This window comes from Poecile atricapillus, chromosome Z (genome assembly GCF_030490865.1).
Source record: "Poecile atricapillus isolate bPoeAtr1 chromosome Z, bPoeAtr1.hap1, whole genome shotgun sequence".
Lineage (NCBI taxonomy): Eukaryota > Metazoa > Chordata > Aves > Passeriformes > Paridae > Poecile > Poecile atricapillus.
In genome coordinates this window covers 57,878,653-57,950,741 of record NC_081289.1, presented here as the reverse complement: position 1 = coordinate 57,950,741, position 72,089 = coordinate 57,878,653, and the positions used below count along the sequence as shown (strand labels likewise).

Below are 72,089 nucleotides of genomic sequence, written 5' to 3'. Positions count from 1 at the left end.
TTAATATTTTATACTGTATTGCAGACACTTTAATCTGTACATTAAATATATAATATTAGCCAGTTAACTGTAAGAGATTTCTAGAGCAATTTTCCATAATATCTTATATAATGATCACTCATTCTCAGTTAACTTTGTCTCAGCTCTATTTACTTTGCTCTTTATTTGGTGTAGTAATACACAGAGGAGATTCAAGTAAACACACACAACTTCTATCACAGAAGTTGAAAAAATGCAAATATATTCAACCATTTGTGTCCATACTAATTAGATGAATTTTAACATTGAACATTTATTTTGACTTTCTAAGTTGAAATTATTCAGACCTAATTTTAAAAAGCTTTAAAATTCTTCCTGTCTAAATTAAGTGAAGAGAAATGTTGCTCCACTTTTGAGAAAGAATCATGAATATCTTGAATGGGCCATGTACAAAAGATTGTTGCATTTGAGAATATACAACATAATGCTTCAGTGGACATCAGCACACATCTGAAAAGCTCATGTCTGTAGAACAGCACACATGGCACACTCTAGAGCAAAGTGTGGGGGAATATTTCAGTCCTTTAAAACAAGACAGGCAAGTAAACAGGCTGGATCCCTTCCACCAGGCACTAAGGTGTGGATTTGGCTGAAGGAAATCCCATGTTAACAAGCCCACACCTCAGCAGAATGATGGTCACAGACTCCATTCTGCTGTTATTAAGTCTGTAAGCACAGAAGAGATTGACATAAGCAGAGGTAAGAACAAATTTAAAAATCCATCTCTTCTTGGTGTGTGTTGTTGCAGTAAGCTTTGTACATTTTATTGCTTAATCTTTTCTTCAAATTTTGCAACTTTTCATTATTATAAAATGCTCATACAAAGCACATGAGTAGGAACAGATGTTGTGTCACAACAATAACAAATACGCATACCCTCATGTGATGTATTTTGACATGTTTACATTATCACCTTTCTGTTAAATCACAGTTTTGAAGAAAACATCAGATGTGACATCAAACATCATAAAAAGGAAAATAAATTGTACCTATGGAGAACAACTTAATATGGGTATCTAAGGAGGCCATGTACTCTTAGCATCCCTGTATATATCAGCTGACTAAATCCAAAATTCTGGAAGTGTCTTCTGACACTAAAGACATAATCATTAAATCTCCTCCAGTTCTAATTACTGTTGTATCCCAATGTTTCTTTCAACGTGGAACATTAAGTGGGTGTATTTTCAAAGAGCTATCTAATGCAATACTAATGGCATGGAGACCAGTATTTCCACTGAAAAGGACATAAAGGAACAAAACCAATGAGCTCCTGAGGTAAGCTCCTTTTAGCTTGCACTTAATGTTACTGCCCAGAGAGACACAGGGACACAGAAAATTCCACACTTAATGAAAATTCCAATTTTGCCTGGTGTTGCAAAGAGAAATATGTAAGGAATCCTGCTGTGGACCACAGCTAATAATTCCTCAGTGAAATTAATAGGAATAGGAGGGCAGAATCACTGTTTGCACAGTTGAGTAGTAATCTGAAAATGTCAAAAGTTTAAACTATTACTAGAAAATATGCTATGTGGGGTTTACTCCTTTGGGAAACATCAATCATCATTGGAATGTTTTAGACTTTTATTTCGGTCACCAACAGCACTTTTCAAGCAAGGGCTAAACTTCTCCAGACTGACTACAGCTAACACACTTCATTAATGCAATTTTTTCTTTTGTTATTATTTTAGCACAGAATAGAGTCTGGTTCTTACTGGGAGTCATTTTCACCTATCAAAACAGTAGAGATTTCTTGGGAGTTTCTGTGTATACATATTAATCATCTTCTGGTCCATATGTTTGTTGCAGCTATGTGCGGAAATTCACTTTAAAACCTCCATTGATTAAAAAATACCACAGCTGTTTCTTAGAAATATGTTTGTTTATTTTTTAAAGACAAACTTGGTCTGCTTCACTCACTTTAACAGAGCCTCTGTTATAAGGACACTAAACCTTCATTGTGCAGAAGCTGTCAGAGCAAAATTTCTTTGCAAACCAGCTTTAAGTTTTAGTGGGTTTAGAATGGGCTTTGAAAGATATTTCTATAGCAGAATACAGGACTTAAGACCCAAAGGCTCAGATTATCCACTCTTGCCTGTGAAAGAACACATTTTTAATCTCTCTGAACATTAAGCCTAGACATTTTTGTAGCTACTCTCTTTACCTGTGCAAGCAGATAATCTTGGTGGAATTACAGTAATAACTTTAAGCAGTGCCACAGCATGAGCCTTGCCATTATCATCCACAGGTCTGTCACATTATGGGAATTATCTGTAACCCAATGATGAAAAGATATTAATACTCCATCACTACACATATACTTCATAATTTTTACAGACATTTTTATGACTCATTTGTTGGGTTATTCTGTGCAACTATATTCTGGGCTCCTCTGAGTTGCTTTGCAGTTCACGGAGAAACAAAGTTGAAGCTGTGGGTGTTATTTTCCATGGTCATTTTGGGGTTGATGATACAAGCAACCTGACCAGAACACTAAGGCAAATGTTTCCTGTCATAGCAATGACATCAGCTGCATCCCACAGAACTGACCAGCACAGGCAGCCTTGGGCTGCTCCCACAGAGCCTGTTGCTGATGAAGGGAGCAGGTGAAGGATGAGAAGCTGCTGCAGTGACCATGAAAGGCTGCATGGCACAGCACTGTGTGCTTACAGCAAGACCTGTACGCTGCTGCCAGAGAAACTCAGGGGACACAGAGGGATTCCTTCCCTGTCCCCAGGTCAGTGCTTCTGCACAAGAGGGGTGTCCTCTGCATTCTGTTCAGGATGGAAATATCTAAGTCATAAGCTGTTCTCAAACAGCAGTGACTTTGAAGGACAGCCCCAATGTGCCCCAGTACCCCAGATGTCTTAAAAGAAACAAAAAAGAAATAGAGCATAATGAAATATAGTCAATCTCTGCTGTTTTATCCTTAAATAACTAATGTTTTGTCCTCAGTACTTTTGTAGATGTTTTCTCATGAAAACGAAATGAATTTCAAAGTCCTAAGTAACTGTTTTTGAAAGGTGCATCGTGGTTCTGCACCCAAAGAACCCTTAGTTCCAGTTCTTAGAATCACATAAATATTTTAAATGAACATATTCAGGTTCTCTGAGAAGAGCTGACCATCTGTCAGGAATAAGGAGAAATCCCTCCAGGTCTGGTTTTGGACAGGAGGCTGCATAAGCCACCTGTCTGTACATATGTCTATAGGGACATTTGGGACCAGCTCAGTGTGACCTCTGTGTTCATTTAGATTTATTTTAACAGGCAATATGTTATGTTAAAACAAAACTGTCCCTGTGGCATCACCCATCAAAGAGAGTATCTGCAGCATAAAGAGTAGGCCTTCATGGGGGAAAACACATGATTCTCTTCAAAGTTGTCAATATTCTTGAGTTTTTATTTAAATCATAGCTGGAATGTTCTCTGGGTAAAAGTTGGGTGCAATTAAAAAGGGCATGTTCATTGGAAGGATTAAAATGGGATTTGGATGTGAAGTTAAATCAAGACTAACATAGGAAAAACCCCACAAATTACTATATTCTGTTAATTTCTGGTGAAGAACAGAGGAATCTCCTGGGTTTAAGATACAGATGTTAAGATGTAAGAAACTTTCTATGAAGAAAGAGGTTTGATAAGGTTTTGGTGACAGCTAAACTAGATTTATAGGACATTTTGGCTCTCCTTTCTGTAAGCCTCCAAAATGTTCACAGGCACATTTTTTATCAGACATTATAAGAATTACAGTGTCAAGCTAAGGTAAAAGATTTATGTTTCAACCACACACAGCTTCCCTGTTCAGGGTACATTTATGAGCTGATAGCAAACCCATAATAATGAAATAATTTCCTATTAAAATTATAATAAAGTGTTACACAATGTCATTGTAAGTATAAAGATGTTCTTAGAGTTTCCACTACTCTATTAATTTCCGTATTAATTCTAATGCTGATAAAGTTATTTTGAATGTCAGTACCATTAAGTATTTCACAATTAAAATACTAAGAAATGTGATGAGACTTGTTATAAATGTTATAAATATGGATAACACCAGGAACATAAAAATAGTGTTCAAATTAAAACATATTTGTGTTTAATAGATCATGTGAAATGCTTTGAGCATGAGTAAGTGCAGTTTCCATGGAGTAATTTAGTTTTGATGTTTTCCTTTATTTAACACAAACAAAAACCCCAGCAAAAAGAACAAAATTACTTATCTGTGTCACTTGTCACTGATCACTGAAGTATTGATGGTAATTACATCTTGTAAAACAGTTTATCTTTTTATTTGAAAAATTTAAAAACCTTAGTCCTTTTTTAATGTGTGCCTTTGTGGTTTCCCACTTAGAAACATTTTACTTTTGAAATGGTCTATCTTTATTTTTGGCTGCTTGCAAGAGGGGAAAAGTAAAAATGGTTCACATCAAGTGTACAAGTTTTAACCACAATGACATTTGCAGAAAAAGAGGACTGAAATATTATTACACAAAAACAGGGGAAAAAAACCAAAACAATCCAGTGCCCTGAAATAGTTTAATTAATTACTCTGCTCAGACAGAAAATGATAAGAATTCCACAAAATATGTCAACCATCTAAACCTGAGCTGTGAAAGTACCAGTAGCTTTTATCTTATTGTCAAATCTAAAACATCTTGGCAGCAATTGAAGCCTGTTTTTTCTTCTCCTACACTAAAGTTGTTGCAGAAAAAAAGTTCTTTTTTTTTTCCTTAATCTACTTTTTATATGTTGAGGGCTCACTTTTGGCTCCACAGAATTAACTACCACCAGAAGGCTGGACGATCAGATACTCCTCTTTCTGCTGAAAATTAAATCTTTCCTGCTGTCTGAGCACAGAGACAGCTTCACACTGCATGAAACCTCCCAAAGGATAAAGACAGCAGGGCTGATACTGCTTTGTCTTTGCCTGTTTCTTCTGTCAGGAGAATTAAGAACAAGAAAGGGGTGGGAAAGAACTGACTAGAAGAGTAACCTTGTGAGGAGAAAATGATCTTTGGACCTTTGTCACCCAGTTGTTATTAAAAATGTACATGCTAAACGTATATAGTCTCTTTTTCTGCAAACCCCCTTTAGATAAGCCTGAACCCTGCAGTCAGACTTGTGTTATCACACTGCAAGAGAAGGACGTGGCCATCACCCAGACCAGGAGTGTGAAGAAGCTGCAATAATTGTCAGGTGTATGAAAAACTGGTAATAGAGCTTCAAACAACTAAACTGTTCCTTTCTGGCTTTTCTCTATGGGTTTATGTCTTACAATACCAGGTCTTACAATACCACTTTTGAGGTCAATACATGAGGACAATGGGGAACAGAAGCAGTGCTTTGGCCTCTTTAAGGGTCTTGGGACATGACTAGAGATTATCTGAACCATTTGTTAGCTTTGATCCACTTCAGATGTCTGTGCAACATAAAGAGCACTCAGAGTGAATGAAAAGTCCCTGTGTGAACCCATTTACATCATATGGGTTTACCTATATAGACAGACACATAGAAACTGAATTATACAGGTAGCACTCATCAGAACAACGTTTTCAGTAATTATTAGATACTGTCGCTTATTCCTAGACCTCAGTGAACTTTTTAAGTCTTTTCTTCAGACTCAACAACAGAGCTGCGAATAATTGCAAAAAAAATTATATATGTAGATTCATTTGGCATATACTCTCAAGATACCTGAAATTGATGCTGGTTCTGTTCCCTTTGAAGTGGGAATCCTTTTTACTCTACCTAGTTCTGTAGCCTTGTGATTCCAACTGATGATTTAAATATGAAAGCAAAGCTGTACTATTTTGAAATGGATGAAACAGTCACCACTCAGCCTTTGAGATCTGTTGTCACTTTAAAGTCTTCATTAGCAGTGGAAGAGCAACTACCTTGAAATAATCTGCTTGAGCATCAGATCCCTACAAATTGTGCTGTGTTGGTCACACATACTCCAGACAGATGGATCTACAGCTCATCAGTCCAGTAAATACTGATTTAATGGAAAGTTACTCAATAGTCTCAGTAAATTCTAGAAGAAACTAGCAAATGCATTTTGATATGCTGGACAGTTAGTGATGAATTAGCACGCAGAAACAGCAGCCGTCAGAATCGGGAACAGTAAGAAGTTAGTTTTGGCTGGTCAGGTTGTGGACAGGGGGAAATAATAGCACTCTGCAAATGGCCTAAACAAAAAAAATAATTGGAAAACATAAATAAAAAGGTCACCAAATGACATTCCCAAATTATGTTAATTCTACATTTCAGCTCTACATTTAAAGTGTAGCAGCTTAAAGCATTAGACTCTAATCCTTCCATGGGCAGACTTCTGTGCTCATTTGCTCATTCAGTGAATACCTGGGTAGGACTTCTGTTGCAAGGAAATTGCAGTTAGGAAAACAAAATTTTTCAAATAGGTAAGTTTATTTGTTTCAGAAGACTATTCAAATAGTTTGAAAAATTAAAATACAAATTCAATGCCTTTTAGTTATTTACTTCAAGACTCTGTAAAAGTAAGAGAATTGAAAACAATGAGAATATCTACATTGTATGTGTGATTTAAACCCGAGTTTTTCACCAAAAGTTCTTAAAATCTGTAGCGTTATTGCTTAGCTGAGGTGCCCTTCACTCTGGAAAGCCTCAGAAATTCTGCAGGAGAGCTGTCCATTCTCAGCATGCTTTAAGCCCCCCAGTACATAATATATTGCATAAAATATGGACTGAAAGAGAAATTAACAGCCTTTGCCAGGTGACTACAAAGATTTGTTTGGGTCAGCACAATTTTCTTGTTCCAAAGCAAAGTCACAGAGATAAGCTTAAATCCTCATAGTTAATTATTTTGCCTGTGATGAGAAAGGTCTTTATCACTGCTAAAGTTATTCCACTTTAAATAAGCAATTAAATATTTATGAAGAAATGAATCCAGACATTTTATATCTCTTGTTTGTTCCCCGGCCTACAGAGTGAGTCTGTGTGCAAACAGTTTGATATTTGCCAGAGCTGAGCAGCTCCACCAGAAAACAAAACCATGAGTATCTGCTTGCACCGTAGACATGAGGGTAGCAGTGGAAGTATTTGCATGGCTGTGTTCACATTCCTTGGCAATCTCAAGCAGGGCACTGTGTTTATCTCACAGATCCATCCTGCATCTCAGGACCATGAGAGTTGCTTACTTGATCGGTGTGGGGGCCTGATCTCACTGGGCACCCCAGCCACTCTTTTACTCCCCTCCATAACTGAACAGGGGAGAGAAAATGTAAAAAAGCCTCCTGGGCTGAGATAAAGACAGGGAGATATCACTCAGCAGTTACAGAGATCACTTATCTGTTTGATCAGAAGATCACAGGCAAAACAGACTCAGCTTGGGGAAATTAGTTTAATTTATTGTCAATTTAATCCAAGTAGGATCAGAAGAAATAAAATCTTAAAACACCTTCCCAACCTTCCCTTCTTCCCAGGCTCAATTTTGCTCCCTATTTCTCTGCCTCCTGCCCACCAGCAGCACAGGGGATAGGGAATGGGGGCTATCATGTTGGTTCATCACACGTTGTCCATGTCAGTCCCTCCTCAGAGAGGGAACTCCTCACACACTTCCCGTGCTCCAGCGTGGGGTCCCACCACTGGGAGACAGTTCTCCCTGCACTGCTCCAGCATAGATCCCCCATGGGATCACAAGTCCTGCCACCAAACCTGCTCCAGCCTGGGCTCCTCTCCCTGTGAGCCCATGGGAACTGCCAGGAGCCTGCTCCAGTGTGGGCTTCCCACAGGATCACAGCCTCTTCTGAGTATCCACCTTCCCTCAGTCTCCTCCAGGGGCTGCAGGTGGATCTCTGCATCCTCACGGACTCCATGGGCTGCAGGGGCACTGCTGCCTCACCACAGGCATCCCAGGCTACAGGGGAAGGAATCCCAGCTCCATTGCCTGGAGCACTTCCTCCAACTCCTTTTGTGCTGCAGGGCTCTTTCACACATTCTACACTTCTTCCAGCTGGTGTGCAGCAGTTTTCCCTCCCATCTTCTTAAATCTGTTATCCCAGAGGCATCACCACCACCATTACTGGTGGGCTCAGCCTTGGCCAGCACCAGATCTGACTTGGAGCAGAAGGCATTGGCTTCATTACACCTGGGGGAACCTTCTGGAAGCTTCTCATGGAGATACCTCTGCAGCCCCTCTGCTACAAAGACCTTGCTATTCCAGTCCAATACAATGGATTAAATAGGCCCCAGAACATTAACTTTCAAAGCCAGTGTCAAAATTCCTCTATTTCATGCAAGCATGGGATTCAGCAAGTGATCTTTTTTGATAAAACAAACTTTTTAAAACTGAAAAGTTGTTTAAAGTTTAATGCCCTAGATTTATCCTTTGTCAGCAACTCTTCCTCTGGGAACAAGTCATGATTCAATTATGTCCCACCCTAGAGATTCCCATGACCTTCTAAATAGTTGACTTTCATAATTTAGTCTTAGAACATTATAATCTTTGTCTGCCAAAGGCCTACTGATACTGCTATTGTCTATCCTGGAGAGATCACTAGCAGTAAGTCAACTCTGTGACTTCAGTTACAGTTGAAGAACTCTGCAAACTCTGCCTCATTTGTGGACTGCATGAATCAAACCATGGCAAATAGTAATAAATTGAGTGAAAGGACTGATTTTATATATTATAATATTTTTCTGCAAGTGTTCCATAATACAAAGAGAGGGTTTTACCTAAAAAGCATTAGTTTACCAAAACAAATTAGACATGAGTCAGTTCTACTCTGCAGAATGCAGGCTTATTTACTGAAGAAGAAACTGGTTTATTTTTTATATTATTTATATTATATTACACTTTATATTATTTGTGTATATTTCTTCTGTTTCAACTGCTAGTTGCAGAATATTGTCTGGAAATCAGCACCTCTGCAGACTTGTATTTGTCTGTAATATGTATTGGTTTAAAATAGGTAATAAATAAATCCAACCAAGCAGCCAATTTAAAATTTCATATTGGATACATATTGTCATGCAGTTATAAGTTCAAATTCAGCCTGCCTGCTTCAGCAGGCCTATTTGGGCCCACAGAGCAGGATCCAGAAAAACTGGGTCTTGTGCACCTTCTTAATCTCACACTGTGAAATGGTAAAAGCCCCCTGCTGAAGATGTGCTCTGTTTGTTCACCTCCTTCAGAGTTAACAATTTCCTTTCTCCTCTCACAGCAGAGGAGAAGAAAGAAAATCAGATAAAGGGAAACCTGACCATGACTGTGGAAAACGGGACCATAAGAAATCTGAAAGATGAAGCTCAACAGAGAAAATGGAAGGCAGGGCCATGTCCTCTTCATCTCTGTCTCCAGGCAGTGACTTTTACAGTTCTACCCTTGGGAAAGATTATTAGAAATTATAAGGGATGAGCAGAGAGAGGTGGAGCAACAAAAACAAACTAGCAAACAAGCAAACAAACAACCTTAACTGAGTAAGAGAGTCAGGTTTAGATCTTTTGTTGCAAAAATTTTGGTACATGGCTATAATTTTTTCATTGATGATACGTGAATTTTAGCCCAAGGCTTAAGTTGGGGCAAAATTCAGCCCATTAAGGTATTTATATTTTGCTTTTGAGGGAAAACTATTTAACTAAGATTGTACTCACTTAGTGAAAATGAATTATGTTTGTGAAATATGTAAGCACGGTTTATCTTTTCACTGTGTTTTCACAATAAGCTGGTCTTAATAAGAAAAGCTTTTCACAAGAAAAATTATGCTTAACATAGTTATCCTATCTCTTTGTAGTATATTTGTACTAAATGAGCAGCTCATCTATCAAAACAAAGTTCTCAGATCCCTCAAAGACCACCGTGCTAATGTTGTGCTATCATTTGATTAAACCTTTGGTGCCTCCACTTTTCCAAAGTAAGGAACTTCTTTTCTCTTTTTACTATTTTAACATGTATTTAGGGAATAATACTCAACAACCTGTCATCTTTTTTGCCAAGAGATCTAGCAGTATGAAATTAACTTAAATAAAATGTTAAAACCTTCATATTTTTATCAGCACATAAAGAAATAGAAATGGAACTTCTAAATGGAGCAGAGACTGGTAAAACCCTGTAACTTTAAACAAATTAAAGATGAATTTAAACTCTTTAACTAAACACACTATTTGCTTTGGTAGTCCCCAAATGCATTCCCAGGATGCACAGTAGAACTTCTATTTATTTCAATACTGTCATGTCATACCCATACAGACTGGATACTGGGAACAACTGATATCAACAGTCAAGTAGCAGTAAATGGATTAAAATAATTAGTATCTGTTTTATAAGACAAAGTTTTATATTGTTTTTGACATCTGCAGCACAGGAGTAGAAATTAGGTAGAATAAAAATTCATGGGTTGATCAGAGACCAAGATAAATAAATGTACTGTAGCAAAACTTTTTGATATAATTATTAAGCTGGTTTTTATAACAATTTTGATTTTCATTGAAGCATATTCATTTCAACAAGGCTTTTTATAGAAGGCTTCCTATTTACAGAATAGAAGGCTGGTCAGGGTAACAGCAGCTCAAGTTCAGTGTCCACAGGATGAAATAGGAATCTGTCTGAGTCTCCCATACCCCATAGGACTGCTCTGCCTATAGCACTGTTGACTATTCTAACAAGAGATTAGAGGATTTCTGCCTTAAAATAAAAATAAAAAATTTGCCATAACAAGACCATTGGTGCTGATGCCAAATGAAAGCAAACTGAAAAAAAAAACAACCTTAAACTTTTCTTTAAGACTGGGTCTGGCTGGAACGTCACAGCAGCTGATATTGTGCCATGTTCTGGGTTTGTAACTGAGCTGTGTTGATTACATACAAGTGTTTTGGCTACTGCTGAGCAGTGTTTGTACTGCACCAAATCCTTCTGGTTTTCACTCTGCCTCTCTGCTGGGATGGGGAAGGAGACTGGGAGGAAATGCAGCCACAACTGTCAACCTGAACAAAGGCGTATTCCATGCTCACCTGTTGAACTGTTTAACCTTGACCAACAAGTTCTCTTGCTTTTGCTCTTCCCCTGCACTCCTGCATCCCACAGGGAATGATGGAGCAGCTCTGGGGGTGCTTTGCTGCTAGCTGGGGTCAGCTCCACACACTCCTTTTCTAACAAAATTCACTGAGCAGCTGAGCCAGTGATTAAATTCCAAATCTACCAGCTGATTAAAAAAGAAGACATAATTTTGTCACTGAGGCATAAATGTATTCAGTTTGATTCCTAGCTCTGTCCCAGGCTTTCTCTGTGGCCCTGGACAATCTGAATTTCTACTGTTCTTGAACAATTCACTCAATTTCCACCAACAGGAGCTTTACCAGAACTAGTTTAATGGCAGCAGCAGCAGCGGCAGCACTCAGCCATGTATTCCTTTGTTTTGCTCTGGAACTGTTTTCCCTCTTGTTTGTAACCAAATTAATCAGTAAGAGGTTGTTTAAACTTATAGCCAAACAGCCTGTGGTTTTCTTTTATAGCGGATCCCAAAAATATCAGAAAATAAAGTGGTAATTTGATTATGTGTGCTTGAGAGGACCAATAACTACTGCAAAGGCTTCCTGTGCTCTCTTGCTGAAAATGCAACAGTTAAACAGGCTCAGCTTCAGCTTTGCAACTGTGTTTTCACTTTCAAGGCTGTTTGTTCTTTAACTGGTAATTGTGCACATACAGCTGACATTAAAGAGACTTTTGAATACAAAAGCTAATACGAACTTCAGGCTGTTCCCAAAAGTAATTTTTAGAGAGACAGGTAATAAAACAGACTTGTGTAGTTCATTAGCTACACCTAACCTGACTGCATACATCACTGTCAACTCTAGTAACCCTGGACACAGAAGACAGTGTCAAGCTAACCAAGATTAATGAAACTACCGAATGTTAAATATAAAATAAGACCAAGGTTTTCAAAAGTAAAACTTTTTATTGCTGAGGTGTTAAAATGCTAATGGTTTATTTTTATGCAAATAGCTTATATGAAGCATGGGAGAATTGACAGACACTTTGACCAATTGTAGTAATAAGCAGCATGAACAGTGTCTCTGGCATGGAAGGCTCTGGAGAGGGTGTCATATGACTATCTGCTGCTGTTACTGTCTTTGACCTTATTTTTTTTTTATTCTAACTCTAAACTGAAAATCCTGCTCTCATTTTCTAATCCTGCTCTCATTTTCTATGCAGTCTTCCTTGCCTAGGAATTATGACTTTTAAAATAAAAACTATTTTACTGTCGTCAGTACTTTACCTCTTCAGTTTACCTTTTCCTTGTATTTTCTGGTTGACAGGCATAGTCTCTGATAAATCAGTTCAGTAACTTCTCCTAACTGCTAACAATTCTCTCTTACTCTTTATTTTGATGAGAAGTATTTTTTACTCCATTCCAGAAGGTCTTCTGAAAAACAGAAAAAAAAATACAATATTGGATGACATATTTTATTTACACAAAATATCATTATCTTTATATAAACTAGAGCTTTTATATTGCTTAATGATATGGCTTGTATAAACACCAACACAACAATGCAAAACATCATGGAGTAAATAATAAACAGAATGTGAGAGTAAGTAAATGAAAAGGAGAGCAAAAAACCACAGCATAATTGCTTCTCCTCATCCTGGGAACCATTAATTCTGCTTACTTCTGACTTTATTTTAACAGGTGAATTATGGGGAAAGGAAAATAATTCATAGTAAAATTAGACTTAAGAAAATTAGGTAAAAAGTTGTATTTATCTGTCATGAGGCAGCCTAACAAGTAAGAATTAATGACACAACATTAAAGAGACCTTCTGGGCCATCAAGAACAATGACCTGCTATTGCACAGTTCCTATCACAAAATAATTAAGTTTTTTGTTTTTAATGCCCAGAAGTCCCTACCCCACTGCTTCAATGGGCACCATGTGTGAAATCCATGCTGGAAGTTTGTTTGCTTGCTTTGCCCAGGAGTTCCTGCACTGTGTGATTCATGGAAGGGAAGCACTGACACACTGAGCAGCTGGATGGGGATTGTCCAAATGTCTGCTCTCATCTGTGTAACATCGTGTTTTCTGTTTTGTGCTTCCTGACAAGTACTGGTTTGCTGTCGGTCATTCTCAGTGAAAGAAACAGCTCAGGAACAACAGACTTTTATTAAAGCAGCATTAAAAATCAGAATTATTTGAAAACCTTGTAAATAAAGTGGATCCTTTGTTCTACAGCATAAAATGATATTATCTTCATTATTTTAAGATTAATATTTTAAATATAATATGTATATAATAGCTATTACATTAAGTTTTATGGTTATTTTTAATTAAGATCATTTTATTATCTTATTTTCCTTATGATTTCCAAATGATTTCCTTATAAAATGTTCATTATAGAGTAAGAACTAAACAGAAAGTGCTATATAGAAGTGCTAAACAGAAAACCTTAAGCAGGAACACTTTATGCACACCTTAACTGTAAATCATTTTTAAAATATCTCCTCAGAAAAGACGACATGATTGGTTTTCTTACAACTAAAGTAATTTACAGTGTTACGTTTGTGAACTCTGCACACTTAAAAATTAGACAATATTCAAAGTCCCAAAATCCTGCAAGTTTCATGGCAAAAAATGGCTAATGTTTTCAATAGTTCCCTATTGATTATTGACAAAAATTACTCATGTTCCCATGGTTCTCCATCTACTTGAGCATGAGCATCAACTTTCCATGGCCCTAAAGCAAAATTATAAAAGGAGGGTAGTATCAATGTTTTTTTAACAAGGAGACTGAAAAAATGAACTGTCACAATCTCAAAAACAGTGACAAAAAAAGCCCAAAAAATCAATCAAAACAACTCCAATCCTTTATTATCTTTGGACTATTAACAACTGCTTTCCTATTAAAATGACAGGTGTAGATTCTCCTTTGTCCTCCTTGTACTTTCCATGGATTTACATAAGATTTTTCTGTATTTTTTGGTGTTTTATTTTAATAAGGATGTGAAAATTCCTATCCTCATAAAGCTGGATGTGGACAGTAACCATCTCCTCAACAGAGTCAGGTGTGGAGGAGTGAAGGACCCAGTAACTGACCATGGGAGAGGAAGATGTGTGAGCATTCCTAACCCATCTTCTTAGGCTAAACCTACTTGGGACTGTTTCCAAGGAAGCTGAACAGAGACTACAATTACATCTCCCTAGAATTCAAAAAGGGTGCTAAGCTGGATGTGGACAGTAAATGTCTCCTCCATTTACATTTCACTTCCATATTTTTTATTACAGATATACTAGGATGAAAAAGTTTTTTCTCACATAGACATCAAACTTTACCCATATGATCAGAAGACTGAGATTAATTTATTTTATTCCCTTGCACACATCCTCAAGACAACCTCCCTTTGCCAGGCTGCAGGACAGAACAACTGTCTCATCTGGAACCTTCACCTTCAAACTTGAGTATTTCTGTTAATTGATGTGTTTGACTTGCACTGTGCTACCAGCAGCAACCACATCGGAGTCATTTTCTAACACTACATAATGCAACTGAGGAAAGAAAATCAACAATTAAATAGAAGTGTAAGAAGTTACTCATCTGTCACTTGGAATCAGACATGAGAGCCAGAAAATCCAGAGCAATTTGTCCTTTGTAGTAGCTCTAGTTAAAATTAAGCATTTCCAAATCGGCCCACTTGTAGCAAAAACGGAGAAAGCTACTTTTGATGGACTAGAAATACTAGAAGCAAAAAAGACTGTTCACAATCAGTAAGTTTAATAGCAGCATTTTGAAAATGAAAAACTGAATACTTATTTTGTGGATGCTGATGGTCTGTGTGCATTGCTCCCTCTAGTGTAAAAGACAGAAAATCACAACAAACATTCTCCAAAAAATCACTGAGGTCGGCAACAAACTTTTTTTTAAAAAAAACCCATTATTTTCTAGTCATTTTCCCCCTAAATATTTATAACATAATTGCTCATATTTTGATACAAGAAGACAGTTTCATATTTCGTTTTAACTGATGATGTAGGTCTCATGCTTGTATTAACAGGAAATGATCACACCAGAACTGAGAAGTGAATGTGCAAACTTACACCCTGTATTACAACTGTAACACTCCCCAAGAAGCTGACAAGACAGAAAGTGATGTTCCAGTTTTTCTCTCCACTAGAATACTAATTTCAACTCTATTTTGTTGTTATTACCATTGTAGAGGAACCTGGTCTAAAACACAGTGAAGTGCACTCCAGTATGCACGCACTCATCTGACCATTGTATCTGGCTAGGCCCCAGAATTTGGAAATACAGCAGCTTTGGAGCTCAGACTTCCTTTGCTAAGTAGATATAAAATCCATTCAAAACACCCAGTCACACCAAAGACTGCCAAGTCTGAGAAATTATTTTAAACTTTGACCCAATCTCAAGAGCCACTGGACGATACTGGACTTGACCACAAGAGAGTACGGGAACAGCAACTGACACTACTGTAACCTCCCCTCACAGGATCTGGGAAGAATTCCTGGGATTTCTTCTTCAGAGTTTCCACTGAACAAAATATTTTTCAGAACAAAAAATAAACGAGCCTTTCATGCCAGTACCATCAGAAGATGTAGTGTGCTGTCAGGATACTGACCAGGCTTCTTTAAATCAGTAAAGTTTTCCAGCTGATAATTCTCCTGAGTGCCTCAAAGATGAAGGCAGGACATTTTCCTTCTTCAAGAACTGAAGAAACTACCTCTGAAAGGAAAAATTTTAAGACTTGGAAGTCTGAGCAAAATTCAAACTAGAGCTTTCCCTGAAGATGTGATTTTAAAAAAAAATGTTCCAAAATAAGTAAATTAATGCTCTTTTTATTTTATGTAAAAGATGAGCTCTTTCCCCCCACTATGTTGCTAGTGTGTGAAGCAACTGAGAATGTAGGGAACATTCTGAACAATCATTTTGCAACTGTGCGTTTGTTTTTTTTACTGACACTTTGTATTTCACAGGTATCCACATTCTGATCATACAAGTACTGTCATCTTCCAACTTTTGTTGTAACTGCATTTCAGTTTTCAAAGGTCCAAGACAGAAAAAAGCCATTTCTCTGTGCACTAAAATAAGAACTGTTACCTAGTTTTACATAAAAAAATCTGAGAACATTTTGTGGAACCAGCCTGAAATAAAATCTGATGCAGCGTATTTTTTTAACACCTTTAACAGAGTCCTAATGATGACAAGTGGTTCTAGTGTCCCAACACTGTCCAAATTAGGCTCCATTCCCTTTAAAGATGATCATGATTGCACAGCAGATCCTTGAAATCATTATATTTAATGCGAACAACCAGATTTTAGTTTTTCTAACTGATGTGGCTGTTGTGGCCATCACAGCAGTATACCTCAGTGATGGTCCTTCCAGGGTACTTGCCATCACTGTTCTCCCTAAAGCTGTATCTGCTGTCAAGTCTGAGAAAACCACTTGCTTGATCATTTGTGAAATTTATCCAGCTCATCCCTAATTACCAGGGTCTATCACAGGCCACTGGTCTCAGCTAACTGGAAATACCTCCTATGCAAAGGACTCACTCAGTAAGGACAATGCTGGGTGCCACAGGAGAACATTCAGCTTCTTGGCCCAGTGCCTCTGGAACAGCTCAGTCACGGGGTAAGAAAATGGGCACTGCAGCAAAATCTCAGGGGCTAAATTCAGGACAAAATTTACAGTTGAGAAAGAAATTTTATTTCAAGCTTCTACGGGGGTATTACAAACAATAGAGAATAAAAACATTAAAAACTATTTAAAAAGTAATTGTCCCTTTAAAATAAAGATTCAAGCAGGTTTAACAATGAAGTATGCTATTCAATGAAGTTTTAAAAAAAAGATTTAAAAAGTATTGGTTTTGCTGTATTTGCTAATCCTTTATAAAAAAGCTGGGCATAAATACTTCGTGCATTCATATGCATTATTTGGTGTTTCATATTATATAACTTGGTACAGTATTTACGATATCACTGCAAAAGAGTTCAAACACAGTGCATTTATAAATAATGGAGCCATTATAAATCACATTGCAAACATACCTTGCCATTTTCATTGTTACAAATTCAGTATCTCAGTGAAGGTAGGAATAAAGTAGCTACAACAATCAATATCTTGACTTTATTTTTTTTCTTTTTAATATAAAAATGCAGTTCTGGAAACCCACCCTCCTTCTTCCCCCTGCCCAAACATAATGCTTTACTTCTTAAAAATAAAAATAAAGTACTAATTCTATATACATCACATGTACCATACAAAAATGTATCCAAAGTTTCTATTGCTACCAAAGTGTTCTAAATTAAAAGTTACATAAATCCCCTCATTGGAAACAAAAAATTACAAGTTACCAAAAAACCAAATTACACACAAACCATCGAGTTATTTTATACAATTTCCAATACATTTTTCTCCCAAAGCAAGTTGTCTTCTCATGTGCCTGTATAAAAATGCATATCAATATATTTGTCAATTTTATTTTTCATTATAAAGCAAATTAATACATTTTCTACAATAAATAAAACACAGGGAGGCACACATATCAACAAAATTAAACCAATGGGAGATAAATGGGATATGGTTTTGAAAGAAATAATGTGCTTGCAGGCTTTAAGCCAGGTTTGTTTAAAACAATAACAACCTTAAGTCATTTTGGGCAACAATGGAGTGTTTTTGGTGATTTGCAAGTGATGTACATAGTATATTTTTTATTGATGTCTTTCTCACAAAGTACCCTCCAAAATAACGCAACTTCCTTTCTTAAAATACATATTTGTAATTGTAAATTTACATCAATCTTAAATACGTGGTACTTTGTGCAAAGAGCAACAATTTACACAAACATTCAGAAGTCTTTTTCAGAAGCTACAGACCAAGGAAGAAATGATACAAGCAGCACCATACTGTATATGATTTAGGCAAACATCTATTTGATGCCATTTTGATATTAGGCTTTAAGATCCACTAAACACCTTAAGCTGGAAGATGGTGCTTAGGTAACTTAACCTCAGAAAGAAGGAAAAAAAAAATAAAAAGCATGGAAAAAACAAAAACCAATTCCCTCCCTAGCAAAATTATAAAAGGAATTAAGGAGCTACTTCTAAAATCAGAATAAGTTAAGTGTTGAATATACATTTATGTACAATTATGAACACTATGAACAAGACATTTTAACAGGTTTAGTGGAAAATCCTCCAATCTACAACACAATAAAATAATTAATCAATATGGCAATGGTGATATAGAAGAATTGCTCAACTATTTCAAGTTTGCAGAACTCAGCCACTGAATCAACAATTAAGGGGTTGTATCTTTAATACATTCTTTTAGACAAAGAGGCTCATTAGTAGAGTTCAAGTCTCTGTGGTATTTTTCATGCCTTGCTAGAGAATCTCTGTTAGTCAATATCACTGAAGTCACTGACTGGTTCTCCATGGACTCGGCTCAGGTGATTCATAGCACGATCAAAAGCAATTCTTACTGCTTTTCTTATGCTCGAGTTACGTCCTTCCATCATTTTTAACTTGTCTATGGTCTCATCTATCCCAAGGGGAACCATTTTGGATTTTGGAAGCCACTGCCTGTAAGAAAAGGGCAAAAAATAAATCCATTAAATATAGAATAAAGTCAAGAAGTCTGTCCAAAAATGTCAGGGCTGCTATGCCATGTTTCTCATATCACAGATCAGCTTTACCATCTTACACAAAACAATAAAACACCTTTTAAGATAGTGCTCACTTGCCTTAAATATTTAAAGAACATGAAATATTAAAAAAAGCTCTTCCATAAAACAGAATACATTCCAATTCAATGATATGTACTTAGTGATTAAGTATCAACAGAAAAAAATTAGCCTAAAATACTAATGCAGTTGCAGAATAGACAGCAGCAACTAACAGTGGACACGGGCTCAAGATTCACCTGACACAGTATTGTTTCTCTTCATTCTTTCCCTTCCATTACTACAAGGAGTTTTCAGATGATGGATTTTTGCCTTACATTTCAGGCACCTCAATTTATTCTTTATGGGGAAAGCTAAACTGGCAAGGAAGTTTTGCTTTAGCATGTTTTTACCCTGCAGTATGATATCCCACTAGCTCCGTGTTCAGGGTACTTTTCTGTTTTAAGCTCCTTAAATATCTTTAAATTCTAGGCATGGAGGAGTGATAATGGAAAAAATCTCCACATCCCATTCTTCTAGTTAAAGCATTCTAAATATTTTTAAAGTATAAATTAAATTTATGTCATTTTCATAAATCTTAATTGTAATCCTGTTTTCTGAAGTTACAGACATTAAGGAATACAAAAATTAGGTAAATTAATGAATATCTTTAAAATATGTTACTGTAGTCTGCAATCTCAATCCTGTAGAAGGCAGATGCCCTCCTTTTGTTTAAAAACATTAGTTTGGGAGACCATTTAAAGCCAAACCAACAGGAAATTAGAAAGTCAAATCTGAAAAAAAATTCTTTTAAATAAGTAAATTTGGCTATTGAAATAATTTCATTCTTTTAAAGGACTCTAACTAGAGTCTTATTGTATTGAGCACACACTGAAATAAAATGTGAAGAGTCAGTACAAGGACACAGTATGATAACAGCATGAAAAGCAGCAGTGTAACCATTATCAGTTTTAATACTGATCAAAGAAAGTTTTAAGAAGGTATTTTTAAAAGAAAGCTTTGCACGTTCTCCAGATACAAGCAGGGAGACGAAGAAGAAACAAATACGAAAATCCATAGGGGATAGACACTGGTATCACAGACTGAAGGTGACACACACCCTGCAGATGAATGAAAATCACAAACAGGGGTTTCCAGACTAAAAGAGACACAACAGAGACAGAATTATAACTGCCAAAATAATAACAATAAAAGAATCATTACCAAAACAAGTTGGTGGGGTCAGGGTGGAGGGGAGGAAAGGGGCTGGAAGAAGTATTGAGTCTTTTCCTGTCTATCTATGCAGAGTACCCATCAGAGACAACTTTGCACAATATTTACGTTCTTTAGGACTGCCTGCATATACAGACTAATCAGAAAAGTTTATGCTGCAGAGGACTCCCCAGATCAAGAAGCAATCAGAGCAATGATTAAGGAAGTGACCAGGAAAGACATGCATTACACTGGTGACACCAGTAAGAGAAAAAAATAAGAAACAGAATGCTGAATATGTTTAAATGCAGATGTTCTCTGCAAACAAAGGCAGAAGAATGCAAGAGCTAATGGCATCCTGAGCAACTGAAGAAAGATAATTATGAAGACGTAACAATTAATTAAGAAAATAACTGAAGAACACAGAAATTATGCAAAAAAATCTAAGGGGAAGAACAGCAAACATCAGTTCTAAATTTTGGGCAAGAATTTATTTAAATGATAGCGTACTGGCACAGAAGGAGTCAAGAGAATGGCAGCATCACTAGATGCCACATTTATACGTCATCTTCATCTTCACATTTATATGTCATAAATATCTTCAGATGATTATTCATCTGAAGAGGAAACTGACAGCTAAAAGCAAATTCAAGAGAAAAATGAGACATGGACATATTTAGTTAGCTTGACCTGTATGGAAACTAGGAGAGTGTCTACAGAGAACACAGGAAAAAAATAATAAGTTGATGAAAGGTAGATGAGAAGCTTCTATGCCTAGGAAAACCCCACCAGAAACAAAAACAACCCTAACAACCAAAAGAACACCAAAATATCTAGTGTGTCTCCCCCTATGTCCCCAGAAAATTCCCACCAGCCCTAAAACTGAAGGCCATGGGGGAGGGAAAGAGAATGTTTTGTTATGTGAATTATCCCCCTTCAGGCTTTACAGAGCATATTGCTGATGCCAAAATAACTAGAAATAGGGAAGGTTTAACGAAAAAAAGAAAAATTAGGAAAGGCTAAGAACTTCAAATGAAAGTGTTAATGAAGGATTTAACTAAACAGAGGTTAAAAATACAAAGAAAATGCACTTGAGCAGACTGGGAGGAGAGGTGTTGTAGTTCAGAAAGCAATGATGAAGAATGATACAGATAAATGTTACACTATAACTTTAAAAGACCTATGAAGCAATGAAGCAATTTCATCAGGTCAATAAATGAAAGTAGCTTGTAAATAAAGAAGACTAATAACTTATACTATTTTTTTCCAAACTGACAATAAAAAGGTATCTTTCAGTGATGATATATATCTTAGTCCAAATATAGACTCAAATATGAAATTTTAATCTTACAGTTTATACTTCCATAGGAATTATATCCATGGAAAAAAAATGTTCCAATTTTCTTCTAGATCAAAGGTACTGGTTTTTAAAATTTTAAGTCACTGCATCAAGCAATACATTTCAATAACATACCAACTTCTTTTATTGTCAAAAAATAGTACTAAGAATAGTTTCTCATCTGATTTGGTCTGCATTTGTTCTCCAATTTTCAGTACATCTAGAGGTGGCACTGGTATAGTAACACCATTGTGATGGCCAGCAACACGAGGCATCTTAGGGTCAATAATCTGTAAGAGAGAAGAAAGGATAGTTCCTCATATTTAAAATTATGTAATCCATTTTAAGAAGGTATTACAAAGTAAGTTAACACAAAATAAATAATGAACTAAACAATTACTGGATAAAACTGACTTTGTGTTACACACAACTTTCTGACATAAGCTGAACAGGCATAGAGGAGACCTAGTGGCATTTTTTGCCAGCATCAGTTCTTCTTAAAGTCCTATTTTAATTCCACTTAGTACAACCTTGAGACTGACAAGCAGGTTTTAGAATGAAAAAGTCAAACCAGGACTTCTAAAAGCTGTAACTGGCCTCAAATTTTGGTGTTTGAAATTCATATACCTGAAAGAACCACCCCATGTTACGCTGTTAAGTATTTCTGTAAAACACATGCTCCATATTCAAACTCTGGAGCAAAAATTTAAAAACAAAACCAAAAAAAGGTGTAACTTTCAAATATCTTGCATATCAAATGTAATGATTCAGCAAAACATGCAGTTACAGTCACAAAGTCTTTCTAAACAAAACTTGAGGGAGAGAGGGAATATGCTGCTAACATTAAACTAACCATTCTGATAGAAAAACTCCTTTGCAAGCAGCTCACAGCATTATGAAGAGCTTAGCTTCTACCCAAAGAAAGTTTTCTAATCCATGCCTGTTCCACCCATCTCCTACTCTACAAACTTCTGTTGTTTTTCCACCATCCACACTGGCACCAATCTTAATCCACAGTAAACTGACTTTGGGAAATAAATTAATAGAATGCTAATACTGTGGGGAGCTTGCAGAAATCAGAAGAATTTTCTTCTCTTGACAGAGGTTTAACTCCTCAAGTTGTCCCACTCTCAGAAACACCAATGCTGACATAAAGAAGGCAGCAGAAAAGGAACCATCTGGTCTTCCTCATCAGTTTAAATCTAGCGCTAACACCTTTCAAGAGACAATCATCAAATCATCAAATTTTCAGCATCTGATTCAAATGTATTTGAGTCCTATAATGTACCTCCAGAGGTTTTAACCTGACTCTGTATGATTACATTTCATGTTGTCCTTAGCACACACATATTAAATCGTGATTCTCCAGACTCGTATATAAATCAAGCCAGTGTATGAACAGTTCATTCCAGCCACTGAGTTTTTGTTTCTTTAATGCATTGCAGAATCAAGAGTATTTTTATACTCATTTTGCAACAGAAATAATAAATAATGTAGAAATTAAGACTACTGAGACAAGTACGCTGTTTTTAGCAGGGACAGAGACAATTTCTTTGCGGTAGGTACTATGGAGCTATGTTTCGGATTTGAGCTGAAAATGGCATTGACAGTATCAAGATGCTTTTGTTAATGCTGAGCAATGCTTATACATAGTCAAGGCCTTTTTCCCTTCTCACACTGCCCCACCAATGAGGAGGCTGGGGGTGCACAAGGAGTTGGGAGGGGACACAGCTGGGTCATCTGATCCCAACTGACCTTAGGGATATTTCCATCCCATATGGCATCATGCTCTGTATATAGAGCTGGGCGAAGGAGGAAGGTAGGGACGGCCAGTGTCATGGCGTTTGTCTTACCAAGCCAAATGTGATGAAGCCCTGTGTTCCTGGGGATGACTGAACACCTGCTGCCCATGGAAAGTGGTGAATGAATCTGCTTTGCTTGTGTGCACAGCTTTTGCTTTCCCTATTATTTCCCTATTGTCATTATCTCAACCACGAATTTTCTCACTGTGACTCTTTCAACTCTTCCCCCACCCATGGGGAACAGGCGAGTGGCTCCAGGAGGCTCAGCTGCTGTCTGGGTTAAACCGTGACACAGGAGTACTGCACATCTCAAAGGGCAGGCAGGGTAGCAGAAGTTACTGATTTAAAATATGACATTGCAATAACAGTACAAACTCAGTGCATGGTAAAGAGGGCAGAATAAGCCAACCTTTATTCAACCTGAATGGGAGTTTACCAATTACCTTAACTTTGCGCATGGTGTTTTTAGACCAGAAAGTCACTACTGTAGTACTTCTGGGAATCTGGGCACTTACCAGAGCTGGGTAAGAGGGATATCCACTGCATTTGGCCCATACTACTTTTAGAGGCTCAAGAACAGATGTTGCAGCATCAGTTGAAATCCACATACTGCTATGCCCAACTTCTAAGAACAAAGAAATACAAAATTAAAATGTTCCAGAATGAAACCTCAGACAAATCTGCATTTCTTGGTTTTCTAATCAATAGCTCATGATCCTTAGAATCCAAATACCAATAAAAACAAGGTAGTATTCATAAGAGCTCTTTACATGATATTACTACTTTATTCCAAGCCTACAGATAAAGAGTAAGGGTTTAGATGCTTCTAGAAATAGCATATCTTAAAACATCTAAGTTCTTAGGAAGTGTATTCCAAATTCCAATAATTCTTTCACTTTCAAAAAGCTCCAAAGAAAACATAAAATTATGGTACTTCAAATAACAGTTTCTTTTAGAACTGCGATGACAATCCTGTCACAGAGATGATGGTTTTGAAGATGCAAGTTGCATGGTACATATTTCCAAGTGCTGGATACCTAGATACCCACACTGAGATTAGCACCTGGTAATTTAACAGTACTACTCTGGTACACCTTTCTATTCTTATGCCTAAATTCTAACCTGTATTTTGATTTCTATTTATTTTTAACAAGTTTTTTTGGTTTCTCTGCCCTGCCCTTTCCTGCAGTCAAGTTCAAAAACATCAACAGGTTTCCAGGCAGCAGCACTATGGTTTTATTTCTTCTCAAAAAGCAGGGTAATGAACAACTGAGTTTATGTTACTGTGCACTTCTACCAGAATGCTCAATTATCTTCTCCACTGCTCAGCAATGGATTGAAGCCTGAGATGGGCTTAAGCCTTTCAGTCAACCAAAACCACAACTGATCCCCCCTTAGATACAGTCCAGAGACTGATCTGAAGACAGTGAGTTACACCCTAAAGATGAACTGGGGGTGGTGATCAACGGGGGAAAAGTTATCCAAGTTCATATGCTGTAAAGGTCAGGCAGCACTTCTTGTATGGGGAAACCTGGTACCAACATACAGTTCAGGGGCTGCAGCTGTACTTTCAGCAGTCAGGCAATACTTACTGCTGAGAGAAAATGCATTTCAAATGAGAATTGCTTATTTATAATGAAAGGTGGCATGCAGACATATGTTCTATCTCAACATTACAAAAATATACTAGGGAAAAAAGGTGATTTAAGACCATTTATAAGTAAAAATAGCAAATGGAAAGTGAAGTGATCACATAACAAAAAATTAGTTCAATCATTCTGCACAGTAAGTTCTATTTCTCTGCTCTGTTAGTAACAGTTTGTAAATTTCTAACATGTTAGTTAGAAAGAGCCATGAGGGTTTCAATTAATTCATCCTTCATTTACAGACTGCTTAAAAAAAATATGTATGTAGAACTACATCTCGTACATAAAAACCTCTTCTTCAGGACAGCTAACAAGAAAGAGCTACACTATTCTCAGCTGCAAAGAAAATGGTATTTTAATGATGAATAGGAAATCATACACAAGCTGATAGATGCATGCAGCCAGACTCAAAGACTTTGCAGGTGTATAAACAAGTAAGAGTCTTATAATTCTTCCTAGTCAGAATTTATTCCACATGGTAGTAAGGGGTTACTAATCTAGCACATGATTACTAATTTTGTTTTACAAGATCTGTAAAAGAAAAGTCATCTACTCTTTTTATTTCCTCAAGCAAGGAGAGAAAATTAATCAAAATACTATTTGTCAGTATACTATCTGTCAGATACTATTCTTTTAGAAGTTTTTAAAGTGTCAAAAGCAGAATTCAGTAGTTTCTGGAAGGATATCAACAACACTCTCAGAAGGCTTAATGTATTTAAGCAGTAAAAATAAGCATGTTAGAATCTGGCAAATAAATTAACAAAATTATACAATACTATTAAGAATTCAATTATTTATAGTTACCAGCTGCAATTCTTGCTGCTTTGGCATAGTTTCCATTTTCAATGCATGATATCAGTTCACTTCGATCTTCCAGTGTGTGTCTCCGTATCAGGGCAGGTTTACCTTTACCACACTTCGGTAGACTGAAACTACAAAAGTATTAATATTAAAACCACTATTTGATAATTAACATTGTTCACTATAAATCAACATTTTGAACAGGAATTTAAATTTCATTAGTAAAGAGTAAAATTAGTGGAGCAAGCTCTAAAAATATTTTGAGTAACAAATACAAACAACATAAAAGCCAAAGCCCTGATTATTTTCATACACAGAATTGTGCAGTTATCAGCAAAGACAGTTCCACTGCTCCAACAGTTCTACTACATAGAAAACACAACTATTCTCTAATTTCTCACTACAAATTCCAGTCTTTCAATTGTGAAATGTCTCTACTCAAAATGTGAAAATTGTTCTCTGCACACTTGAGTTTTCTTCAAGAAATCTTAAAATAGAATCTGAACAATTTTACTGACAATTTGATCTATAATATCACATTTAGAATAGATGCCATATTAAATTTTCTTTCTTTCTGGAAGCCTGTTCAAACATGACTGCATTAACACCATTCCCTTAACCTGAACACATGAATACAGTCCTCTTTTTCTGTCTAACAGATTTACCCTATACTCTCCTGTATGTCCCTTCCTCATAGCCCAGGACTGGAGACAGCTACCTTTCACCCAGAGATTAGTGTTCTTTCAGAAAATGCACCATTGGTGATGGAGACATCAGTGGTGGCAGAGATGTCTGTTCTGACAGTCCTGTCTTTAACAACAGACTCCATGGAGAGGAAGCCAAGACTTGGTACAGAGTTACTATCATCACTGTAGTACCCTACCAGCAACCTACAGTTCCAAAGCTGTTGAACTACCTTTTCTGTGTACAAGACTCTGCTTTGTAAGTTGCTTCTCTCTTGTCCTCAGAAAAATAAACACATTTTTAGTGTTCTGGATTAGGGAAGTAGGATAGGAAGCCAAGACACTATATGCAAAAACATATCTGCATCTTTACAGAGCAAGAGAAGCACAGTCAGTTGAAAAATGTAACTGCCTGGATATGCAATAACCTGAATGCAACAGATGGATCCCAGCAATCCTGAAAGATATCTCAGTTCTGATGTAACTGAGAAAACTGAAACACACTCTTTTTCCCAGAATTTATGCAATCCTCCAACACGGGTCACAGGCACTACAGAAAACTGATATATCCAGTCTCAAATCTGCATTTTGTATTTACAGTTTTACCTTGAGTTACACAAGAGACTGTTACTAGATGAAATACTAGATTCTGATGCACAGCGGCGACGAGGTTCAACTTTTCTTCCTGGAGTATCATCTAATGCTCTCTCTTTACTTTCATCTCCAAAACCATTTGACAGACCTGCAGCATAACACAGAAAATAAACTGCATCAAACTGGAAACCACACCATTTTCATTAACAACTTTTTGTATTCACACAATAAATCATTATTGTTTTGTCCTTCAGGTGTGATGAAAAAGAACATGAATATTAACAAAATATGTAATTTCAAGGAAGTATTATAAATAGAAAGTTCCTGTTGTCCAGATTTTAAAGACAGAATACAGCTTTAGGTAAGGTACAAAAAAAAAAAAAAAAAAAAAAAATGCAGAGAGTGCAATATGGGAAATACTAAATGGACTAGCAAATCAGTCTTTGCAGTAATGTTTCCAGCTATTAAAACAACCACTCTGCAAAAGCTAAGTAGAAAAAACCCCCCAAAAATAAAATGCTACAAATAAAGCAGATTACCAAGTCAACAAAAGGCTTATTTGAATGCAATGCTGTAATCATTAAAATCTTTTCAAACACTCTAAGTAAAAACTGGTATGTATTTATTCATGACACTATCTAATTCTTCCTGATAGTCTTTCCATTTTAAATTCAGGCTGACTGACACAATGATGACCGTTTTCTGTCACCAATAATCAACAATACACATGGTACTGTTTTTAATTAGCTTTCCCCTAAGACATGTTTATATACATCAAAGGATATTACATTTTAATTCCATAATTGTAATGAAAACATTAAAAAGGCTTTTATATCACAATCTACTTATTTGATGGGCTGTTGCCAATCCTGCTCTGGGTTTGCTATACAAACAGTTTAGTCCTTATTAAGCCATTTCTATACTTGATTAAAGAGGCAAATGAAAAGTTCTAAGACAGCATTCTGAACACTTTCCAGGATGTGTGGGAGTGTGTGTGGAGGTATGGACATTAGGACTAACAAGGAAAGAATCCAAGAGAGACTCTACAATACAATCAGAAATGTGCTCACTAAAAAAGGCAAATGGTACAGGCCTGCAGTTAGCTACTGCAAACTGCAGCCTACAAAATTTTAAAACAAATTCAATTCTGAGCACGCCGCTTGCAACACAAGAAAGAGCTACCCATCCCAGCCATCCTTACCACTACCAAAGGCTTGAAGGTTATCAGGATCGTTGTACATTCAGACACAGTCAAACTAGGTGATGTAACTTCACATTCCCCTCCAGAGAGCTTTGTACTATAAAACAATTATGGCAGAACTCCCTTTACTAATTCTTCCAGTCTGTTTGCTACAAAGACCTCTGCAAAGCAGGCTGATAACTAAGGAACCTGAGCTTAGCAAGTTACTTTGTACAATCCAGTAATTTTTCAAGCATTTTCATACAGTGACTTATGGGGTTTTCCCCTCCACCCCAGGAGACCTTCCATTTGGATTATTAACACAATTTTAGATTTTTAAGAGAAAAAGGAGCATATTTGTTCAAGGTTCTGAAATATTTACATAATAAGCATTCTCTTTCATTGTCATTTAGTTTACACTGTAAATATTCATTCAAGAGTCGTTGTTTTGTAACTCCTACATTTGCCTTTGATTTCCCATAGCAGAAAAATTATAAAGGTAGCATTGTCCTGAGTGTCAAGCACACAACTATTAATCAGTGCTTTTTATTGATCTTGTTCTCACTCTCAGCAAGTTGATGAAAATATCTGCAGATTAAGGAGGAGTTGGGTCTAAGACTGTGCTGAAACAGAGTATGCTTTATGAAAAAGTGTATAGGGGAATTTAAGTTATCACAATACATTTTGCATGGCATTTGAAATGAAAAGCTAAAAAAAACATTCTGCAAAGGACATCTCTTACGTCTCTGCAAAAAATGTTTTACTCTTCAATATCCTGTCAGACTTATCTTTTAAGTGAGGTATATAAACTGTTTTGTTTTCATCCTGCCACAAGCTGGAGACACATGACTCAAGTTATCACTCAGGCATCTAGCTAATGTGAAGCAGCTATCAGCAGAAACAAGTAAGACCATAGACTGAATTTTAAACAGGAAGACAGATCAAGTAATGATTGCTGCTAGAACAAGGGCACAGTTCAGGTTCCCAATGGACTGTGGAAGTGTAAAAAGAAGTACCTGTATTGTAAGGGCATGTGAAAAACATTTAACCATATATAAGCCAAATGTGACTTGGATGCTTATTTCTGCATACACTGGTTTTGTATGTACATGCACATCCAGGACAAAAGGGCTTCATATTTTCATTATTTCAATCAGTTTATGACTGTGCTGTCATCAAATGTATATTTTGGCACTCTCAGTCCCTGGCAATAGTGTTGTCTCATCGTAAACAAGTCAGTACAGAGAAATATGTGATTACGTTAAGGAGCCAGTTTTCAGCAATGCACTGGACAAAGTAACCACGTGATTGCCGGATTGCTGAAGTTAAGAAATGAGGGATACAACAGAAACATTCAACTATAGCAATGGAGACAGCTCTCTGAAGTGACAGTTCAGCCTTATTCTAGTTTAAATATAAACTCTGAGTTCAATGACTCATTTAATTCACTTCAGATTACAGTAAAAGATGTTTTATCAATCTGTAGAATGGTTACCAACAGTGGTGTCCTGGTTTCTGCTGGGATAGAGCAAATTTTGCTCTGAGTAGCTGATACAGTGATATATTTTGATTTAGTGTAAGAATAATGTTGATAATACAGTGATGTTTGAGTTGATGAGTAGTGCTGACATTAGGTCAAGTACTTTTCAGTGTCTCATGCTCTGCCAGTGAGCAGGTGTATTTGCCTCCCAGCAAGAAGCTGGGAGGGAGCATGGCCAGGACAGCTGATGCAAACTGGCCGAAAGGATATTCCACACCACAGAGTGCCACACACCATAGATAAACTGATGGGAGTTGGCTGGGAGGGGCTGATCATGACTGGGGGAGAGGGTTGGGCATTGGTTAGTGTGCGCTACGCAACAGAGCATTGTGTGTCACTGGTTTCTCTTGGGTTTCATTCCTTTTTTTTATTATTACTATTGTATTTTACTTTGCTTCGATTATTAAACTGTTCTTATCTCAACCCAGAGGTTTTACCTTTTTCTGATTCTCATCCTCATCCCACTGTGGGGAGGGAGGAGTGGGGAAGTGAAGAGTGGCCAGGTGGTACTTGGTTGTCCGCTGGAATTAAACTACAGCAAATTGGGAAAAAAACCCAAGACACTTTTAACAACAAAGGAATCCTAAAGTGCAAAATAATTTAGAGCTTCCCAGACATATTTCTCTCTTGCTTGTGGAAGTATGAAAAAACAAAGAACATGCAAGCTATCTGCAGAAGTAATTTTCCTGAGCATCAAGCCCCAAATGACAGGAGCTTACACAATCCATGAGACTCCAGTTTACACAGTTCATGTTTCAGAAGTTATAAGGAATAGGCATTATTTTAAGAAGGGAAAATCTCAAGGCTTATTTTACACAAAACACTCTCATATCTAGTCATAGATGAAGCAGCTCACAAGTGACCTTGTAACTTGCCAGAAAAAAAGGAAGCGGTAAAATCTAAGTGCTTTATGGTAGTAGCACTGATGTGCAAAAATAGATCCAATGTACTACACAATTTGGTTTCTGTTATATCATCACAAGACTATTTCCTACCATGAATCATGAAACACTCAATGTCCTGTAGCTGCTAGAGTGAAATTAAAGATCTCCATTTGCTTTAAGGAACTTGCATTTTATTGAATCAGTAGATATAACTAAGAAGGCCAAATAAAGAAAATCCATGAGACATAACTCCTCCTGCTTGTAACTTTCCAAAAGCTCATGACTTTTTTATATCAAATGAGCTTTATCTACAGTCATGGTGTGAAATTTTATGTAACTTCTTACACATATTGCCACTGAATGACAATCCTCCTCTTCCCCCAAAAGTCCTAAAGATCAAACTAAAAGCCTTTAATTAGTGGTTCATTTACTTTACTTTTCATCTCTGTTCTTGAGTTTCTTCAAAAAAGCAGTCCACTCTCAGGAAGCAGAACTTAACTTTTTTGAATTAGAAAGGGAATTCTCAAACAATGAAGTCTGCTATCAATCTTAAATGCAGGGTTACTGCCATTTCTAATCTTCAGCTCAACTTCAATGTACATGGAAAATTTTCTGCCTTGCCAATTATGGCATAACACAACCATTTTGAAAAAAAAAAATCATAACTAAGAAGAAGAAGAAAAGTAAGGCAAAGATGATCAGCCTGATACTTTTCCACAGGTCTCTCACTGCACTGAAAACTGTATTTATCAGGGAAAGTTTTAACTTTTTCTCAACAATGCCAGTTTGTTCTTAAGCTGCAATTAAAACTTTCACTGACTACCTACACATCAAGCAAGTTAGAATCCTGTTGCCCATACTAAATTAAAGGAAGCAGGAAAAGGTAATTTCCAAAAGAGAGCAGAAATTAGGAAAACATGGTAGAGGAACAAAGCTCAGTATAGGCCAAAGAGCAGCACAGCATGTCCATGAATGTACAAAATGCTGCCCCAGAATACAGAACTGTACATTTCAGACTGTAATCACATCTTACAGTTCTGCTGAAACAAAAAGCAGCAGAACTTGAATGAAATTATTCTAAAGCAATTAAAACTGTACTATGTGTGGCCTGGTTCAAAACCAAGCACATCCAAATGTAAGATGAAGTGCTCTCCTAAAACTAGAACTGAAGGGCTAAGATTTAACCAATAAAAAAAACAGGAGCATTCAAAAAATTACTGCAAACAGTGCACCAGCACTTCTACAACACTATTTAGTCTTGTTTTCAGTAGTGACTTGTGCACTTACCCAGAACAAGTGATGTTACTCCTCGTTAAAATATATATGTAGTAGAGGAAAATCTGTATTTTATTAAAAAAAAAACCCACATTTTTTTCTTGGTAGGTTTCACTTCTCCAAGGATGATGAGACTGGGTTTTTTTGGGGAAGGGAAGAGGTTGGAGATGTAGCATTCTTAGCTAATCTGCTCTCACCAAACATGTTCTGGGAATAAGAATGCTGGGACTGGTAAAACTCTGAGACCAATCTGTGTCACATATACTACAACACGTACATCTTTGTAACTTACGGAAATGGGGCAATATATTGAATGAAGAGCATAGTTTCATATATGTCAAAGACTTCCTCCAAGAGTGTTCATTTCTATTTGTTTTTTGTTTTAAGGATGGCTGGTGTCTCCAACATGATCCAAATTAATTACTTCAAATGTAATTGTCTTTCTGCGTTCCAAAATGATCATTTAATTGAACTCCATTCCGTGTTGAGGATAATAGAAAATAATTAGGATCCAAAGAGATAAATACCCAGCATGTTATTAGTTAATATGAGAACCTGGAAGACAGTGAAAAAGCCATTAAGTCACTCTGAAAGGAAACAGAGCTTTCAAATAAATAAGCCATCCTTACAGTAGTGTCCAGAGACCGTGAGTATGACACAGGTGTCCCATATATTCTGTCACTAAAACCTAAGCTTTCTAAAGGGACAATCTAATTAAGTTTCACTTTGATGCAGGCCTCTTTCTTGAAAAAGAAAATACTGAAAGTCATCGAAAACACAGAATACAACCTCCAAGTGCATGATATGTATCAAGAACACAGTTTAGAAATGTGTCTAAAAATATCTCCAGTAAGAGTAAGAAAGGGGATGTCACTGATTTAGGGGGATTTATATATACAGATAAGCACACACAAGATAACGGAACACTTGAAGGTAATAAATCACCAAAAGTTACTGTACACTTAAAAACGCAAACCTTGGAAACGGGCAGAAACAAGAAGGCATCCACTGAGTTTTTATGTCAAAAGAGCCTAAGACCTTGAGAGTAACTCTTTAAATGTTACTTCAAACAGTAAATTCTAGAGTGCTGTACAAGTATTAAACACAATTCTTCTTTTCAGAATACACAGATGAATATCAGAGCACATCAAAGCTTCTTGCGCTTAAAACAGTCTTCAGCATACAGACAAAATGGAAGCCAGTTACTCAAAGACTACAAAGCCTGGTGTGAAGAGTCCCCTTGGAAATAAAGCTTTTAAAATGTGCTTACAACTTGGTCATGGCTAAAGACAGCAAAGATAGCTCAACATAAGCTTCCATGATGTGGCACCTATACAATAAACAGAGGCACCTTTCAAGATCCTAACCAGAAAACGTTAACCTTTAAAGGTTTAAGTGATACAGAACAAATACAGTTTGGTGGCTCAATGAATGAACGGCCTGTTTGATGGGTGCCAAAAGAATGCCAAAGAATTCATCCTTTAACTACTAATTTTCTACAGTTCTGAGAATAAGATGTGTCTCTGTCAAAGCAGATGAGACTCTGATAGAACAGCAAAATCCGATTTACAAAACAGAAAGGAAAACTAACCAGCATTTAATAGCTACAGCTTCTATAAGGTAAGGATCATATGCTGCTCTGCCCTACAACAGGATCTCTGTACTGTAGGATGATTGTTCAAGGCATTTTAAAATATGCAAATGGCAGACAACCTTAGTGGAGGAATGTGAAAACACTCCAGAAAACTCTGAAATGAAAAAAAGAGCATACAAGAAGAAACATTTCTCAAAAATATAAAATATTAAAATTTATAACTTCTTCTAAGTATCAGCTGTTCCAGTGGTACAGACTGATGAAGCAGTAGAGTAGAAAATGCCATTAGAAAGTACGCATACAATACCTGAAAAATTCAAAACTAACTTTTACAAACTGAATTCTGAATCAGCTTTGGTTTATATAATTTATGACATGTAAAACAGATGACTGCAAAATACAAGCTTTAAATGCCTAAATCACATACAGACCAATGGTATGTCACTCACAATCCAAGAAATTACCACAGAAAGTCAGTAATATTTAGGACCATTTACTTCTAATTACCTTGGCAAAAATTGCTTAAGAGGATTTAAGATCCAAATCTTTTTTCCAAACATTTTTTACTGATTTATGCCCAAATAGTTACGATCCTTAAGAAAGAAACAAATTTTTTAAACGTTTTCCATTTGAAGATTTTTACTTTCTCAACTACAAAATCCTGATATAAATGAAAAAATCTTAATAGATTTCTTGAAGACTTAAATCAATAACTATTATTTTAATTCACAGTTTATATAATGAAAAAGCATGATAAATATTTATCAATATACTGCATAAAAATCTTAGTGCCTAACAGTCTTTCAGAGCAGCCAGCAGGACCTACACCTACAAAGAAAGGCTGCTCCATTTCCTAAACTGAGCTGTTCCTGAATTGAACTAACTTTTGCAAATTACTATCTACAGGATTTTACACAGAGCTTTTATCAATACAGTTTTTCTTCACTGAAAATAAGCGTTTCCCCATAATTGTGAGAACACAGTTTTTAGGTATGGTATCCAAAGAAAAGGAAACAGATGGACAGAGAACTACAGAGCTCTTCTATGTAAGCAGGTCCAGTAATCCTGTTCTATTAAAAATAAATAATTTAGTATTTATTTGCCTTCTACAACTGTTTAGGAAAACTGGTTCATAGTTTGTTCCTCTTTCTAGGATAGAGAATGAAACAAGTTGCTACATGAGAGAGATCAAGGCAGAGATCTGCCACTCCTGAGATGACATATAGGACACCACAGTAAACTGCAATCTTTGTATTACTTCCGTAAATTACACAGCTGCATTCCCAGTGCTAATTTTCCAGGCCTTTTTTACCTTGACAGGTACTTTATGCAGGGAGATTAAAACTTCACATGATCCAGCCTCCTTCTATGATAGTATGCAGAGTACTTGAGGAAGTGCATGACCTGAATCTTTTGAGACTGAAGCACCATACTAAGAAGTTATTCCAGCCCAGCAAAAATTAATAGCGCTTGCTACCCTAAGACTGTCTTCCTGGCTTCATTGATAGGAGCTAGAAAGACCAAATGAGATGTTTCATTGCTCATGCAGTCAACCTGACAGTGCCTGAAGCATCATCAAGTGAAGATAATCAAGAGCTATTAAACCCAGCCCAGCTTTGCTATTTTTAGGAACAAAAGAGTTAAAATAAGTCTGACTTGCATGCTCATATCTTTGTGTCTAATCAGATTAATCTATAGCTGCTTTTTTCCCCTCAGACCTAAAGTACTTTTATCTTCAACACGGAAGTTTTTTAGAGAATGCAGGAGTTAGCCATGCTTATCAGCTGAAGGTTAGTTCTCAGCATCTGGTTTTGTAACTGTTTTTTCCAATGCCATGCTGTTAGGAAGTAATTTCTGAGCATTATTACAACTTTTGAGGGAAGAGAAAAAGGAAGTCAAGGAAGAAAACAGAATAAAAAGAAGGAAAAGAGAAAATGAAATCAAAGTGGGAGCATTACCCTATTAGGATAGCATGTGCATGCCAAAGAAATTACATCCGGGTACTACAATGAGAAACATAGTAGAGCTATTCAATTAAAACTATCCACAAATACTGGGCTGTGTGTATGATACAGTGGACAAGTACATGCTACCATAATTGATCTTTATGAAGGACATTCCTCTGTGCATGCAAATTCATAATCTAATCTCTTCTCACTGAGTGGAAAAGGGAAAAGGAAAAAAAAATCACAAACCACAAATCCACACACTAACCTTCTCTGAGAGACATGAATCTGCAGTCAATCACGCTGTGTAAACTGTCCCACTCTCTCCACTCACAGCAGAATGGGCCCTAAGTGACTGGTACTTTTGCCTACCAGGTTCAGTGCCTGACGCTACTGTTGGAGTCACTGGATTAACCTTTTTGATTGTCCACCTCTTCAATCAGACCTGTGGGGGAGTATGTGGGGGCTGGACTAGACAGACTTTAAAGGCCCCTTCCAAGGCATTCTATGATGTTCCAACCAGGTCAGTTGACTTGATTCACTTTGATACACTGTATGTCTGGTAAGAGGGGACTTCACCCTATCTAAGCATGTGAATTTGAAGGTAGGTAATCTATACCCAGACTCAGCACCATAGCAAGTGTCTTCTTAAAAAAATTAAGAATGCATTTATAAAAAGTATAGTGTGAGTCTCCGTATTCACTAACTTTTAAAATATTATGAAGAAATCCCACAGTTCTGTTCCACACAGAAAAAAATAGTCTTAAATGTCGCAGATGAAGCACATAGGGAACTATGACATTTAATTATTTTAGAAAGCCAAACCTAGGCCAAGAAATGAGCTAAGTATTAAAAAAAAAAAAAAAAAAAGAGAAGAAGAAGAAAAAAAAAAGCAGTACCAGAATACAGTAAATGGCTCCGCAACTCTTACAGCAGCAAAAAAACCCAGAAAGCCTTCTAGAAACATTTATTATTACATAAGATTTGGTTATAATACGAGAAAACACAGCAATTGGACACTAGGTGCTAATAATTAATATCTTAAAAATAACCCAAAAGACATCATTTTCATATAAATTAACATGTTTAAGACCCATGAAAATTTTCCAGAATACTAGTGTATAATGTACCTTATGCATGCACACACTTCACAAGCCTTGAAAAAAGCAACAAGTTTCCATTTATCCAGGTGTTCATCAACCCCCCCCCATTCTCAACTATGTTGCTCAAAATTCCCCCTATTTTAGTAATACAAATCAAGAAACTGGAAATTGATTTTTCATAGTCAGGAAGTTATCACTATAATTATTTATATGAAATAAAACCAGAAGGAACATTTATTTTTTTAAAAGCCATTGTGAGTGCTGATTGACATGAAGCAGTTTCCTACCCTATCTTTCTGCCCTGTGCACTTATTTTATTCCATGTGTATTACAAAACCCTGCCCCTACCTCTCAAAATCTTCCCCAGAAATTAAATTGACAGAAATTTTCATCGGGCTGGCAGAGCTGTCTAAAGTTTGAGTGGGCTAAAAAGAAATTTAGAAATGCAGTGGGGTTCTTTTTTTTTTTTTTTTTTTTCCCCCCTCCTACTTTCTCTCCTTAATTTATTTTCTTAGCAAATGGTTGTACATTTCCCAGCAGCCCATCAACCTACTAGAAAACCAATTAACCAAATTTATTCTGGCAACTCAACAGTCAGACTCCTGTAATCCCTATTTCTCTACACTGACAAATTTAACAACCAAGAGAATAATTCCTTTTAGGCCCTCACAATCTCCAATATTTTGCTGGTTTGCAAATATACCTTAAATTGTTTCATGTTCCCAAACCTCCTGCAGTCAGGCAGCTAAAATTCATGGACACCACTAAGTGCTCAAGTAATTAAATTTCAAATCAGACTTCACATGAAATAATCACTATACATTTAAAGACAACAGATCAGGACTGTGGATCTATCAATAGATTTAGTCAAATTGTTGCACTTGATTAATGCATATCAATTATATATCTATCTATATACACATGTACTATCAGTCCTCTCTGTGCTACCCAGAAGAGAAATTATACCAATTTTTTATTTTTTTTATTTTTTTTTTCCTGAGGAACCTTTATTTTAGTTTTTTTTATTTACTTGGAGGACATAAGTTTCTTAGATATGTATCTTTTACTTTCACTTCCTCCATTTAGTGAGTGGTACCTGAATGCTGTATATATGAAGCCTGACTTTTAGCCAAATCGGCCTGTGTTCCAGAGAGGCAAAGATGCATTAGAAATCAAGTACTCAAGAATTAAAATAATAAACTGTATTCTATTTCACTCCATACACAACGTCTACTCATATCATATCAGATTAAGCAATAGCGGTCCTCACTACAATATTCTATCAAATGCAAATGGAATTCATATGCAGGTTACTTGCCATCATTTTGTAGTAGTTGAGCAGAAACAAAGCCCAACATATACTAACAGATTTAATAAGGAATCCTTGTAGTATGCTGGTAACTGTATGTGAAGTATATATTAAGAAATTATAAATTCTCCCACTCTGTGATTTCTACTGTGTCAATATTCTACTTCAGCAATCCATATTCTAAGTACTTGTTTACACGTGTTTCAATACCTTGAGAAAATCTGTGTAGCTGAAAGCAAAAATATGAAGTATATTATATACTTCACTGAAATTTTCTACTACAGCATTTGGACAAGAAATAATAGAAACACAACATACTGTACTATAAAAATCACTATCTGAAATCTTGATTCTATGGTAAGTTACAGTGGTTGTTTTAGGATAGTGTATTTTAAATACTTTGTTTCTAATTAAAATAGGGAGTACTGTAACAGTAACTGTGAATTAACCTAAATTTACAAAAGCTTAGCGATGATTAATAATACCAAGTACACAGGCAAATTTCACCTGATCATAATCTAGCATTTTACATTGTTAAAAAAGGCTTCTTTAAACAATAATTTGTTCCATCTGCTATCTTACTTATACACAATTGATACAGGCAGATTTTTATTGGTCAGTAAAATCTACCTTCTATCCATTAATCAGTTTCATTTTTCTCTGATGTAAAAACTGCAGAAAATATTTCCCTGACAAAAAGGATTCATCTTTGTAACAAAGGAGCAAGGTAAGTATCCAATGGGTATTATAAAAAGGTCATGGAACTTGTCACAGTTAAGACTTGACATTCAATTCAATTCAGCCTTCAAGAATCATACATCTATCTCTGATGTCACCAGAATTTCCTAAGTAAACCAACAATCTTCTTTTGGAAATTGTTGCTAGATACCATGTGAAGGAAACCCAAAGTACATCAAGTATGTATAGGAAATTTTTAAACATGTCTCCACTATGGAGCTGTCAGTTTCTACATAGCAACTACTCAGACATGTGTACACTGTGACAATGCCCTAGTAGAGCACTATAAAATTTAAATTTAAGATTACACTACACTCCTGCTTCGTATATTTTAAAGATTCACATATGAAAGGTCAGAGTATTGAAATGAACTGCTTTCAGTCCTCTTTGAAGGTTAACTCATGTTGTTCAACAATGTGAATTTCTGAAAAAGAACTGGCATTTCAGTAATCTTGTGTACGAAAACATCATGTGGGATATCACACTTAAAAAAAAGGAGTGTGTCAGTGGTCTTTCTTCAAAATAACTGGAAAAATATCAACCCCAAATATAAGTCAAGAGAGCACGATAAAAGCAGTCTATAAGAATAATGAAACAATCACATAGGTGTGGTTTTAGTCAATTAAATAAACTTTAGTCTTCCTTTGAACTTCATCATGTAAGAATGCAGAAGTGACAAGAAAGGGGGAAACACTGAAGAGACTGAAGAGTAAGGGACAGAAATATCCTTAAATAATGTCCAAAACCATCATACTGGCTATGAATAGGTAAGAAAGAAAAAATATGTGGCAGTGCAGCCAGCTCTCAACCACTTAAAAATTTCAATGCTTTGCATATTAAGCAAAGTTCTTTTCAATTATTTTTTCTGTATTCAGGAAAATTAAGGATAGTTAATGTTCACACCATTCAAAGAAAACTGTGCAACAATAACTAATTTTCAACTGCAGGGATTTCCCACAAAGCTGTTGACTCATGTCAACGCACACACAGGAAGCCTGTTGCATGCCTTTTCCTATGACTGGATGGCTTTGGATGGAAAAGCTCTGCTCTCTTCTACTGAATAAAAACATTTTTATTTACAGCATGAGATTAAATTTTGTAAAAGATAACCAAATAGAAAGAATGTACTGCTGTATACATCCCCTAATGCATTTTTATCATAACACAGACATCTGCATGAATCAATACCAGCTGCATACATACAAAATCTCAACTGGTTTTAAATCTTGGTAAATATCTGACATTTGTGTTGGTTTCTTGCTGAACTGTAGCTCAAAATAGCTGCCAACTGCAAATTGCTTAAATTAGCGTGGAGATACAAATTTGAAAATAACACGAGGAATAAAATTTCCTATGTGAAAGCAAGATGTTTGGTTGCAAACCAAAAAACTAACTTAGGAAAACTAATCAAAGAAGTAAGATCTAATAAACTGCCACATCTGTATGAACCACATATGCTTAAAACACAAAATACTATTAAAGACTAACCAGAACATTTTCAGGTCAATAGTAATTGGCTAAACCTTTTCAATTCACTCTTCTTGAACAAGTACAAATTCTAATTATAAATGCCCCTTAAGTATTAGTTCTACATAAATTTAATTCTCTTCATGTCTTTACTAGCTTCAGGAAGAGACTACATAGTTTTGTTTTAGAATAACAATAGAAAAATCTTTTAATGTCTGGATTTTATTTCTGCAACTTGGTTGTTAATTTTGAAGATAATCAAAAGCATATTTGCTCTACATATACCTAATTCCACAGAGAGAAAGAAAAATGGCAGAATTTAAATGTGTTCAGAAATCTGGTGAGTTTTAGTTTTGATGCTGCCTTTTTTTTCCCCTTTAAGAATTAAGTTAATTTTCTTACACAATAATATAACCTTTTCTTCCCCTTAAGAAAATATTCACAATGTTTAACATAAAAATTTCAAGGAATTACTACTAATTCCTGTTCTGATCTAGCACAAAATGATCCACTGTGTGTGATAAAATGCAATCTATATACAGGTACATAATGAAATTATCTGGACTATAAACTAGCAAATTAGGATATTTGAAAATCAAAGCTTTTCATATTAATAATAAAGATTAACTCATTTCTATTATCACACTGCCTTCACCTGGTACTTACTTCAGAACTAAAGTACCAGATCAAAGCTGCGTGCTCTTTCCAAGCTGTTAGGAAAATGAATTGAAGCTGGGGCTTTCCAAACAGTCAAACCAAACAAAACCCCAAAAATATAAATGAAAGACAACTCCCCTCACTCTATCTTACATAATGTTTCCTCATACTATGATTCCAGCATTAGAATCATTAGTGTCCTCACCTGATCATTCAAAAAAACCCCAGCCAACCAACCAATTAAAAAAGTGCATCACCCCACACCCCAAAAAATCCTGTTATTCCAAACAAAAAACCAAATTCCCACGAAACAAAAAACTTTCCTTTTCCCCCAAACAAATTCCCTGTCCCCCCAGCTTTTGATGAACATCTTCACACCTAATGTTCAAATTAAACTCCTATCTCCAAAGAGACAAAATCCCCACAAGCTGTTTCCATACCTGCATAAGGGTTCCCAACATGACAATGAAACAGATTATTTATTTCAAAGGTAATATAAGTCATAGCAATGGCCATGGATGACATTAAGTAAATATCCATAAGTAATTTCCTCATGCTGCTTTTCTTCCCCAAATGTTTTATATGAACTTCTCAAATAAATAGAACTATGGTGTGCTAAGAGAAGATATAATTAATGTCTTGAACTGTTCTGCAGTAACATATCAAGATAACATTTCCTTTAAAATATCCTTTAGAGAAGTCTTAATGAGAGTGTAATCTTACCTGCAAATCTACTTAAAGTGCACAGACTAAAGAAAAAAAAACACATGAAGTGTCATACATTGGGATTTTAACACTTCCATAAAATACATGGATATACAAAGTGCCTCATACACAGTCATCGGTTATATAATGTAAAAATACACTTGGAGTAACACTCAGCAAAATGAAATCATACATGGCACAAGTATTTTTTTATGCTGCTGCTCACAAGGCTTCAAGTTTTGGCATCATACATCAAGTTTCTGTGTAATTTAACAGGGAATTTGAAAAAAAGCAGCCGATTCATCTTTCCTAGAGGTTTCATATACACCCATACATGTAATCTTAAAAAACTGCATCATGAAACTAAAGAACCCAAACTTGGTTCAGTAAGTCTAATTGTCAAGGGCCAACAAAAAAATGAATAATAATTTTTTGAACTGTAACTACTCAACAGTGAGGACAACCTGTTTCACATGCTAATATCTGAAGATTAGCAATCACGCGTACGTAAAAATTAACAGGTATGTTAACTTTCCAGATGCATCCATTCAAATAAGTTTTGTAAACATTTACCTGTATCCAAGCGCTTTACAGGGGACTCATCATCAACCTCAGAATCTCCACATGCACTCCTTGATCTTTTCCTTGGGTGCAGAAGTGTCTCCAACCTTGGAAGGACTACAGACAAAAAGGTTTTGGTCCCTAGCTGTGGAGAAGTTGGCTGGGTTTCAGTGTTCTTTGCAGACTTTTGGGGGCTTATACTTTTCGATTTGCAGAAGAGAATGGATGTACGTCTGTTTACATCAGTTGATGACTCAGCTACAGCAGAAACAGTCGACTCATTGAGATTACTGTCAAGTAAGTGTTCTGGAGTGTGTCCATTTATTTCTTTCTGAATGGAAGTGCTATATAATTCATTATCAAATTTTACTCTTTTGTAAAGCTTACTCTGCTCTGGATTGAGTTCTACTGGTTTGAGGGTTGGTGGTTCTGAATTAGTCTCCAAGTTTGAAGGAAGAGGTAATGCATCTGATGGTTCAAGTTTAGGGGGAGATTTATCTCCTGAAAAAATTATAAATAGAGTGTGATTTTTGAAAACCTGTAGTTATAAAGTCTATTATAAAACTCACTATAAATGTGCAGCCCACCAAATAAATTTTTGTCTGGAAACAAAGCATAACATTTTAAAACCAAAACTTATCTAGCAACAATCTGTCCTAGTTAGTAGCTCCTACTTTTATAGTGGGAATGTAACAGGGGTAGAAAAGATGTCTATAGTTGGTATTAACAATTTATACCTGGATAAGTACTTTTTTCCTTCTCATGCAGTTATGTTAGTTCATTAACTAAAAACTACAAAATCTATTTTTTCATTAGAAAGTTGGGGTGGTGGATGATTATTTGTTAAATACAACTATACTGCCATTCAAGTAAATTTTTGATAACGCATGTTTTTATCTATTTCACCTTATCAGTATTCACCTTACCTGCCTATGAAAAACTTTATCGGCTAACCAATAAAAAAAAAAACAACTTGTAACCTGTTCTACTTGAATGAACTAGAATGTGTTACATAATCTACACAAGGACATGATTTGTAAAGCCTTTTTACAGTTTTGGCCAGTTTTATCTACCAAAAAGAAAAAGTAATAAAAATGGGGAAGAAAAACCCAACATCCCCAAAATCCTGCAGCTTGATTAGACACTGGTTAACAAATATCTCACTTGATAATACAGATTTGATATGAAGAATCAGAAGAAAACACCTTCTACCATTTTTCTCCAGGCCCTTTCCACCCACACACATTTTAATTTATTTTAGTATGATCATGTCCCACTCAATTCTACTAAATCCATGCTGGGAAAAGACAACAGAGATAGGACAGTGAGTGTATAAAAGTAGTTTTGGTTTTTCATCACAAGTAATAGGAAAGAAAATAAACATTCTACTATTTCAACATACCCTAAAACAAACAGAAGGATGTCCTAACTCATAACTATCAACTCAAAAAGATGTTAAAATCTTTCTAGCTTCCAAAAGAATACAAGAAAGGAAATACTTATTCTGGAGTAACTGGATAACACTAATGTACTATTTATGCTATCACATAAAATATTTAGACTTAGTTAAATTTTCTATGCTACCTGAAGAAAGGTGTAGAACCCCCAAGTGTTTAAGTTCTCTATTTGCAGTTTATTTTGTTTGGTTTTGGCACAGCAATGTTCACTTGGAAATCAATGATTTTTAAGTGCAGAAAAATATTTACCTCATTCTTTAAGGTTTAATCAAACAATAGCATAGTTCATGTTAAAAATACCTGTTTTTAAAATACAGTGTAACTGTGTTTAGATCATTTGAAGGCACACAGGTTTTAGAATTGGTAATTAGTATTTCAGGAAGACTGTAGAATGAAACGTACAGTCAGATAAGCACATTTAAACTACCAGCCATTAAAAAATCCTGTACTTTGAAATCTCCAAGGGGACTTTCTTTGTGAGCAAATTCTGATTTTCTTACAACTAATTAGAAAATATTTGCAGAAAGATTTAAGAACATAAAACCACTTGAGAATTATTTAGAAATAAAACCTAAATTTCATGGGGTTATTCTGGTACTGTATTTTTCATGTAATCAAAGAAACAGAATTGCAAGGGTATAATTCACAGCTCTATCAAAGTCAGCTCCTGTAGAGATCCTGGGCACAAGATTTTAATACTTTTCTTGTCTTTTTTTGGGCAATTTATTTTCTTTACTCTTTTATGTACCTTCCATTTGAAAACTGAAATTTGAACCAATTATTATTACTCTCCACTAGATCAGAACCGTAACAACCATATCAATCAACCCTGGATCATGCCTTTCATCATGTTTTATTTAAAAAGCATACTGTAAATATAAGAAAACCACTACTGCTCACTTTGGACTACTTTTCTCGCAAAAAATAGCTGAAGTGAAAGGCTATGACATAAAAATGTTAAGCTATAAATCAAAAAATGTTGTGGACTCATTAGGTGCCAAACCCCACATTCCTAAAGAACTATAACACCATCATCACTTGAAGATTAAAAGATACCCAAATTTAAAAAACACAAAGCATTAAACATTTTGAGAACACTTAAAAGCCTCAGAACAAGATAATGTGTTGACTCATGTATGCTTTTTCTACCAATGCTCAAATATCCAGCAAATTCTATATTTGGAATTAAACACTAAATGCCTGTTTGAATGGCAGTTAAGGACAACCATTTTATTGACTTCACCTTTCAAAAATTTTGATAGCATAAAGCCACAAAAAATAGAGACGATTTTATTTATTACCATGCTTCCACTTTCCCCTCTTTCCTCCTCCTATTCAATGCACTTATTCAAAAATTAAACACATTTCTAACTCTCCTAAGGAAAAAGTTTAGTTTCTTAGAGCTAATCATGAAATAAAGTCAAGAGAATTCTTATTTGAGTGACAGATTTTTTTGCATCATTTAAAAATGAGCAATAAAAACCTCAGAAACTCAATTAAAAGCTAAAAAATGCAAATGTGATATTTAATTAAAATATGAAGTTAGTCCTTCCAGCACACTGCTCGCATTGAAACCATGGCAATTAGCCAAAAGTAGACAACTCTGAGATAAATGTTTTGAGGAGGAAGAGAAGCAAAAGGGGAAGAGCTGGGCAGATATGGCTGACTTGATTCTACAACATGAAATTTGTTAAATCTTATCAGTAGTTAGCTGTATTTAAAATAGATAAATAAATAACTCCAAAGCCTACCCACCCTCCTCCTTAGAGCAGTGAATAAAAAAGGCTACAAACACAGTAACAACAGCCAGAGTCTTCATTACCATTAACCTAGGCTCACATGATCCCTAATACATTTTCTGATGTTTAAATGTATTTCCAAAAGTACAAATATATTTTCCACTCGGGCATTTCTGACTGTTTTTCATATGAGATTATTTGTACTTTCATTTTTCAACACCTATGTTTTTAAAGCCTTGCTACCATGAAAAATAAGAGGGAGGTTTCTTATTGAGAAGATCATTCTATTCTTAAAATATTTGTTGTGATTAAGCAGTTATTTTAATGTTTTAAAACTATTATTTTAATATTAAAATCAGTATTTTAAATTTAATTAATTATCATTTATCAAATTCTTTAATTCACACTATTACTCATATCACAGCACCTGACTGTGGTTCAGAACAGTACGCATTTAAACCTGGTTTACAATCTTACCTTCTTCTTCTCCGTCTTGTTCTAATGCTGCACTTTCTTCTTCGAAACTTCCAATACCTGATTCTATTTGAGGAGCTTGGTTGTGTTGCTGACTGAGTTTGTTGCGAATAATGCTGATTTCTTTCTTTAACAGCTTTGCCCTTTTGCTCCTTGACCCACTGGATTTCATTGCACAGGTGAGATCAAGTTTTTCTAGCAGCTCTCTCAGCTGTTCTTCCAAGGACATATGTGCTCTGTTTGCAGGATTCAGTAACCTATCCACTGGAGTCAAAACATGTACAATTGAAAACGTGTTAGCGTTTCCCAGAATGCTTCTGGGAAATAATAATAATAATAATACCAACAGGAGGAAAAAAATTAAATTCACATGCCAAAATAAAAAAAATACTGTCAAAAACCTATTTAGATTACTGTCAGAAATACTGAAAATAATTCCTACTATATATTTACTGTTTTTCTTAATTAGCATTTTGCTCAAAAAAACTTAGTAGAGCAAAGAAGTAAAAGGTCAGAAGGAAGACATAATTAATCCTTTCCACTCTAACAGATGAATTCTATCTCGTTAAAGAAAAGGACAAAATTATGGTTACAAAAGAAATGTATTAATTATTCTCCTGCACTGCCAGACCTTAGAAAACCTCATGTGTATGTCAAAAAAAAAAAAAAAAAATTCCTAGTATTATAAACGTGCTCAATTTTTTGAGTAAGATATTTAGCAATCTGCTTAAGTTTATGAACACCGGTATTCATTTTCCATGTCTTAGAAGCATAAACAATCACGTGAAAGAAAGCACTCAACTTAAAAACCTTTTCTGCATAAATTGTTAAATTAGACTGACACTGCCAAAATCAGAATCCAGACAGCATTTATGTCTAATGGCATAGAAGAGAATAGAAACATCAGACTCTTTCAAACAATGTCTTTAATGTGGGGTGGAGAGTCTAGTTAGCAAACTGAACAGCAACAATCCTAAGCATCAGTATGGAACATACATGCTGTGTGCAAGAAAAAATGCAACCTTCAAAAGTAATTCAAAAACATCTTACCATCTTCCCAAGAGAAAGGTTGGGGTGACTCAAGTTTAGGCCGTTCTGGTAAGTGCATTCCAGTTTCATTGTTATAACCAATTCCTTCAGCATCTCGCCTGGCTTGCCTGAGAACTACACCTCCTTGATCTCTTAACCGCACTGCAGCTCTATAAAATATTGTATCTTTTGCATTGTATTTCATACAGTTATCTATGATCAGATTGAAGTCTTCCTCAAACTCAGTGAGGTTTTTATACCCTTGCGCTTCTAACCGTTTTCGCATGGTGGAGAAATCCATAGGATGTTTAATATGATCCAAATAGTCTGGAACCTTTGAATAAATATTTAAAACACAAATGGGTAAAATTATTTTATTACAGATGAAGTAACATTAGTTACTAACTGATCCACTTTTAAAACATATTTTGTAACACCTCAATACAAGAAATAAAAAATGTAACTTAGAATTGCACATCTTGATATTACAAACATCTGCATGCCAACGAAAGTTTACATATTACAATGTTCTGCATCTCAGGTAACAAGTTTGAGCTCTACTGAGATGCTAAAATTACTTTTTCTTGGGAATTCTGTGGTTTTATGTACTCCTACTTCCAGGCAACTAGTGACAGGGAAAATGGCCTCAAGTTGTGCCAGGGGCAGTTCAGGTTGGATACTAGGAAAGATTTCTACTGAAAGAGTGGTTAATAATTGAACAGGCACCCCAAGGAAGTGCTGCAGTCGCCACCCACGGAAGTATTCAAAACAAACGGGAGCGGCATTTTGTGATACGGTTTTGTCAGCATGGTGGTTATTAGGTCAAAGACTGCACTTGAAGATCTTGGCAGTCTTTTTCAACCTGAAAGATTCTACGTATAATAAAAAGACGGGTATGCAGTATATGTATATGCACACATGCGTATTCTAAGTCTATTTCACCTTCAAGTAAGAACATAGTAACTGCACTGCAATTTTTGATAACATTAGAATTTGCTTTACCAAAATCATCTTACTAAAAAGTATCAGTATGTACCCAACATTCCAAACAGGTATTTCCAATAAATTATTTTGGTATATAAACATAAAAAGGCTTCACAGCAGTAAACCATAACTCATGTTAATTATCAGAATAAAGATTAAAAGGTAACACTGCTAACTCTGCATGTAATGACTTGTTTCTCGTACTTAAGTGCCACCAAGACACATGTAAACATCAGGAAGCACAGCTGCAAACATACCTCTTTAAGGTTCACTGGCTGAGCAAATATACGAGCAGAATCCTTTTCCTGCAGCTGATCCAGAACCGATCGCAGTAGTACAGTGAATGGAATAAGCTGAAGTTCCATAGTAACCTGCTCAATCTTGACCTAAAGAAGTAACAGTTATCCAACTGAGCATTTTTCATTAACATATTGCATTAAAGTTGTTTAGCAGCAATAGTATAGTATTTTAGGTAAGATAAAAAATACATTTAAATAAATGAGTTTAGTACTACTTTCAATATCATCAGTTGGCATTTATCTGACATCAGTTTTCAGCTAAATCAGTTTCAAATTAAATTTCAGTCGTACTGCTACATTTGAAGTATAAAAAGAGAATCTGATTCACAAGCTACATAAGACCAAAACAAAGAGTAATTGGAAAAACAGTGCTCTACATAAATTCCAAGAAAAGTATTTCAAAAAACAGAATCAACATCTTCAAATACTTGAACATCCTTCAGAATTTCTTTATTTTTTACACTACTTCAGTTCCGCTGTAGCTTAATTTTCAGCAATTATCAGCAATTAAACAGTCTTGCTATGGCTAAAGTAAATTCTTAATGGAAGATTAAAGGTGTGCGTACATACATATAATATAAACATGAAATAAAGTATAAGCAAACACACATAGGTAAAATACATGCATATAAATAATAATACACGTGTAAAGCTAGTGATACATGAATGTATATGAATGACGCATAGAATTCCAGAAAGCACACCAGAACGACACACAAATATGATCAGAGTGGAGCTCTCCTATGAAGAAAGGCTGAGAGAAATGGGGCTGTCCACCCTGAAGAAGAGAGGGCCCAAGTGAGACTTTATTGCAGCCTCTCAATATTTAACAGGGTTTTATAAGAAAGATGGAGACAAACTGATTAGTAGGGCCTGTAATGACAGGACAAGGGGTAACAGCTTTAAACTAAAAGATTCAGACTACGTATAAGGAAGGAATTTTTTACAATGAGGATTGAGCATTGGAACAACAGGTTGTCCAGAGATGTGGTAGATGCCTTATTCCTGGAAAAACTGAAGGTTAGGTTGGACAGGTTAATCTGATCTAGTTGATCCTATATATGGACTATATGATCCTTCATGTTCCTTTTAACCCAAGACATTCTATGATTCTATGAAAATTTTTTATATTTTAAATAGTTTGGATGCACAGCACGCATATATGCTACTTGACCCTATGCACAGATTAAAATACAGCTGTCCTTCTACTGAAAAAACTGTGTGCGAAAATACTTAAATTATCTTCCCTTCAGAAAAGTTTCACCAAATTAAAAGGTGCTCCATTTACCTGTTCTCTTTTTAATTTTTCACGCTTACGTATAAGTTCTATCAATAAACGTGCTCTTTCAAGATCGTGACGCAGCCTTTGCCAGTACTTCAATTTTTCCTTTAAGGCTTGCATTTCTTCATCATCTTCCCTCTAAGAAAAGAATCAAAATGTTTTCATGAAATAAAAATGCATATCTCTTTTAATAAGATAGGTCTATACAATTACAAAATGTATGCACTTGAAAGGAGAAACTACTGTCTTATAGTTATGGCACCTGCTCATAAGCTTCATACTGCAACAACAGAAAACCTGTGGTCAGGGTATCTTCCAGAGTTACTTGAGGGTCTAATTGAAAACAAAACCTAAACTATATCCTATGGCAATGGCTATTGACATCAGAAGAAGTAACACAGCAAACAGCAACTGAGAATTACAACAAGCTGCAAAATACAATACAGGATTTTTGCATCAAAATCTGAATTAGGTGAACACCACCAGTTTCTTCAGAAACTCCAGCCTGGTAGAAACAAATTACTGATGTGGTCAACACAGTCCGCCTCCCTCATACCCAGCAGAACTAGGACACACTTCTAACAAAACGAAGTAATTATGGCTTGTGAGGACAGGAAATGAAAAATGTTTATTAGAAAATATAGTAGCTTCAAATGGTTCTGCAGGTAATAATGCAGCAACACACCCTTTTGGAAAATGGATGAAAGAATTTAATTTACATATTTTTCAGAGTAAGTAATATTTAAACATTTGCAGTATTTAGATTGATTTGTACCCACAAAGCCCAAAATGTTTGTTTGCCTTTACTATTTTTCGTAAGGAAAAGGGAGGATACTAGAATACGACTTATAGGATTCAAATGGTACTGGTAATTCACTAGAAATGAGGCCATCGAGAGAGTGAATTCCTGATATTACTACCAAGTGCACAAAAGAAACATCTGCTTTGGAAATTTATCACATTTGAAAAATGACTACTTTATAAAAGCATCTCTGAGAGATACCCAAAACTTCGCATGCTTGTCCGTAACTAGTATAATGCAATATACACTTAAGTGATCTCAGAGGGTGTTCTAAAAGCTAAAACAAAACCAGCAAATTTCATCAGCTTCCATATAGAGAACACAGAGGAATAAAGGAAAGTGGCTAAGCAGATGAACAACAAACAACATTACAAATTATTACACTAAAGCCATAAATTCTGTAAGAGAAGAATAATTCAGAAGTACCATAGGTCCTCTAAAGGAAGCTTGTGCAATTCTTCAGATAGTTGCCTCTAAAAATACAATTACAAAACTTGAAGATTATCCAATAGATTTGCTAGTGCTATAATTCTAACACCTTCATTGTATATAATTGATTTATATACTTTGTAAAGATAAAGCTTAGTTTTATTCAAATCTCTGACTTCACTGAAGTTGAAATACTTAAAATATCAACTATTTCTGCACTAGACTATAGTAATCTGGAAACAACCCTTTGTTCCTCTTTTCAACAAGAAAAACAACAACACAAAACAACAAACAAACAAAAAGCAACAAAAAAAAACAACAAAAAGAAAACTACCTAAAAACTGGAGCTAGAAACCTCTAGTTCCATTTCCCAGTGACTATTACAACTGACAGTTTTCATTTCTTTTAAAGCGTTAAATCTTTACATAGACACAAGATAATTTAACTGCTGGGGTCAGAATAGTTGAAAGTAAATTTTGATAGAAAAGAATATTAATATTTTCAATAATCTTCAATTCCTTAAAATTCTCAAGAGACTCACTGTAATAAGAAGCCTACACTGCCACTATCTGCTGCTCTCCTAAACCACATCATCTGTGAGTATAAAACTCATGCATGGAAATGCAACCCAACTCTCAGCTGTACTATTTTTTTTCAGTTCTACTGTTTTTCAGAACCAAAATTAAACTGCCAGATGTAGAAGGCTGGTCTTCCCTTTGCTTGCTAACATTCAGAGTGCTCTCTTGCCTTATGTAACCGCATAATTTAAGAAACTGGGGAACCAAGCCTAATGAAAGTTAAGTCAACAAAGCGTACTAGTTCTAGGGCAGGTCAGGAAACTTAAATACAGCAAGAAAAAATAATGTTAAAGCAGACACTTAAGTACTTGTCTGAACCTCAAAGTGTAGTTGCACTCGAATAAAATTAAAATCTTTTCTCTGAATCAGTTGTTTTACCAATTTCCTTCCCTATAAAAGGTACATACTTGTCAATGTGGTGATGAGACTCAAAATATCAAGAGCACCCTGCCTGCCTGTTTTTTTTTTCTGCACTCAAACACTACCCTTTCTGAATGGCACTCTGTCTTGGGGATTAACAGCAAGCCTCCAATTCTTTGACACAGAAAGTTTCTACTAACTTTCTGGTAGGAAAGCTCTTCTTCCCAGTCTTTCTTTTTAAAACTGTTCTGAGAGCCACCAAGTTTCATTTGGCTGATGACACAAGAAAAACTTACTAAGAAATTCTTATTTGGAGAGGGACTTTTCATCAGGAACTGTACTGGATAGGACAAGGAGCAATGAGTTCAAACTGAAAGAAGGGAAACTGAGATAAGATGTTAGGAAGAAAATCTTGACTGTGAGAGTGGTGAGACACTGGAAGAGATTGCCCAGAGAAGCTGTTAATGCCCCATCCCTGACAGTGTTCAAGGTCAGGTTGGGTGGGGCATTCAGTAACCTAGTCTAGTGGAAGCTGCTCCTGTCCACAGCAGCAGGGTGGGAATTAGGTGATCTTTCAGGACCCTTCCACACCAAACCATTCTATGAGTCCATTATTTTCCAATGGACTTAGTTCTTGCTGAACACAGCATTACTTAGAAAAGCTAAAACTTATACAGTTATTAATACTGAGGGAAGAGGAAAACATTTTTAAGTCTACACAAAGAACATGCAGCAACTGAGAACTCATCTCACCATTAGTATGCTACCAGTGTCTCCATACCAGCAGGCACACTGTCAATGTAGCACCATACCCCTCCTTATGCTGGATGTGAATGTGTGAGAACAGACTCACTCTTTACAGAGATTGTAACTTAATATGACACAAACAAAAACAGAATGACAGTGATGAAACTGGACCCTGAGCAATACAAGCAGTTTTATTAGCATGCTCCACTGGACTTGTACGCCAATCAGAAAAAAAAAATACTTAGTGGTTGCGACTTATGTTCTAAATGAAATCTTCAGTGCAGGTGCGACCTTAAGTTATCAGCACCTTCTTAATTTCTTTTATTTCTTTATTTATTTTTTTATTTCCTCTAATGGTGGCTTTAAACTAACATCACTATTGCAGCAGCAAGCTTCTACACTTCTATTTCATGCCTTATTTTCATTCAAGCATTCTTAAAAGTTCAGGAAAAAAAACTACAACACTGACAACATAAATCTATTTGAGTATTCCAGTATCTTTCTTTAATTTCTAGGTGGAGAGAGAAGTGAGAGCATAAACCATTCTCTTAGAGAGTTCCTTGCTCCTGCAAATAGTGAGGCAGTCAAGGTCTTCTTGCCTAGTTTAGAACTTTTAGAACCCTCAAAACCATACCATAACTGAACTCTGAAACACATTTATTAGGAAATAAGTCTAGATCATGAAGACCTATCCCTTTGCCAAATTTGTTCTAGTAACCAAACCAGAGAGAGGGATCAAAACCACTTTTCACCACACATCCTGAAATAATTTTCAGGGTTTTTGGTTCATCATTGTAACACTTCTTTTCTGTTCAAATAACAATTAAAAAGAAAAAATCTGAATCTGTATTACATCACTTTTTATATTTATTTGATGAACTGAAAAACCTGTGTAGGTTTCTTGATATTCTGACACGTCACATAAAACAAAAAGAATTTTCCCATCTGGACTGAAATGGACAAAATACTCATGCCTATCTAAAAATTTTTAAGGTGTTCTCATAACAGCTATGCCACTGCTGTTTATTGTCTTGATTATAGATTGGTTTATACTTGGGAGTAACAAAATAGATTAAATGCCTTGCAGTTATGACTGCTTTGATAAACAGCTATTAAAGGTGCTATGGAAAACACAATGTCATACACAGGACACTTGCTACTCACTGAAAAGCACTAACTACACATTTTTCATCAACAGAATCATTTAATACTCAGCTCACCTTGGAACTAGATTTTACTTTTCAAAATATCAATTTTTTTAACAGACCAATATAAATATCTTTCAATTTATTTAGAATATATTATTTCATTATTTAAGAATCATTCTCAAATTAGAAAAGAAAATAAAGAAATACTGTTTGTACCAAAGTGTAAACAGGCAATTGAATTTTAAAATGCTCATATCAAAGGCCTATTTTATTTTAATCAAACACCAATTACAATAATGGTTTTATTATGAAAAATCATTATTTAAATATATAGAAATGTTGCACCCTTATCATGGTCCTTTCCAATCTCAATTATTCTGGAAATTATTAATTAGTTTTTCCACAAGAAAAGCTAAAAAATAGACACATATAAACATGAAAGAACAAATAATTAGGAAGTAGTGTTGAACACAGTATTTTTACGACTACATCAATCAATGACTTAACCAGCAAACAGAAATACAATTCTAACAAAAATAACAGTTCCACTTCAGAGGGGGAAAAAATCAATTTAATACAAGTAAATTATTACAAAATTAATTCCTAAGTTTTAGAGGGTATTTTACAAGAAGCCAAATGCCAGGAGACCGGAAAGAACACAGCCACCTACACATTCCATTCCACTAAAAAAAGTAACTGGGATGCAGTAAAAATTTCCACATCATGATGCTTCACACATGGAACTACACAATTCAGAAGTTTTACTTATTTTGAAGCCATCCAGCAACTTGAAACCAAGAGACCACCAGGAGTTGCTGTTTTGATGTTTTTCAGCAACTTATTCACAGGAGTGTACAACTAAACTTATGTTTGTCTATAAGCCCACTTGACTGTGTCAAAAGCAGAACCAGAAGTTGAAACAGGTCTTTGAACTTCATCAAGAGCTTGCATTTTGTTATTACCGAACAAGGTGGGCAACACAGATCTGAATCTGAAAACTGCAAACTAGCTATCTAACCCTTTACCCTGTTAAAATCCGCATTTTTTTCAAGTGTCAAATAAGACATCTGCTTTGCATCTCTTGATGAATATAAAGTAACTTTTATTTTTTCTCTGACAATACATTGAAGAATGAGTTCCAAAAAACAACAACACTTATCAAAGAATAATGGAATTATTATGGTATATTTGTGATGATAGTATTTTTGTGAAACATTTAAGCAAAACAGAAGAAAAAGCTGCACTTCTTTTTTTTTTAGTATCTCAGCTTTTAAAAAAATATTAGACAATTCCCAACTGCCAATAGAGGTAATATCACTTCAGAACAGCATAAAGAATTTATTCAGTCCTGAGTAAAAGAAAGTTTTCACTTCACACTAGGTTTCCTAGTTTATTTTTTAACTTAATAAAATAAAAATTTCTGATTTCTTCTTGTAAGTAAAAAGTATGCCACATACCTGTTGTGTATTTCTTTGTGACTGTAAACTGGACTGCAGCCTTCTCAAGAGTGGAACACCATTCCTAGACAGTCTTTTAAGCAACCAGTAACTGTGCACTCGTTCAACAAAATGCTTCTTTCGCTGAATGGCCACCTGATTCATAATCTTATTTAATCTAAAACATGGAAAAACTGATATTGTATTTTTCACAGCAAAGCATAAAACATTTATCTATGGAAGTTAAACATCATATATATATGAATGTACACTATAAAACCAGAAGTAATCACTATGTTACTACTTTCAGTAAGATCCCTTCCAGTACAATTATTTCTGAGCAGGTAAATTAGAACCAGTGTTTGACACTGTAGTTTCTACCAAATACATTAAGGTACTTTATAAAGCCAAAAGGAACCAATTTTTTTGTATCACTATTGGAAGAGCAATCCCAGATTATGGCTGAGAATAAAGCTTTATGTGCATTTCAGAACGATTTCATGAATGAAATCAGATAAAAAGCTCCAACTCACTAAGAAAATCATCAGATCATTTGTTGCCATCTACAGAAAGTAGTTTATTTTACAGACAATACAACTTCAAACTTTTTGCAGAAAAACATGCAATGAAAGCCTTGTATTACTCGATTAATATTACATTTCTGACAAATAAACCAACCAAAAAATATAAAACACAGGAACAATTATTATTTTACCCCACATATATGATAGAAATAAATCAAACAGAGAAGATGTGAGGATGATATAAACAGTTAACAAAATATTTAGATCAAAACCAATCAGTATTTTGCCCAGAGTTGCTTTTTAACAAATGTAAATATGCATATACTCATTTACAAATACTCAAGAAAAGTGCTTTATGAACAAACACACAACAACACTGATTCCTATTTTTCAAATAATGACATATTAGATAGATGTCCAAGTCTCAAACATGACACTGGCTTCTGAAAACATATTAAAAGAAAGTTTATCTGAAACATCTTCAGCTGTCTGTGCCTACGGTATCTTGAAATTACAGCAAAACAGAAGTTAGAAGAATGGTTGTAGAATGAAAATATTTTCTCTTTGTATGATAATGCTGGGTATTTTTAACTGGTGGCAGTCCTTGTAAAATTAACACAAGAAACCCCATGCCACCAACCCCCTGTATTGCAAGAGAGATGGTTCCTTCATTTGGAAGCAGGGGTGAGCTGCAAAGAGAGCTGGATGTAAAACACTTACAGAAAGGATAATAACAATGAAAAAAGAAATCTTCACTCAGAATATTACTACTACCCACAGCAAAACTCTACATTCAATAGTACAGGGTTTATCACATATCCTCCAAAATTTAATACTAAACCAAGCATATATTAATTCAAGAAGTGTCTGATCTGTAGAGCAGTAACATGAGACATTTAAACAAAAATGTTTAATCATGACTGTATATACATACTAATATTTTTCTCCTTTTCCCCTTTTTTGTATTAGGAAGAAAGTTTTGCAGGTAAGTGATAAAAGCTAAGTAGTCAAAACACCTAAGGAAAATGTAAAGTGAGAAGTAAGCTTTGGGTAAAATGGTTTTTAAGAATATCTAGGAAAAATAAATATTTTTCAGACTAACATACAAGTGCATGTACTTTGAGTTCACCAAATGTTATCTAACCCTGGGGTTTTGTGGACTGTGTAGAAGATAAGGAGCAATATTCATTGTCTATTCACTGCTACTAACTGTAGCTGAAGTTTTCAGTCATCACCAGGTAAAGGCAGAGCAAACCCAGGTTTTCTTTAAAAATACTGTGCCATTGTGTTCTTTGGTTCCTCAGTGACGTTGTTTTAATTAATAACTAAGCTAGTTAGGCATTCTTGAAAAATTCTAGCTTAATTTAAAGCTTAGAAGGTCTGCAGATGGACTTCAGACTGTCTTGTACATCTTTTGCTGGAAGACAAACACAGGCTTCACAAAGATTTACTCAATGCAGAAGAGATGCGACCCTACTAAACTTCAAACAACATAATTACAATTAATTATAGAATGCATTCAAAATCAAGTAACTGCTTTCATACATCTCTTGGAAACAGTAAAACCTACTGAATTGAATAAAAAAAAAACCATAGCCAAATACACAACTATTTGGAAAGATCAGAGAATCAAAACATGAAGAAAGGTGCCTTGGCTTCATGCCCATCAGATGTGGCAAGACTAAGCAAACATCTTTAACAACAATTTTAAGTACATTTGCCAATTCACATAATGAACCATACTATTAATATATAATTATAATAGTAGAGTGTTAAAAGAAGCTTAAGAAAGATGTTCACAGAAGACACTCTCCAACTTTCAAAATATAAAATATAAATAAACAGAAGGTAATTTGAGTGCAGAGACTACTTAACAAGGGGTTAAAAACTACTCATCTCTGCCTTCCCCTCTAAATTAAACCAAGTATTTAATTTAAACACCACATATGGGTAGCAGCCATATACTCGTCAAAATAGAACTCTGAAACTCTTCATGTGGCAGATATCTACAGAGCCTCTACACTATGAACTTAGTGCTAGGAGGATGTTACATCTGCTGTTAGACTAACAACCCACTACCTGTATCACAGCTCCTGAACCACCCTTTTGCTTCATCTGATACTTCCAGGTGGACTTTAACAGACCCAAGTACTTTAAATTTTGATGGGCAATACAACCATTCTGGGGAAATGAGACAATGTTGCCGTAGAACCCTGCAAGTTGTATAGCCTGGGTACTGATTTTGAAAAAGGAATTTTCCACACATTCCACTTCCCTTTTTTTATCCAATAAAGATGTAACAAAAAAAAAAAAAAAAAAAAAAAAGGAGGAATAAAAGAAAGGCATGTATTTGGTCTAGGTAAGGGAGAGCTGTTTAAAGACTTCATCCAAGATCTGACTTGGACATGACAGGACTAATTGCTACACTACACTGATAAAACCCCAGTGCAGAGGGGCAAGGCTTAGAGAATTTAGGGCACCTCCCAGAACTACAGAAAACACCTCAGCAAAGGCATTTTTTGCTAAGATATCTGTCCACACTAGAACTTCTTCCAGTATAAGCGCATTAAAAAAGAACAGCTTTCTGAATTATCTTCTACAAATAAAAGTCAAGCATAGTCAAGCAAGTCATTTGCATTTCTACAAAGGCAAGTCAAGCATACCAACTACTGGGAGAAAAACCCATAGTTTTCCCTCAACTTACCAGTTATTTAAAATAAAGTACACTGATAGAGGAATCTGAAAATTCTTAAAAAGGTGACTGTGTTCCAATGATATTCAGTGACTGCTGTTATCTAACTGGTCTCATAAAAGAAGCATTAGGTTTCAATCTGATGACCACTGCAGTCTTTTGATGTTTTAGCACTGGCAGTCACACGGATTCTTGTTTTTGTGTTTTTAGAGCTACATGCCAAAACTACACAGATGACAAAAACATTTTTCAGAATGGTTTTAACTGTGCCACAGCCAAACGAGTGAGCCAGAACTACCTCCTTTCCCCAGCCCCAGCCCTGTAGAACACTGAGGTGCACTGGAAACAGGGATATCAATACAATTTCCTGCTTGTCTTTAAACAAGCAGAGATCCCTTTTGAACCGAACCTTTGAAATAACACCTATAGCCTCCTCACATGGAGACATCTGATGGATAATCTACCCTGTAAAGGATGATACACTTAATGCACTGGTCAATGCATTCAGAGAGCTGTGTGTGTCACTCAGTCCTTGTTTCCTCACCTTTAAGACAAATGCATAGAATAAGTTTTGTCAATGTAAGACATGTGCTTTTAACATAGCAAACCTCACAGCTGCCTCCTTTGACTCATGACTTCCTTCCTTTCCCATTTTCAGTTACATATCACCGTGGACACTATGGCAACTGGTTATAGGGAATAGTGTATCAATCATTACCTAACTACTGCACAAACCCACTTTTTAACTGCATAGGTATTATTTTAGTTTTCAAATACCTCAAGATTCTTAAGTTTTTGAAATATAAACTGGAGAGAACATTATCTTGAGCAAGTATGTGATTTGACATTACTACAGCAATTCAAGCATAAACAACTTAGTATGAAAATCTGTATTAATCAAACACCCAAAGGAAGATCAAATACCCATTAGAACTAAGCAATTTTTGAACATGAACGAACCCTAGTATTTTAATTACTGTATTTATCCCGAGCCTCCGGTTTTATCAGTTATTTTGCATTTTCCTTCATCCAGCATAGCACTACTAAAGGTACACGTAACACAAGAAAATTGTATTATACTCTGTAAAATTTCATTCAGTACCACTAACATACCAGTTTCTCTCGACCTATGCTGACATCCATTAACAATCAACTTATGTTCCACTTTACAGAGCAAATAAAATACCCTTATTTTCCCACACAAAGAGTGGAGATGCATTTTAAAACCTGTCAGAACAAAATGAAATAAAAGAAATTGAACAAGTTGCAACAAAGTAAACTGAGTTTGCAGAACACTTAAAAATTTTCAAGCCTTGTTCAGCAAAGTACCACAAAATATAATGAGACTTCTAGGAAGCAGGAAAGACGCAAGACTTCCCTACAGATTATTACAGTAATTCCCATGACACTCACTGGAAGACAATTATGCTTAAAACTAGAATAAAAAGCTATGGAAGTATTTATTTGGGGAACTGGAATTAATTCTGGAATCTTAGCAACTATTCTTCCTACCTCCATATCTAGAAACTTCAGTTTTTGAAGATCATAATGCCCACCTGGACAGATGAAACTCTCTCTACTCTTATAGAAAACCTCTGGCAGCAGCTGCTTATCCAAGTGTTTGCAAAACTTGTCTTTCAATACAGTGAAGAAACTTTTAAACAGTGAAGAAACAACTTATCCTATTCCTCAATAAAAGATAAAACTTACTGTATGACTTAAAAATAAAAAACTCTCAAACTGTTCTGACCAACTTGAAAGACAACACAGGTAAGTGAATAACTATGTAAAAATCAGAATCCATCTGTATGTCTTTATTTCCTTTTGAAAAAGAGTAACATTCCTTTAATAACAAACAGAAGTCAGCTACATGCCTAACAGTACATATCAAATCCTGGAAGACTGAAAACTATTTAATTTAAACCTCTGCAACTTAAGTGTGCAGAATCCCCATGCAAAAATACACACTTTCTTAATTAGAACTACTTTGCAGTTTTTATTCTTTGTTGTCTGTTGTGTTTATAAGTATAGCTACTGAATTTGCCTCTCCTAGGTTGAAAGTCAAACAGTATATACTTAATCTATTGATACATCTTCTAAGCCTGAAAGTCTCTCCAGGTTCCTATTCTTTATTCAACATTTACCGGTATTTAAATAGTATTTGATTTTAAATGCACATGTAGAAAGCACTTTGTCTTGGTTACATGACTGTGAACCCCCTATTTTTCTATTTGAGCAAGCAGCTTGTAAAATTTTCTTGGACAGGAAAAGTAGAATAGTGAACTGAAGAGGTAAGAAAACATTGTTATTTCAATTAATTCTTTGTTATTTTCTTCCTGTTCTAACAACTAGAGTTTGTGACATTCCGAAACTCTGGAATGGAAGGGAAAAACCCCAAAACAGTAAGTAAAATAAAAAAACAAAACCAAACCCACATCAAACAATGAAAAACCTCCACCCTGTCACACTGGAAAAATCTCTTCTTGGAAAAATCATATGCACATTACTTCTGCCAATTCCTGTACATATATAGTGACCACATATGTAAATATATTACTATACAAATATAATGATCACACGATTTTGAAATCTAATATCAAAAGGCTAAATTCACATCAGATGTATTAATCAAAAATCACATTTTGATCTGCAATAAGAAGAAAGCTTAGTATTTATCTTATTTTTTTGTGCACTCTGTAACTTGATCATTGAATAAAAAAGCCTGCCAGGAGACAGCTCTTTAGACAATGCATTCTTTAGATGTTTTGCTATGGCACAAATCACAACATCCTCTATTTGCCGCCAAAAAAAAAAATTAATGGAAATTCACATAACTGGTGAAATTCAGAAGTTCTGACGAACAAAATCACATAAATCTTAGTCTTTGTAAGTGCATTATCACATATATAACCATTGTGGACCAAACACCTTAGAAAGCACCTAGAATATTAATTATATGCCTTACAGAACTTACATATTAATTTGTTTTGAGCTTTTTGGCCTTGTATACATAAAATAAACAGTAGAAAAAAAACCCCTACTTTTCCAATTTACTAAGTAAGTTACACTGCTTTGAACACATTAATTAATCCTTATTTAATAATTCAACCAGTGTCAAGATGAACTAGCTTCAAATTATGCTCTAAAGTTACCTTCACTTTTTTTTAAAATACTGCTGAGGGAAAGCTAGTAGTACCACAGTAGCTCTTCTTTTAATTTAGGGAAAATTATTTTTTTTTTTTTTAAGCAAAGAGATCAGGATGACACCAGCAGTAGTTTCTACACATAGCAGAAAGGTTTCAAAGTCAATATGACAAGAAAAGAAACATCAGCAGTTGATGACTTCTGCCGTTCCCTTCACTTAGGTGATTCTATGCTCCAAGTATAAGGTACAGTCACAAGGCACACCTACATCATGCTCCCCTGGAATTAAAATAAGCATTTTCACATGATTCTGTGAATTATACATACATGTATGTATATTCAAGGAGATAGAGCTGACAGACATTGGTCTAAATTTATTCAGCTTCCAAGTTCTTTGTAATGTTGGCCCCAGCAGTATTTTTCAATAGCTTTTTTATGCTGAATTTTAAGCTAAATTTCTTGTTCTTTTCTCCTACCTTGAAGACTTTCTGAATGTATTAAAAAAAAAACCCTTGAGTATCCTAAAAAATGTTTTAAAAAATCCCCAAAAGAAATCCACATACTACATATATATGAATAAGCTACATATATATGAATAAGAAGTATTATCTGTGAATGCTGACTTAACAGTGTCTCAAAGGCTTTGTTAATGTTCCTTTCCCCTTATACTGCATTTCAACACTTCCTGTTTATTTATTATTTATTTTTTTGGTCCATACAGCCTTTCAGAGACTATCAGGACTTCTGTGTTAAGGTAACAAGATTACATTTAATTACTTGGTAAGAAAGTTCAGGATAGTTCAACTGGCTAAATTATAAACCAAAAGAAAATGCAGGTTCTGCCTTGAGACACAGTAACAGAAATCCAGCTTATTACCAGGCACAGTACTTCTCCTAACAAAACCAAATATCAACATAGAGAAATCAGTTAATGTGGGACACATAAATGCTGATCCATCAGAAGAGCTGAAAATGTTTTTCTAAGAGTCTCAGCAATTTTTGCTCTCAGTTGTCAGCTACTACTTACCTACTTTCATATCAATCTTAGAATTCTCTTTTAATATTAATGATGCAACACACCTCATGCAACAACATACAGTGTTCCTACATCTAATAAAAGGGGGGCTTTTTTACTTATTCTTTGCTCTCTATACAAGTATCGCATTTCAAATGTTTTCTTAATTTCAGACACAACAACCATGTCATGTTTGCAGAAACAGAAATTTAAAGATGAAAGCAAATATTTATGCTTGTAATGTCAGCTTCCAGTTAATAGAGCAGTACTTGCATGAATGGCATTTTAATAAAGCAGATTACAGTGTATCTCAGTGTATACTTTTAAAATACTGAATATTAAATATTTTATATCACATGCTATATCCCTCTAAGTATATAGGTACAATTCACAGCATTTTTAAATAGCATGAATATTGACACTGGCTAACAAGCAAACATTTTTAAATGCCTCTTTTGACACACAAGATCAAGAGACTACACAAAAACAATGCTATTTGCACTAAAGAATCAAGTGCTCAAAAATAATAGAAAGCGTGTCATTTTTCCAGCTAACATTGTAACACATCTGCTTCAGGTACTCACCTGGTTGCTGAATAAGGCAATAGTTACAAAGTACAAGGATTAGCAGCAGCAGATTAAAACAAACCCAAAAAACACAAGAAATTGAGCACAGAGAGTGCAAGATAACAAACAGAGAGAAGCAGCTAGATTTAGATCGTCAAACCAGCCCTAAAAGTTAGGATTTCCTAACTTGAAAATTCTGGACCTGCAGTCTAAACAAAATCTAATACTTTTTTTTTTTTTTTTTGGGGGGGGGGGTTGGGGGTGGGGAATCGCTCTACTAAGCAAAATTCAACCACTACACATCCCTAGTGGCAATACTACTTCAAGAAAAAAAATGCCATTTTCTCCACCCAAACTAGCTGGTGGCAGTGGGAGGGTACTTCTGGAATACCATTTGCCAAGAGGAGCAGGTACTGTCTGTCCCTCCCAAACAGGGACAGTTTAGAGTACTTTCCCACTCTTCTCCCCACATGGCACAGCTGCTCTTACACTTCACAGAAACACAACTTTTAGATGATGCTCATTTCTACCTTTAAACAATCAATAAAACAAAAACAAACAAAACCCCCAAAAATGTGCAAATAAAAAAAAAGCTGATGACAACAAACAGTAGAGTGTAAGCAACCACATTCAAGAGTGTTGTATTTCAATAAAAATTGAATGGAATTTCCTAGTAAAGAAATAACACATCTCTGCAGGCAGGTCTGACATACATCCTCCAAGCATAAGAACTCCCTGGTAGTCCCATACATTGTTACAAGTGCTAAGCAAGTTACAAGTCAGCATTGACAGCACTGAAAACTGAAACCACCTTAAGGCTCTAAGATGAACTACTGCACCTTTGGAAGTAAATACTTAGGTACAGACTTTCCGAAATACCTAGGCAACAGGACAGATATAGGACCAGCATTAAAAATAAATTACAAAAATAAGAGGCAGGGGAGGTAAGCATTTACCTCCTATCATCAATGGATTAGTGGTTAGCAACTTGTGATCTGCACCCCTAAATCAGTAGTTCACAGATGAAACTCAGCCCTAAATCAGTAGCTCACAGTCTGAGAAGTCATATAATTAGATTACAAATGACCTAGAGAAAGGACACTACCCATATAATTTAACAGCAAAAAGCTCAGTGTATGACATCTGTGTAAGGAATTCTAGTTATTCAAGGCAGTAGCAGAGAAACTTGACCATAAGGTAAGCTGATCCAGAAATTCATAAGCTACAAAAAGTTGTGCAGAAATTATGAAGTATGCTTTCCACTCTCAGTCTTTTTTAAATATCCTGAACATTAAGACAACTATTTTGGAAAAGAAAATTATTAAAAACTGTGTTACTAAAATGCTCAGTTGTTCATATACTGTCACCATGCAGAGAAGGATACAAATCCTTCTCCTTAAACTGAACTCAAACATTAGGAAAGACGACTTTCCTTAAGCTTCGCTGGATGTACTCAGGGGCTGCATCCAGCGTGTACTTTTTCTCCTCACTATGATCTTCATATCTGTACACTCGTCCAACTACCTACTCTGAAGAGCCAGCGATATGCTAAGGAGATGAATAGTCTAGGTATTAAGAAAGCCATCCTAATCAAGCATCTCCATGTGTGCCTCAGTTTCCGGAGATGTTGGAAACACACTGAAATCAAATTATTCGGGTAAAAAAAGCACTGGTTAGTGTTTAAACACTGAGTGTATATATTTATTCTCTAGTAACTTAAATAGCTTAACTGTTCTTCCTCAAAACCTCTGAAAAATTATGCTTCAGCTTGAAGGGAAAAAAAGAGTATTAAAAAACAGATTAGGGAAAAAGAATAATTAAAATGAAGACCACTGTGAAATTATCCAAATAATTTTTTAATACTTTACAGGTATGTACTTAATTCCTACAGAAACACAAGAGTGCTTCCTAAACAGAAAAAAAATGAAGAACAGCCAAAGAAAACCAGACAACTTTGGTTCTAAAACTAGAGATCTGGGTCTGCAGTGTAATCACTTTTAGTATGTTCATTTCTGTTTCATTTTTAATTCAGGGACCGATTTTCTAGGACTGAACATGTTCACGTTACAAAGACTACTTAAGCAAGCGCCTCCCTCAACCAAAGACAAGCAATCTATAATAAAGCTCAACTTTAAAATACCTTTAAACTTACACATTTTTCACACTTATGACATATAGTATAGGAACGGTAGTTGTTTCTAGAAATATGAAGAGAAGCATAAATAGAAGAAAGCTGAATTTCTCTGCAGTCTTGAAAAGAAATTTAATCATTAACATGAAGAAAAGAATATGTCTCTGCACTTTTGCTCCTGTCATCTAATGACTATTTAAAAAAAAAAAAATCTGATGATAGCATCATTTCAGTGCCTGTTTTTTTTTAAAGTTGCCAATGAAATGATCTGCCAGAGGCACAATTGAGAACATACTTTCTAATCCTCAATTCTTAGTTCATGTTCTTTCTTATATTGTCTTAAAAAAAGCTAAACAAAAACACACTATTAGGTCCTAATTAAGACAAAGCCAAATTATTTTACACTGACTTCCCTCTTCCATGGACAGTAGTTCCTGTTTAAATAGCAGTATTAGTTGTCAACAGTCAACTAAAGCTTCTCTGCAGTGCATTATTAAACAGAAATACCATTTTACCAAGCCAGTCCTATCAGAGAACAGAGCAATAAATCTGATTGGTGTTTGTGAACACCGTATGGAAGCTGAAGGCTGTTTGTTAAAGTCAGTCAAGTAGCTTCTTACATTAACAAAAGTTATTACAGAAAAGAACTGCAGTCTCTAAACATGTATTTATTTAGATTAATTTAACCAGCTTTAATTGCTTACTACCTGAGACTTGTGAGTCAGCTACTTAAAAAGGTATTGTATTATTTTAAAAGCCCTCACTTCTGTGTACTCAGAGTCTGGTCACAGTACAGGAAATGAGCCTCCACATGAACTGGTGCCTGTTTGAGAAACTTTCCAAACTATTGCTCTTAAATTAATTCAACAGGTAAACACATATATTGGTGTTGGAAACATACAAACATAAATTTTGGGAACGCCTCCGGAGTAGTTATTCTGCCACACAAGGAAAACACTTCCTTGAAGGTTGTTTGCAAAACGTCCACAGATTTTACACTACAAGTAATTTACGTGAGATGAACAAGATTCAAAACTTACATACACAATTATAATTTTCATTTTGGACCTCTTAAAATCAGAAAAAGAAGCTCAGAAATCCAAAATTACAAATAAAGTTAACTTTGAGCTTGGCTTTTTTTCTTTAATATGAAGATCAACTGCATCTACTATTCCAAATTCAGTGGTTAATTCTTAGAAGTACAGTGAATGACAAATGAACATACAACATAACTTAGTCTGACAAAAAAAACCCAAACCAAATGTTCTGAGGACAAGATAGATCACTTAATCATTTAACAATTTCTCTGAGGAAGTTACTGTATTTTTAATGCAACTCCACAGAAGCGCAATGTACATAATTAACAGTAATTATCTGAAAAAGACCTTTAAAGAAAGCATGTAAAAAACATACAAAATCTTAAAGGTGGACTCTAAAAGCACTGGTTTAAAATTAGACAGATAATAAAGGTTTCTCACATTTTGATGGTTTGCTTACCTCTGGGGGGGGATATAAGGAGCAGATACTGTTGGCATAACTGTACAGGGTTCAACCACTGCTTTCTTGGTTTTTTTTGTCTTTTTTCTGATTTTTGATGTAGACCTAGCAGTTCTGACTGATCCCTCCTTTCTACACACACCGTTTTTGATTTCAGCTTCTCCATAAATATTTAGCGGTCTCCGTGTGCAACCTGGTGGAGTATGTACATCGCAATAGGCAGTCTTTTTCACAGAGAAAGTTGTTCCACTGCCAGTCAGTTCTTTCACAGGTTCCATTTTCATATATAGACCAGCCTTTTGAGCACACGTCACATGGAATGCAGTATAGCAGTTTGCTTTGTGGCACTGGATGCAGGCACCAACACCTTTCTGTTTACAGAGGTAGCATGTTAACTTCCATCTGGCTGGGGGAATGTTCCTGACACCATCAATTGGCTCAATAAAAACTGTATTGGCAAATCCAACTTCTGGAATCCACAGAGCACACACCACATGTCCCCAACGATCATCATCTGTCTTTTTAAAGGCACCTCCCTTGTTTGGGCACAGCACACAGTCTACAGGCCGAGAGCGGGACTGCAAACAGTGTCTGCAGAGCCACTGGCCCTCAGGTATATATGGCACCCCATAGCATTCCTGATGTACTGCTAAATTACACATATCACAAAACAGGATCACATTGCTGTTCTGACATTCACCATCCATGCATATACAACACACTGCATCTTCATCAATTAAAGACTGATGATCACCCTGTTTTTGGTTCTCACAGTAAGACTCTTTTTCAAACCTATCCATAAGGAATTCAAACATATTTTGTGAAACAACTGACACTCCATCACTTTTCCGCTTATCATTTATCAATTCTAACCACGCATAATCTTCTTCATCCATGTCATACTCAACTTCGTTATCAAGTTCTTCTGCTGACTTCTCAACGAATTTGTAATAAACTGGAGGTCTCCGAGGAGCTGAAGGGGGACTGTATTCAACAATCCGTACTTTTGGTTCTGGAAGAGGAGTTGTTGTAGCAGGTATACCATGTGAACTCGGAAGAGCTTCATTTTTCTTTTTCACTTTGTTATTTTTATGGCGTTTGCTTCTTAGACAAACCGGTGGTCTTTCACTATTTTCTTTATTGCTGTTGCATTCACTCATTTCCTGGGCAGTAAGATCATCTTCTAATATAATTTCTAAAGGATCAAAGATACTGATCCTATGCAGGCGACCTTCAATTTCTATTTCAACCATCCTTTGAGCTTGAGCATATGTCAAGGTTTCTCGTGTTGGGGAGTGCTTAATACTGCATGGGGAAGAAGAATGCCTTGCTGCCGATACTCGATGGCATCTTCCTTTTCTCCTCATTTGGTAATGTTTACCTAAAATTAGAGCAACAGTTAATACTATGAACCCAAATCAATCATATTAAAATAGTAGTTTTACTGTAGTAAGGAGAAAAACCTTCAGTTTTACAGCCCTCTACGCATATATTTAACTAAAAGTAAACAAAACCTGAAGTCTGTCACTCTGACTCAATAGGAATGCTCAATTTCGTACAAGTTTAACCTAAAGATCAATAGATCTTCTAAATAACATCTTCCCTGAGTAAACACAGTTGTACAAAATCCTTGCTAGAAACCCTCCAGAAGCACTGTTGGAAAGACCACTGCATGAGAATAAAAACATTTCAGAAGTGTCACAGATTAAAAAAATGCATTTGTTACCTTGTAAGAAAACCTTTAATACAATTCTTCTTAACACCTTAGGGTGCCTGCAGTTTGAAAATTTTTGTCCTCTAGACCTCTTTTCAAAAGAACTATGCAATTGTGAAAGAAAAACAAGTTTTCTCTGAATATTTTCCAGTGCAATTTCGACCACTCATGTTATCAACTCAATTACTATAGCTATATTTAAAAGCTCAAAAAGCACACTTCCACATTTGGCAAGTGGGCAGTTTGACAGCCCTATACTTTTTTTACCTTCCTCAATCCTTAGTGAGCCCATTATTTTCACAACATGACAAGAACTCACAGTGCCCAATATGATGCAGTATGAACTGCAACTAGTAAATATTCCACCTGTAAAGTAGATTTGACTTAGGGCCAAAACATGCTCCCTTCTTTTAAGTATGCATGTACACACACCCTTCTCCCTCAACAGATTCTTCAGGACTTGTTCTCAAATCATCTGCTAATAGATAAAAATCTCCCTGTTTATAAACCGAGTCCCAAGCTCTTTAAAACAATTTTTAAGTTTACAACCTACTGCAAAAACATCACATACCATACAAAAAGATAGCTTTCTCCCCTCCACTCCAAAGCCCCATGACTAGGATGAGCACACATTTTGGTCGCAAAATTTTAAGTTAAAAGCTTCCATACATCCTCATGCCTTTTGACATCTTCGCACTAGGTGGGGTTTTTCTCCTATAAAGGCTGAATATATTACAAACCTGACCAACACTGTCAAGTTTAAAATTCTATTCCACACCTTCCTTCTTCCCAATAAATCATTAATAAATAGCATCATTCAGCCTCAGCTACAAAAAAAACTCCCTTGATCTTTAATCACTGCCTGAAGTTTTGTTAGGGCCTCACCAGTTCAACTCTGCATTCTGAGTCAGGGCTGCTCACTATAACACAACTAGCGTTAGCATGTATTGCCAAAACAGCAGACAAATAGAGAAATCAAAACACAACTACTGTGAAAAACCAGTGTATCTATTTTGGGAAGAAAACAGCAAGCACTGAACTACATGAACTACTCCATGCTGCTTGCCTTTTGCTTAAATCCATGATGCCGATTTCTAAAGGCCTCAAAGTATTGAAGGAACTCCTTTTACAGGAAGACTAGATCACTTAGCCAACTAACCCTAGACTAGTTCCCAAAAGGCTCTGTCTGCTCTCACAAACAGACTCTGCTTTTGTAACCTAAGATAGTTTTACTATTCATGCAAGAATTGTGCTTCTCATAGATCTAACTTTTACACAACTAATTCTTAACCCTTATTACTAGTTCCTATACCATATAGCCAGACAACAATCAGTGTTTAATCATGACAGATCTCTGATCTGCCTTTTAGAAACAACAGAAGAATATAAAAGGTTCCACCTCTTCAAACGACTTTGGAAGAAATATTTAATAATTAAATTCTGTAAAGCACAGGATTTGATCACACTTAACTGCAGTAAACAGTTTCAACAACTAATACTGCCGAAGAAGGTACAATGACTAAAACCAAAAACATACCAGTAATTTAACCAAAACTAAAAGTTAGTTCCCAGTTTCAGTATAGATTTTGCAATTCAGAGACCGAAAGATAATACAATGGCCTTGATTTCTGCTATTGTGAACCAGTAATGATGGATTCTTCAGCTAAAACACACTGATGTGTCACTGTACAGCAACTTAGTACAGATCAGAATGGACTCAGTTTACTCACCAACCAAGAAACACAGTTTACAGCATGTTTACCTCATATAATTGCCTTTCAATTCTGTCTAGATGTAAAAGTCTGTTTTGGTATTTTTAATGCCCCTTCCTACATTTTAGCTGGTTGTGTATCTGTTCATTGTGGCTCCTGAGGATAGAGATCGTTTTGGAAAAAAATACAGAGGGAGAGATGAGAGGTGACCTCCAGAAATCAAAAACGTGTAACTTGTCCACACTACCTTAGCCCAATACCAGAGTAGAACACATTAATGTTTCCAAGCTCTCCACCCCACTGTGTTCCCAAAATTCTTGAGCATGGCTTCAGGCAGGCATTAAAAGTAAGAAGAAAATACTCAAAAGTACAAGATCTTTGATCTTGCTTAAAGATTGAGGACAGCTGTTGCAAAAGTCAAATTAACTGTATGAACCAGACTGATGAAAAAAATGACTGAGCTAACATCTAAGTATACTGTAATACTCAACAGTAAATACAGCTGACTTAGGAAGGAAGCTGCAGTCTCAAAACACAGAATGGATAGCCTACAAATATAATGCAATGCACACAGAATCGAAACTGGTAGTACTCAGGATGAATTTCATACAAATTTAGTGTGAATAACTTAAATGCCCCAGAGGCTAAAGCAGTGTTTTGTTTCTCCAAAATTCTTCTGTTTGCAAATGTTCTAGAAATACTCTGAACACCAGAGTTCTGCATAGCAAATTCATGACTTACAACTGGTTTGCTTTTCCAAGGTAATTATCAGCTAGCATATCTCCCTCCCACCCCCCCCCACTCCCCTTCCCAGTATTGTGTAAATCGACAGGAATGAGGACCAAGATTTGGAGAGTAAACTAAGCCAAGTTTCCATCCAATGCTCACAAAGATATTGCACTACCTACACACAAAATTACGTTAATGCACTTCTGTTAGCACTACCCTACCCTTAAAGACTGCAGAATATAAACCAGGAAAGTTATCCACATCTCCTAGAATTGCATCAGCTACTTGGGAAGGAAATCACCAGCAAACGTTTTTCCTCACTGTAACAGAAATACACAGTATGAGGCCAAAAAAACCCAAAAACAAACAAAACAAAACAAAAAAAACCCAACCAAGCTATTTATCAAGGTGTAGGATGGCTAAAACCAACACGAAAAGAACAGTACCACATACTTTCAAATTACAATCTCTGCCCTAGTTATCTTCCTCCTCTTCAAATGAACTTTGGTCCCTGGATCCCCTGCTCAATGGACTGGCGAATTCCATTCTCAATGGCACTTTCATGCAAACCATTAAAAAAAAAAAAGTCACAGGAATGCTCTTCAATCCTAGACAATGAGGGACGGTAAGCAAACCGTGCTCACACGGGGCGGACACCACCCGCCGCTTCAGCCGCGCAGTAGGAGCGATTCCCCGGGGCACGGCCCAGAGCGGGGCCTCGCGGAGCCCAGCGAACGTGCGCGGGCACGGCCGAGACACGCGAGACCACCAGAGCCGCTCTCTCCCGGCCCAGAGGAAAAGGGCCGCCGACGCCAGAATCCGCAGCCATCCCGGAATCCTGCCTCCCGCGCGCGGCTGCCCACGCCCCCGGGCCCGCCTTCGCCGGTGCCGCGCCAACACTTCCTGCCCACGCCCAGGGAGCCTCCAACGCGCTCCCTCCCCTCCCGCCGATGGTTCCTGCCCGGCGCGGCGCTCCCCCCTCCCGGCCCCCGGCAGGATGGTTCCTGCCCGGGCCCATCATCTCCAGCCCTTCCCAACAGTCACTCCCTCCCCGCCGCGAAAATACTCGGCCCACAAATATGGCGGCTGACAAAACAGCTCCAGCGGCGCCCTCCCTCCCTCCCCCAGACCGCCGCGCTCGCCTCGCCGCCCGCCCGCCGCTGCCCCCCCCACGCAGGCTGCCGTGCCCAGTCCGCCCTGCTCTTTCCCCCACGCCGTTCTCCCGTCCCGCTGAGGCGAGACACGCAGGTTCCCGGCCCCGCAGCCCCCGCCCGCTGGCCCCGCCGCCCACCCGGCCGTACTCACGTTGTGGGAGCCGCCGAGGAGCGGCTGACAGACCTCCCGCTCCGCCGCTGCGGCCGACGCTCGGCCGGGTTAATGGCGGAGGTCCCGCCGGTGCTGCCGCCTGGCCCCCCGTCCGGCAGCCGCGGGCGGGCGAGCGGGCGCTACGAGGGCCGCGCTGCCCGCGACGGTCACCCGGCGCTGGGTGCGGGGCTGCTGCTGCCGCCGGGCGCGGCGCATTCGTGAGGCGCGGCGCGCGTCGCCGTCCGGCTGCGGGCTCGGCGCTCGGCTCCCGGGGCTGAGCGGCTCCCCTCCCCCCGCGGCACAAACAATGCGGCTTCACCACAGCGCTGCGCCGACGGGGGGGAGGAGGAGAGGCGGGCGGGGAGGGAGGGAGCGAGCGAGCGAGGGAAGGGACGTGAGGGCGCCAGGCACCGCCCAGCCCCGGCGCTGCCGCCGCCACGGGGCGGGGCCTGCGCGCCGCCGCTCCCCGCGCCCGGGGCCGGCACCGGCCGCGCTCGGGGCGGGAACCCGCTGGCCCCGCGAGCACCGCGCTCCCGCCCGGACCGGCCGGGCCCGAGCACGAACCCGCCGCGCGTCCCTGG

At 36.3% G+C, this 72,089-nt stretch overlaps 1 protein-coding gene across 7 annotated transcripts; it reads right to left on the bottom strand.

Moving 5' to 3' along the window:
- Window positions 1-15,070: 15,070 nt before the first annotated feature.
- LOC131593113 (bromodomain-containing protein 1-like) lies at window positions 15,071-71,857 on the bottom strand. Of its 7 annotated transcripts, none has more exons than XM_058865334.1 (13): window positions 71,509-71,794; window positions 66,049-67,429; window positions 54,501-54,657; window positions 48,986-49,117; window positions 47,656-47,784; window positions 46,436-46,748; window positions 45,389-45,649; window positions 41,728-42,216; window positions 26,769-26,904; window positions 25,483-25,610; window positions 23,548-23,654; window positions 21,366-21,520; window positions 15,071-18,599 (listed from the first exon to the last, which is right to left on the bottom strand). In XM_058865334.1, exons 2-13 carry the CDS (start codon window positions 67,413-67,415, stop codon window positions 18,416-18,418), a joined length of 3,558 nt encoding a protein of 1,185 aa, XP_058721317.1. In that variant the 5' UTR covers window positions 67,416-67,429; window positions 71,509-71,794; the 3' UTR covers window positions 15,071-18,415. The 7 variants fall into 7 exon arrangements, with proteins under 7 accessions (XP_058721317.1, XP_058721320.1, XP_058721318.1 ...); XM_058865335.1 differs by having other exon boundaries at window positions 15,073-18,599; window positions 23,548-23,657; window positions 71,509-71,857; XM_058865336.1 differs by having other exon boundaries at window positions 15,073-18,599; window positions 23,548-23,657; window positions 41,728-41,832.
- Window positions 71,858-72,089: the final 232 nt, after the last annotated feature.

What these genes read in the sequence shown, in the direction of transcription:
- LOC131593113 (XM_058865335.1), bottom strand. Translation starts at nt 67,415, where the DNA reads ATGAGGAGAAAAGGAAGATGCCATCGAGTATCGGCAGCAAGGCATTCT. An exon ending in ACAAGACGGAGAAGAAGAAG is followed by an intron (nt 42,217 to 45,388) that starts GTAAGATTGTAA and finishes TAATTTTTTCAG; the next exon opens with GAGATAAATCTCCCCCTAAA. An exon ending in AGCAGCAAGAATTGCAGCTG is followed by an intron (nt 23,658 to 25,482) that starts GTAACTATAAAT and finishes CTTTGTTCTTAG; the next exon opens with AAGTTGGGCATAGCAGTATG.